Source organism: Alosa alosa, chromosome 1 (assembly GCF_017589495.1).
Source record: "Alosa alosa isolate M-15738 ecotype Scorff River chromosome 1, AALO_Geno_1.1, whole genome shotgun sequence".
In the NCBI taxonomy this organism is placed as follows: domain Eukaryota; kingdom Metazoa; phylum Chordata; class Actinopteri; order Clupeiformes; family Clupeidae; genus Alosa; species Alosa alosa.
In genome coordinates, this window is record NC_063189.1 from 13,250,084 (window position 1) to 13,301,822 (window position 51,739).

The window sequence follows — 51,739 nt, forward strand, 5'->3', positions numbered from 1 at the left end:
CTTAATATCTCTGATACTTTGTTTCATCTTCCCTTTGACATACACACATACAAACACAAAGATATCCACAAAAGCCATTTTGAAAATTTTGTTTCAAATCTCACATTTACACCAAAACGGTGCATCTCTGACACTTTGTGACCCCCTTTCTTACCACTTGTCCCAAGAGGGCTTACACCAAATGTCAAGTTGCTGTCTCTTATAGACCCTTTCAACAATAAAAACAAAAACAATGCTTGAACATTCTATTTGAGTGTGGAAAGGACTCCGAACCATCACTGGCTTTGAAAGAAAGTCCCCTCCTATGATGAATGTGAGTAAAGCCCTCCCTGATGAACTTAATGCTTTTTATGCTTGCTTTGACATGAAAAACACAGACTATCTTGCACTAGCTGCAGCATGTGAAGCAAATGAGGATGCACCTTTCTGTGTCTCTGAGGTCGATGTGAGCAATGCCTTTAGGAGGGTTAATTGTAGAAAAGTTGCTGGACCGATGGAATTTCTAACAGGGTTTTGAAATCCTCTGCTGTTCAGTTAGCTCCTGTGTTCACTTATATCTTTAACACATCATTGGCTCAAGAGACAGTTCCTACTTGCCTCAAGCAGTCTGTTATTGTTCCAGTACCGAAAAACAAAAATCCATCATGTCTGAATGACTACCGCCCAGTAGCCCTGACGCCTACAGTGATGAAGTGTTTTGAGAAGCTTGTGAAAAACATTATCTGCTCATCCCTCCCTGCCTCCTTGACCCCCTCCAATTTGCTTACAGAGCCAACAGGTCTACAGAGGATGCCATCTCAAACCTCATACCAAACCTTAACTCACCTGGAGGAGGGGAATGGGAATTATGTGGGATGCTGTTCATTGACTTTAGTTCAGCATTCAACACGATGCCTGGTCACAATCATTTGTATAGCACCTTTCATACACAGAATGCAGCTCAAAGTGCTTTATTTGAAGCAAACACAATAATAGTCAGTCAGTCATTATCAATCACTTTTTCTTTGTTGTTTATGATATACTCAGCAACATATCAAAATATAGAAAATGGCGATCATAAGACTGGCAGCCTTAACCTCTAACCCCCAAAGATGAAGGGCAAGGAAAAACTCCCATATTCCAGGAAGAAACCTTGAAGAACCTGACCCCATCTGCTGGTCACAAAGATGAAGGCCTTAGGACTGAACACCACCCTGTGTCACTGGATATTTGACTTCCTCACCAACCGTTCACAACAGTTCCCCATAAATGCACAATGCACAAATAGGCTGACACCAGACATAATTTCACTGCATTTCTTACTTCCAGTAACTATATGCATGTGACAGTAAACTTCCTTGTATCCTTGTATCCTATTTGGTTCCCATTCTACTTCCTCTGCATTAAGATAACATATGGAATGTTAAAACAGAAGCCTTGTGGGGCCAACTATGATGCTGATAATGGAACTCTCTTGACCCTTTCAAGAGAGTTCCACCCTCAGCTACATAACATCCTGGACACTGGACCCACAATGGCTGCCTGCACTACTCCACTTGCACACTTGCACACTTGTACACTTTACAACTTGTTGTTGTTGTCCTGAAAACGCAACACTTCTGCTGCTCTTACATAACTTGCACCACTATGCCACTTTCTTTCTTACTTAGGTCAAACAGAACTACCCAAGCCTTTTATTGGCCTGACTTTGCACTAGTATTTTATCGACTGTCTATGCACAATTTCAACCAAATTTTGCTGCTCTTATTTTTTTCATTATTATATGTGCCCTCTTATTTACTTATTTACTTACTTTTTTGTTTACTTGAATGTTATGTTTGTCTGTGGACTTAAATTGGTAAAATATGTCTTGTCTTCACCGTGGGATAGTGAGAAACGTAATTTCGATCTCTTTGTATGTCTGGAACATGTGAAGAAATTGACAATAAAGCTGACTTTGACTTTGACTTTGATTATCAGCATCATATCCGAACTCTGAACTCACACTATACTGACTTTGCACACATTCACTCCTCAGCACTCTCAAACATTTCCCAACTCTGAACTCACACTATACTGACTTTGCACTCATTCACCTCTCAGCACTCATGACCCCCACACACACACACACACCCACACACACCTACAAGACTTTTAGCACTTTTACATCCCTCTCCTATGCTACAGACCTTTTTATTTATTTTCTTATTTCATCACACGTCAAAACACACACACACACACACACACACACACATATCTGACTTTCTCCAACTTTTGCACACTTTTTATTTATTATTTTTGATTTCTCCTCCATCTACCCATGTCCTTGATTGCCTAGCCTTTCTGCCCCCCACCCCCACCCACCCCCATCCCCAACACACACACACATACATTACATCATCACTGTCATCACTTCACATACATACAGCACTCCCATCTACATGGCTTGCCCCCTGCACACTGCCCCCCCCCCACCCAATCCCAATCCTCCCCACCTTTTTATGCAGCCCTACTAACCCCTCTTCTACTGCACTTTTTACCCCCATTAATGCACAAATAGGCTGACACCAGACATAATTTCACTGCATTTCTTACTTCCAGTAACTATATGCATGTGACAATAAACTTCCTTGTATCCTTGTATCCTTGTAGTTGGCCAACTCTCTTGACCCTTTCAAGAGAGTTCCATTATCAGCATCATAGTTGGCCCCACAAGACTTCCTTTTTAACATTCCATATGTTATCTTAATGCAGAGGAAGTAGATTGGGGCCCAAATATAACATTCAAGCATTGTTTTTGTTTTCATTGTTGAAAGGGTCTATAGAACTTAATCTGTGTTAAGGCCCATTCACACCAAGAACGATAACGATAACTATAACTATAACCATAACGATAAAAGCGTTCACACTGAACAACGATAAACAAAGTCTCTCATTGTGTTAATAAATGTGAGGGCTAAAATTCGATGGGTTCTGATTGGCTATTAGCATTTTATCGTTGTGAAAATCGCTCTGAAAGTGATCCTCAACGATATCGTTCTTCATGTCGTTATCGTTATAGTTTATGTGTGAACGTCGTCATTCATATTAACGAGAACGATATTTATAGTTATCGTTATCGTTATCGTTTTTAGTGTGAATGGGCCTTTAGTCATTATTGGGTTAAGAATATAAATATATAACAAAGCTTTGTGATTTGAAGGACAGCAATAGCCTACATTATGGAGTTTGTGGTATGTCATATAACCAGTTCTACCTGTTAGAGCCTTAACATGTCTTCAAGACCCACTGATCATAAGCACAGAAAAGAAAAACCTGGTGCCCCAATCGCAACTCGAACCGTGAATATTAATTAAGACAAAATGATATCCGATCCGCTTATTTACAAAATGTGCGCTTTAGGTGAGGAATTGGATTATAATGCTGAATGAAGCACAACGCATGACATCCCTTATCAAATGCTCACGAACACTGGCTGGCTAAAAGTTTAACGTGGGCTAGCACATGACCAGGCTCGGCACCTGAGAGCAAAGGCTGGGGATGCCATCAGCTTTGACAGGGCGGGAAATACCTCACCTCACTTTTATCAGCCTAGTTATTTTACAAAATTGTCATATAGTAAAAAAAAAACATCCTTCAAACCTTTTAGTTAACTAAAACAATGATCATGGAAAAACATAGTGCAAGAACATAGCAACAAATATACACAGACACAAACACACACACAAGCTCACACACATAAACACAGTCACTCACTAATACCCACCATTGAATTCACATTAAATTGCATTATATCATGAAACCTGTACAAAAGGTGACTCAATTTCAACAAATCTGACTCTAACAACATTCTGTGTGTTTGTGTGTGAAAGGGAGGATGATACAAAGTTTCACAGATGTTCAACTGGGATGAAAACCCCATAAAACCCCCAAAAAGTAGAAAATACAAATGGGTTGTTGAAACTCATCAAATCTCATCAGCTCTCCCAAAACCAAGTTGGACAATCTTTTTTTAATCCCTTGATACTTACTGCATGTGTCATAGGTGCATTAAGTTTTTACCATGTGGTCAAAGGAACCTGCATTTCCACTTGTGTTTTTAGGAATAGTGAAAAATTAGTAACCACATGTGACTAACAGCTAAAAATAGTATGGTAACATAAATACTTAAATCTCAGAAACTACAAAGAGTTACATTAGTATGAATCTGATATCTATGATGTCAAATTATTGTTACTGTTATTATACTATTATACTACTATTATAAAAGAGTTTTGAGTTTTTTTTTCCAAAAACACAACTTTGACTTCCAATTATGGCATGATAAATATGTGCAACCATGTGTATGTGTGTGTGTGTTATTATGGGGGTTCGATTGTGAGTGTGTGTATGTGTGTGTGTGTGTGTGTGTGTGTGTGTGTGCCGCGCTTGCCTGCATGTGTGTGTGTTTTTGTGTATGCGTGTACACACACACATACACACACACACAGGGAGAGAAAGAGAGAGAGATAGAAGCACATACACAAAAGCAAACACACACATGCACACACTCATTTATATACACAAAAGTTGCAAGAGAAGGTGATGGAGACAAATTGACAAGCGTGATTTATTTTTGCGGAGAGAATATGCAGGATTGAGTGGCGGTCATATTTTGTACTTTTGAGGTACATTTAATTTTAAATTCTCACATCTCCAGCTTTCCTGTCTCCATCTTCATTCTTCTGTCACATAGTCTATGTGGCAAGTTCATACTACATCGATTAAAGGCTTTTAAATAGAGTTAAATATTGATGCTAACCTTCTTGTAATATTTTAAGTACTTTCTTTTAAAAAAAATGTGTTTACTTAACCTGATGAGGAGTACGGTCACAAATATGTGATTAGAATGTTCACAAACCAAGAGTTCCACACTATGATGCAACAATTACCCTCAGAGATTTTACCCAGAGCCAGAGTTGCGACAACGAGTACCTAATGTTCCATTTTTTTCAACAATGGCAGCTAATGGAAGCCTTCTGTGAACAGACCACCGTGGAGTCCATTATCCCGCTTATTCCACTGTTGCCACTTTTGCGTTGTGTTCATTTCCTGTTACAATTTAAACGTTTTAATCGCTAAAACTGTCTTGTTTGTAGAACTAATTTCTTCCGACACATATCAACTAATATCTCAACTTGCAGGACAAACTGCCGTTACTAGTTCTAAATGGATGGTTAGTTCTATCTCTCCCGTTGTCAAGCGGGCGTATCCCAAGATTCTGATGAACTTTAGCTTTGAAACATCGCTATTTTACTTAGCCTGCTGTCATCCATCTAAAAGCCACCTCCGTCATATGCTACAATGTTGCAATGTTCTGACCGTCTGCATTTTACAGCTCGGATGCAATGTGACAGTTCATTTAAACGAGTTCGGCGAATTAATATACAAGTGTGATACGGCCAAAAAAATGGATCTACTTCATAGGTGTGCAAATAACATACGGTTAATGGTCGTTCTAAATTACGTAGGACAATGGGAAATTCAACCAAGCAGTGGAATAACAATTAATAATAGCAGCAGTGCAGTTACAGCAGTATAGACTGTTTGTAGCCAACATTTCAGATTTACATTCCTTTGCCTCATCCGAATAATAATAATAATAATAACAGTAATAGAAGTAAAGTAATAGTAGGCTATCAATAACCTAATTATAATAATAAATGATTTATGTATCGACTATGACTTTTCTGCTGCTCAGTCTTTATCAGTTCCTCATCAAATAAATTAAAAGAGGCTAAAAGCCCAATAAATGTGCCACACGTAATAGCCGAATATAAGATAACCCTTGCCTATCCCATTTCAATTTGGCAGCACTACACCACCACGAACAAGCTGTCATTACGTTTTTGCGTTTAGTAGGCCTACAACTTTTATGACGTGACGATTCTTGGGCATTTAGCTTCACCATCACGTCAAGTTGTAACGTATGCGCAATGCTCATCTAGGCTATGGATTTAAGTGGCTTAAAGGCAGCAAAAGTGGGATTGGAATTGGGAAAAGCCTTTAAAAGTCCTGGTCCTTGGTATATCCAGTTTTATATATATTTTTTTCCGAAGTGTTTAAAATTTCATGTTAACTAATAATTGTTGCAAACTGGTACTACGAACAAAATATTAGTGCATTCCTGGATCTACATCCTTATGCATGCTTCCTGCCAGTGTAGCAGGGTTAATTATGCTTCCCTGAATTTCTCCATCGTTTCTACAAGTTCTATGGACATATTTTGTAGTTTCCCACGCCTCTGAGGTACAGTAGGTCGTAGGGGGGTGTGGCTTGGGTGTGGCAGGGGTTGGTTCCCGCGCTGAAGACCCCTTAAGTGTTCATGTAGCCCCCTCCTCTGCCTCTTTTGCTACTGTCCTGAGGCAGAGATATGTGGAGTCTTGCATACAATACATCATATCTTTTATATACTTGTATTGTGCATTTTTCACAAATAACTGTTTTCTGGTGTTGCACACCTTATATACGAGTTACGTTTGTTTAATCACTGTTTTTATGTTAGCTCGTTACACAATGCATATTACCTCAGTTTTACATGCTACAGTCTGCTAACGTGGCTGCAGGTGTAGCGGCGTTAACTAGCTAGCTTTCAGACCTTCATACTGGTGAATTGACTGAATGTATTTAAACGTGGGTTACCTGTTTGATTGGCAGGAGCTGTGACGCGACTGGCTCGCTCCCTGCCTGATTTGTGTTTGTTTTGTCATATATTCCAGGTATGCCATGTTTGTTTTATGTACTTTTGTTATTGTCTTTTCACATGTACTTTGAGGTCGACGTGAGCAATGCCTTTAGGAGGGTTAATTGTAGAAAAGTTGCTGGACCGGATGGAATTTCTAACAGGGTTTTGAAATCCTGCGCTGCTCAGTTAGCTCCTGTGTTCACTTATATCTTTAACACATCATTGGCTCAAGAAACAGTTCCTACTTGCCTCAAGCAGTCTGTTATTGTTCCAGTACCGAAAAACAAAAATCCATCATGTCTGAATGACTACCGCCCAGTAGCCCTGACGTCTACAGTGATGAAGTGTTTTGAGAAGCTTGTGAAAAACATTATCTGCTCATCCCTCCCTGCCTCCTTCGACCCCCTCCAATTTGCTTACAGAGCCAACAGGTCTACAGAGGATGCCATCTCAAACCTCATACCAAACCTTAACTCACCTGGAGGAGGGGAATGGGAATTATGTGAGGATGCTGTTCATTGACTTTAGTTCAGCATTCAACACGATAGTACCTCTCACCTTGGTCACAAAGATGAAGGCCTTAGGACTGAACACCACCCTGTGTCACTGGATATTTGACTTCCTCACCAACCGTTCACAACCGTTTCCCCATAAATGCACAATGCACAAATAGGCTGACACCAGACATAATTTCACTGCATTTCTTACTTCCAGTAACTATATGCATGTGACAATAAACTTCCTTGTATCCTTGTATCCTATTTGGTTCCCATTCTACTTCCTCTGCATTAAGATAACATATGGAATGTTAAAACGGAAGCCTTGTGGGGCCAACTATGATGCTGATAATGGAACTCTCTTGACCCTTTCAAGAGAGTTCCACCCTCAGCTACATAACATCCTGGACACTGGACCCACAATGGCCGCCTGCACTACTCCACTTGCACACTTGTACACTTTACAACTTGTTGTTGTTGTCCTGAAAATGCAACACTTCTGCTGCTCTTACATAACTTGCACCACTATGCCACTTTCTTTCTTACTTAGGTCAAACAGAACTACCCAAGCCTTTTATTGGCCTGACTTTGCACTAGTATTTTATCGACTGTCTATGCACAATTTCAACCAAATTTTGCTGCTCTTATTTTTTTCATTATTATATGTGCCCTCTTATTTACTTATTTACTTACTTTTTTGTTTACTTGAATGTTATGTTTGTCTGTGGACTTAAATTGGTAAAATATGTCTTGTCTTCACCGTGGGATAGTGAGAAACGTAATTTCGATATCTTTGTATGTCTGGAACATGTGAAGAAATTGACAATAACGCTGACTTTGACTTTGACTTTGATTATCAGCATCATATCCGAACTCTGAACTCACACTATACTGACTTTGCACACATTCACTCCTCAGCACTCTCAAACATTTCCCAACTCTGAACTCACACTATACTGACTTTGCACTCATTCACTCCTCAGCACTCATGACCCCCCCACACACACACACACCCACACACACCTACAAGACTTTTAGCACTTTTACATCCCTCTCCCTATGCTACAGACCTTTTATTTATTTTCTTATTTCATCACACGTCAAAACACACACACACACACACACACATATCTGACTTTCTCCAACTTTTGCACACTTTTTATTTATTATTTTTGATTTCTCCTCCATCTACCCATGTCCTTGATTGCCTAGCCTTTCTGCCCCCCACCCCATCCCCAACACACACACTTACATCATCACTGTCATCACTTCACATACATACAGCACTCCTCTACATACTTGCTGCACACTGCCCCCCCCACATACACAGCACATTGTCTTCAGGATCTTCTCCAACACACATCCTCTACATACTTACAGCACACTGCCCCCACCTACCCACACACACACACTACACACACACACACACACAGTCACTGCTCCACTCCTCCCACACACACATCTTCACTGTCATCACTCACATACATTACATACAGTACTCTGCTTGCAATAGTAAGTCCCTGCCCCCCCTACATACACAGCACATTATTTTATCAGGAAGCTTCTCCAACACACATCTCCAACATACTTACAGCACACTGCCCCCAATACACAGCACATTGTCTCATGAGGGAAGCTTCTCCAACACACATATTGCACACTGCCCTCTCCCCACATACACAGCACACTATCCCATCTCCTGTCATCCCCCAACACACACACACCAAGACCCTGGCAGTTGGGTTAGCCCCTTGAGCCGTGGATCTGCCCAAGGTTTCTTCCTTGGTAAGGGAGTTTTCCCTGCCCCTGTTGCTCTTGGGTGCTCCTTGTTGGTGCCCCCACCCAATCCCAATCCTCCCCCACCTTTTTATGCAGCCCTTGCCACTTAATCTACTAAACCCCTCTTCTACTGCACTTTTTACCCCCATTAATGCACAAATAGGCTGACACCAGACATAATTTCACTGCATTTCTTACTTCCAGTAACTATATGCATGTGACAATAAACTTCCTTGTATCCTTGTATCCTTGTAGTTGGCCAACTCTCTTGACCCTTTCAAGAGAGTTCCATTATCAGCATCATAGTTGGCCCCACAAGACTTCCTTTTTAACATTCCATATGTTATCTTAATGCAGAGGAAGTAGATTGGGGCCCAAATATAACGTTCAAGCATTGTTTTTGTTTTCATTGTTGAAAGGGTCTATAGAACTTAATCTGTGTTAAGGCCCATTCACACCAAGAACGATAACGATAACTATAACTATAACCATAACGATAAAAGCGTTCACACTGAACAACGATAAACAAAGTCTCTCATTGTGTTAATAAATGTGAGGGCTAAAATTGATGGGTTCTGATTGGCTATTAGCATTTTATCGCTGTGAAAAATCGCTCTGAAAGTGATCCTCAACGATATCGTTCTTCATGTCGTTATCGTTATAGTTTATGTGTGAACGTCGTCATTCATATTAACGAGAACGATATTTATAGTTATCGTTATCGTTATCGTTTTTAGTGTGAATGGGCCTTTAGTCATTATTGGGTTAAGAATATAAATATATAACAAAGCTTTGTGATTTGAAGGACAGCAATAGCCTACATTATGGAGTTTGTGGTATGTCATATAACCAGTTCTACCTGTTAGAGCCTTAACATGTCTTCAAGACCCACTGATCATAAGCACAGAAAAGAAAAACCTGGTGCCCCAATCGCAACTCGAACCGTGAATATTAATTAAGACAAAATGATATCCGATCCGCTTATTTACAAAATGTGCGCTTTAGGTGAGGAATTGGATTATAATGCTGAATGAAGCACAACGCATGACATCCCTTATCAAATGCTCACGAACACTGGCTGGCTAAAAGTTTAACGTGGGCTAGCACATGACCAGGCTCGGCACCTGAGAGCAAAGGCTGGGGATGCCATCAGCTTTGACAGGGCGGGAAATACCTCACCTCACTTTTATCAGCCTAGTTATTTTACAAAATTGTCATATAGTAAAAAAAAAAACATCCTTCAAACCTTTTAGTTAACTAAAACAATGATCATGGAAAAACATAGTGCAAGAACATAGCAACAAATATACACAGACACAAACACACACACAAGCTCACACACATAAACACAGTCACTCACTAATACCCACCATTGAATTCACATTAAATTGCATTATATCATGAAACCTGTACAAAAGGTGACTCAATTTCAACAAATCTGACTCTAACAACATTCTGTGTGTTTGTGTGTGAAAGGGAGGATGATACAAAGTTTCACAGATGTTCAACTGGGATGAAAACCCCATAAAACCCCCAAAAAAGTAGAAAATACAAATGGGTTGTTGAAACTCATCAAATCTCATCAGCTCTCCCCAAAACCAAGTTGGACAATCTTTTTTTAATCCCTTGATACTTACTGCATGTGTCATAGGTGCATTAAGTTTTTACCATGTGGTCAAAGGAACCTGCATTTCCACTTGTGTTTTTAGGAATAGTGAAAAATTAGTAACCACATGTGACTAACAGCTAAAAATAGTATGGTAACATAAATACTTAAATCTCAGAAACTACAAAGAGTTACATTAGTATGAATCTGATATCTATGATGTCAAATTATTGTTACTGTTATTATACTATTATACTACTATTATAAAAGAGTTTTGAGTTTTTTTTTCCAAAAACACAACTTTGACTTCCAATTATGGCATGATAAATATGTGCAACCATGTGTATGTGTGTGGGGGGTTCGCTTGTGAGTGTGTGTATGTGTGTGTGTGTGTGTGCCGCGCTTGCCTGCATGTGTGTGTGTTTTTGTGTATGCGTGTACACACACACATACACACACACACAGGGAGAGAAAGAGAGAGAGAGATAGAAGCACATACACAAAAGCAAACACACACATGCACACACTCATTTATATACACAAAAGTTGCAAGAGAAGGTGATGGAGACAAATTGACAAGCGTGATTTATTTTTGCGGAGAGAATATGCAGGATTGAGTGGCGGTCATATTTTGTACTTTGAGGTACATTTAATTTTAAATTCTCACATCTCCAGCTTTCCTGTCTCCATCTTCATTCTTCTGTCACATAGTCTATGTGGCAAGTTCATACTACATCGATTAAAGGCTTTTAAATAGAGTTAAATATTGATGCTAACCTTCTTGTAATATTTTAAGTACTTTCTTTTAAAAAAAATGTGTTTACTTAACCTGATGAGGAGTACGGTCACAAATATGTGATTAGAATGTTCACAAACCAAGAGTTCCACACTATGATGCAACAATTACCCTCAGAGATTTTACCCAGAGCCAGAGTTGCGACAACGAGTACCTAATGTTCCATTTTTTTCCAACAATGGCAGCTAATGGAAGCCTTCTGTGAACAGACCACCGTGGAGTCCATTATCCCGCTTATTCCACTGTTGCCACTTGCGTTGTGTTCATTTCCTGTTACAATTTAAACGTTTTAATCGCTAAAACTGTCTTGTTTGTAGAACTAATTTCTTCCGACACATATCAACTAATATCTCAACTTGCAGGACAAACTGCCGTTACTAGTTCTAAATGGATGGTTAGTTCTATCTCTCCCGTTGTCAAGCGGGCGTATCCCAAGATTCTGATGAACTTTAGCTTTGAAACATCGCTATTTTACTTAGCCTGCTGTCATCCATCTAAAAGCCACCTCCGTCATATGCTACAATGTTGCAATGTTCTGACCGTCTGCATTTTACAGCTCGGATGCAATGTGACAGTTCATTTAAACGAGTTCGGCGAATTAATATACAAGTGTGATACGGCCAAAAAAATGGATCTACTTCATAGGTGTGCAAATAACATACGGTTAATGGTCGTTCTAAATTACGTAGGACAATGGGAAATTCAACCAAGCAGTGGAATAACAATTAATAATAGCAGCAGTGCAGTTACAGCAGTATAGACTGTTTGTAGCCAACATTTCAGATTTACATTCCTTTGCCTCATCCGAATAATAATAATAATAATAACAGTAATAGAAGTAAAGTAATAGTAGGCTATCAATAACCTAATTATAATAATAAATGATTTATGTATCGACTATGACTTTTCTGCTGCTCAGTCTTTATCAGTTCCTCATCAAATAAATTAAAAGAGGCTAAAAGCCCAATAAATGTGCCACACGTAATAGCCGAATATAAGATAACCCTTGCCTATCCCATTTCAATTTGGCAGCACTACACCACCACGAACAAGCTGTCATTACGTTTTTTGCGTTTAGTAGGCCTACAACTTTTATGACGTGACGATTCTTGGGCATTTAGCTTCACCATCACGTCAAGTTGTAAACGTTATGCGCAATGCTCATCTAGGCTATGGATTTAAGTGGCTTAAAGGCAGCAAAAGTGGGATTGGAATTGGGAAAAGCCTTTAAAAGTCCTGGTCCTTGGTATATCCAGTTTTATATATATTTTTTTCCGAAGTGTTTAAAATTTCATGTTAACTAATAATTGTTGCAAACTGGTACTACGAACAAAATATTAGTGCATTCCTGGATCTACATCCTTATGCATGCTTCCTGCCAGTGTAGCAGGGTTAATTATGCTTCCCTGAATTTCTCCATCGTTTCTACAAGTTCTATGGACATATTTTGTAGTTTCCCACGCCTCTGAGGTACAGTAGGTCGTAGGGGGGTGTGGCTTGGGTGTGGCAGGGGTTGGTTCCCGCGCTGAAGACCCCTTAAGTGTTCATGTAGCCCCCTCCTCTGCCTCTTTTGCTACTGTCCTGAGGCAGAGATATGTGGAGTCTTGCATACAATACATCATATCTTTTATATACTTGTATTGTGCATTTTTTTCACAAATAACTGTTTTCTGGTGTTGCACACCTTATATATCTGAAGTTACGTTTGTTTAATCACTGTTTTTATGTTAGCTCGTTACACAATGCATATTACCTCAGTTTTACATGCTACAGTCTGCTAACGTGGCTGCAGGTGTAGCGGCGTTAACTAGCTAGCTTTCAGACCTTCATACTGGTGAATTGACTGAATGTATTTAAACGTGGGTTACCTGTTTGATTGGCAGGAGCTGTGACGCGACTGGCTCGCTCCCTGCCTGATTTGTGTTTGTTTTGTCATATATTCCAGGTATGCCATGTTTGTTTTATGTACTTTTGTTATTGTCTTTTCACATGTACTTTTATGGCGATTCACGCAACTGCGTGTCTCGTGGTTTTGCCGCTCTCTTTTGCTACTGTCCTGAGGCAGAGGAGCTGTGACGCGACTGGCTCGCTCCCTGCCTGATTTGTGTTTGTTTTGTCATATATTCCAGAGAGCAATAAATATTAAAGCAAAGGTCGGTTGTGGCGTCCATCACTATTCCACTACAACACAACGCAGAGTGATCGAGGGAGGGGAGAGACGACCTCTGTTACACCAGGACTTTTACGGGCTTTTCCCAAATCACGGAAGTAACGTTGACGCAGCGGTATAGTAGCAGATATTAGCATCCATCAGGCAAGTGTTATTTAAATACACTCCTGGTGTACTTACAAACTTTTCAATGCCTCGTTTTATGAGTAAAGAACATACTGTAGATGTTTCGTACCATTCAGGGCATTATTAGTGGGGTAATTTACGAGATAAAAGTTGGTTCCATTACGCCTGCAGAAACTAGTTTCTGACAGGGCTACTCGAGCAGGGTTCGACCAGGGGAAAACAGGTTCGGGGAGGGTGTTTGGCTCGGGGTCATGGTGCAAAGGACCCTAGGGTGAAATTACTCCGAACCATCGCTTTAAGAACCAAACCAGATTTTGTTCAAATCTACACATCTATGGCTACTGAAAAATGTAAGGGTCATTTAGTAAATGTTATTTTGAAGTGTTAAAAAACATCATTGTTTTAGAATTTCTGAACAAAAGTGGTGATAATTGGGGGTGTTACGATACTGTAGCTGTCCAAAATACTAAAACTTTCAGGCCACATGTGAAACCACAGCCAACCTTTTGAGATTTGGTGGGGCCAACCAAAATTTTGCTGCGGAAATTTTTGTTTGGCTCGTTCAGCATTATACCGTACAGTAAAAAAAAAGTACATTGGTTCTCAGGTGTAGGGACCAGGGTCCCAGAGTTAAATTAACATTGGTATCAAAGGGATCTAGCCTAATGCTACACTGTAAAAAAAAACTCTCTGCGTTTACTTAAAAAAACAAGTCAACACATTTCACTAGCTTTTTTGAGTAATTTCAACTTGACAGTGAAGAACTCAAATAATCAAGTTAAATCAACAAATGCTCCCAACTTGAAATATCTAGTAATGCAAACTTAGTATTCTGAGTAAGGTGGACTTACAGTAGGTTAGCAACTCAAAAAGTCAAGTTGAATCAAGTGCTTTTAACTTGAAATATCTAGTAATGCCAATTTAGTATTGTAAGTAAGGTGGACTTACAATAGGTTGGCAACTCAAAAATTCAAGTTGAATCAAAAGTTCTTCCAACTTAAAAAAACAAGTCAACACATTTCACTAGCTTTTTTGAGTAAGTTTTACTTGACAGTAAATAACTTAGATAATCAAGTTGAATCAACAAATGCTCCCAACTTGAAAATATATATCAATTCCAACTAATACATTGACTCTAACAAGAAAAAACAAGTCTAAATAACAACTCAAAAATCCAAATAGATCAAACAATGTTTTTATTTTTAGCCAGTTTGAACACCCCTGACCTACAGTACCCTCCAGAATTACTGGCACCTCTGCTAACGCTGACTAAAAAGAGGAATATTAAATCATCTTTTAGAAATTGATCTTAATGCCTTAAGTTAAAAAATGAGGGAATATCCAACATTTAAGGACACCAATTTTCTTTGTGAATGAATAATGTATCATAAATAAATAAATGTTCTTCCTTAAAATACAGGGGTCATAAGTATTGGCACCCCATGTCGTGCAGGAGTCCGCATAGGTAGGCCAGTGCAGATGGAAGATCCTTGATGTCCTGTAGAACAACAGTCTCTTCCAGGACGATGGCGATATTGGTAACAGTGTCTGGTGCTTTCATGGCGAGGTCGTCTTCAATGACGGTCAAGATTCCAATTTTCATGCCTCTAGTCCTCCTCAGCATCTGCATCCTTGGTGGAAAAGCACAGAACTACATCACTAAATTTGCAAAAAAATAAATTAAAAGGCAATGGTTCTCCGCAATGGTGCAGCTCAGATGTCTTCTTAATTCTTTTTTTTTACTAAGGCGAAAACTAGTGAATAGGGTAACATTTTTAACTAGCAGATATCACTATGAAACTTTCCCAGTAGTTTACTTCCATTAATATGAGAAAATAATGTATTACAAGTTTTCTGTAATTTAGTCTTTACATATGCAAATTAGGCAGTATCTAATAAAATATGCGATAATTTGCATACATTTTAAAACACGTTGAGTTCATTATTAACTGGTGCACCTACTGCATTTTTGAGTTCCCTAAATGTGAAGTGTTTGTGCTTCCTACTTTTGTGTGTCGCAAAGTTTTGTACATTGCCAATGCGCAGCCTACAAATGGACAAGTTATAGCTTCACCACGACGTAAATGTCCTCCAAGATGTTTAAAAAAGTCCACTGCACTACAATCACATTGGAATGTACACGATTGACAACTGAATGTAGTTTCGACCTGAGGTGATTTGTCTTTTGCATGGTACCGTGCCAAATTAAATTTTAATGTAAGCTTACCTGAAGTCTTAAAGATGCACATGCACTTGGGGTGGAGGCAGAGCCAGCTTTTTCCCTGGTGACCGTTATGAAGCCTGTAATGGGTCAGGAGGGTCTCTACATCCGGGTGAGAAAATGGACACTCCTGCAACAACAAACAAGAGTAGAAAATTATTATTTTTTATATAGGTTTGTAGTGCAGTGGACTTTTTTTAAACATCTTGGAGGACATTTACGTACTGATGAAGCTATAACTTGTCCATTTGTTGGCTCTGATCAAGCATTTTTTAAGGGAGCGCGATCGGCGAATGTGGGGTTGCCATTGTTTTATGTGCCTGCATTCTATTGACATATGTTGCATTAAAAATTACATTTCCATTTAATTTTTTTCAACCTATATGCAGCGCCTCTGCAGATCGAGTAGCAGCAGCAAAAAGTACATTGGTTCTCAGGTGTAGGGACCAGGGTCCCAGAGTTAAATTAACATTGGTATCAAAGGGATCTAGCCTAATGCTAGGACCATGGGCGATGGAGGCATTCTGAAAGTGGGTGGGACATTTCAGTGGGGGGTATGGGGGTCCTCCCCCAGAATTTTTTTTTTGGATTAGATGCAATTTCCTGAATTCTGGTACATTTTACCAGGTTATTTAGATACTTCTATATAACAAAATAAAGCTAGCCTACGAAATTAATAAAAAGTAAATCATGCATAATTTAAAAATAACTCAATATATAGGCTACTTAGCTACGCAATAAGGTTTCCATTACAGCACTGCGGACGTTCAATGAACGCATGAAAGCGGATAAAGTAAATTAAATATCAAACTAAAGCGAAAATGTCATGCTTTTGAAGGCCTACCATTGTGCAGTCTAGCTGTGGTTAGTGACGTGATGCTGTTAATGGGGAGTTTTACATAAACCTATAGGTTATTATTTATTTGGCGCATAAACAGCACTGGTATTTCGTCACGGCAATAGTGGGGGGGTCCAAACTAACAATTTTAAAAAGTGGGTGGGTGTTTTGTAAGAATTTAAGAAATGTTTGTATATTTTAACTTTTAAATGCATCAATCTGTTGCACTTTTAAAAATAAATTCAGAGGTCAGACTTGCTTATTTTTATGGAAATATTTGTGCTGTAGCCTAAGCTATTTTGCACTTCAGAATTATACGTAACCATGCATACACAGGTGGAATAGTTATGGTGATATTGCAATAAGTTCACAACCACAAAAACATATGGTCCATTTCCCAGTTCAGAAATGTTCAGCACTCCATGAAATTATGCAGAAGTGGTCACCTGTGTTTTTCAGCTAGTTCATTTAAGATAATATATTGGTCATTGTAATGGCCATAGCCTACAGGCTATTCCTTTTTCAGGATGTACCCATATCTGCATGATGTGAATGTTTGCATATGGCTTATGTCAGGCTTTATATCAATATTTGTGTCTCCTTATTTGATTTTCTTTATATTTTTGCATTAATGTCACTAGAAAGCATGGCAATATAAATATATTTATTTATCTGTGTAAGTGGGATTGGCTGGAACCTGACAATATAAGAACCATGATAGTGGGATAATCTACTGAGCAATTTACAAAAATGTATGTAGGCCTACTGACAAATAGTTTACATTAGAATACATTATAATTTCGCCCCAATGAGGCTATGTAGAAATGTGTTGCAATTTCAAAAACAGAGGCATGCTTTATATCCTCGTATTCGGTACAGTTTGCTGTTTATTGTGATATTAGGTTTGCCACATGTTGTGTGAAGGGTTAGTGAGATATTACAACCGAGAGTAATGGGTGTGCACTGTGTGCAAAATGCAAATATGATTAGCCTAAATTGCACGTCGGTTCAATGATAATTTTCTCGCGAACCATTTATCACAGCAACTTGGCGCTAATATCATTGGAAAGCTTAGATTCCGCTCGTTCACATGATGTGTGATATCATGTATAGGTTTAGTTTAGTTGAATCTCATCTGCCAGGTATTTGACCTACCACGTTGACACTTCAGCGTGAAAAATACTCAAAGCATAGGCCTACCTGAAGCCGGGGGAATACGCCTGGGATGGCTTTTGAAGTAGCATCGCAAATGAGAAAAATTTAGAAAATTTCACAGACAGGGGGTGCTCTTGAACCCTCTCACCGTCTCTGAAAGCATAACCGTGGCTCAACAGGTAGATCTATAGGCTAAACTCATTTTTCAGGCATCTGACCGACCGGGTTGACACTTCAGCGTGAGAAATCGTGGGTGTGGCGTGTGAGTGTGTGAAACTAATCAAATGCCTGTGTCTCACGGCCAATGCGTGAGAGTTGGCAGTTATGCTTTTGTGACAAACCTATCATAATTGTAGGCTACTTGTTGCACTCAGTAGCTCATTAGTCAGCCTGTGGCACCGTTCAAAACATTCTTGAGAGGACAAAACCATCGCTTTGAGGTAGATGGAGCCTTTGGCTATGAATGTGGCTTTGCAGGTGACCCATTTTTTGACATTTCTTTGGAAACAGGGTTGTACTACATATTTTTACTAAAGAATACAAAGCACAATAATTGTCGCTAAAACCATAAGACTAGGGCCGATTGTAATGTGGTAGCCTATGCGCTAGTTGTAATTCTAATGTTACAAGATAGATAGATACTTTATTGATCCCCAAGGGGAAATGAACAAAACAATGAACATTCTATGCCGTTAATGGTTCTAATTGAAAGGACAACACAAAATAATATAGTGTCCCTGTTCTTTTGACCTTTCTCATTGTTGCAGTTGTCTGTCATGCTGTGGCCCCAAGGCTTTGTCCCTGGGGTGAACCTGGTGTCACTACTGGGCTGGAGGGGAAGGATCGGCCTCATTGCGATGTGTCAGAGAGGGACTGGCATGTCTATTTAAGAAGAGGAGCCTTGCAGTAAGTGCTCAGGAGGCTTCGGCTCATTCAGCTGCCTTTGTGAACGCCATCGCTGTGTACAAGTGAGTTAATCTACCTGTCTGTCTCTTTGTCTGTCTGTCTATCTATCTACAGTGTTTACTGTCAAGGGTGAAATTGGCCTTAACTATAAATGTACATAGCACACCTTCTTACATGAATCTCTGTAAGTTATTAATGCTTTGGTTGTGTAGAAGATGACACTTTCTATTTCACTTTAATTGAACCCTTTGAGACTGACAGCCATTTTCTTTTCAACCCTTTTCAAATCATTTCTAAATTACATTCGTTTCGCTAACGCCTTTGTCCAAAGTGACTTACAGACATCCATTATTATGGAGTGTCCCCAGACCAACTGTTATTACATGTTTATCAACCTTCTGTTATGTTTTATGTTATTTTCACTCTAGGAAGGCACATAAAGAAACGGTAGACTGAATGCATGAACAAATTAATTTATTATAGGCCTTTTATTTTGCTATTTGTTCTTCTCTTGAAGCATTCCTGGAACATTCAAGAAAGTTTAGGATTAAGCATCCAGCATCCAGCGTATTGCGTGTAGTCCACTTCAAATTCATCAGTAGGTTTTCCAAAATAACTCAATGATTTTTTTCATTGGACACATTTTGATAATTTTCAAATGAATGTACATTACTTAAGGCATGGATAATGAATGAGAAAAAGTGCATCGGAAACTATTAATATGGAAACAATTGTACATCATTTTACTGTTTTACCAGACTTAACTAATTCACATTGCTGTGAGGGCTCAGTATGTTGTCAGTAATGATAAATATGGTATAAACCATTTTAGCCACCCTAATCAGCTTCACTCAGAATTGGTAATATGTTGTTTTTTTTTAAAAAAATATTTAAATCTTCCTTTAAATTCCTCTGTTTTACTTTAGTGCATCCTGCTTCAAATTTAACAGGTATGAGTTGAACATCTGTTCTCTCTTGCAACATCTTATAGATGTGCCACCATTTGTGGTTTTTCTGATATACAATCATTATATTTATGATAACATATCCTTTTTATATTCTAACACATCAATATCAATGTTTTTCTCAGCATTTTTTATTTTAAGTATTTTTCTGCTTGCTGGTAAGTGATTTTGAGACACATTGTCCATTGTCCAAGGAAATCAATTATGAATGTTTCTATGCCATAGAATTAGTTGTTGGGGGAGATTGCCATATCACATTAACTTGCTGAAACTTCCAATGAAGCATTTTGCCTTTTGCCCAGCATTATTAATACCCTTAGATCTTTTTGCACAATGATGCAATCAACAAAAATCAATCCTTCACTTTCCTTTTAACAAAAATCAATATTTGCTTAGTAGTTAGCCATGTTGTAGTTGACTCAGACAATGGTCAGATAAGCTTAACACCTTTTTCTCTCCCTTTAGGCATGATAGAAACAACAGCAGGTGAGAGCTTTTCAGTGTTATTATTAATCAGTTTTATAATTAAATTGATTTTGGGTAAATGGTGTATAAGCACATAATAATGCAGAATATTTCTCCTAATAGGTCAGACAAGTTACACCCAAGAAGGTAATTTTCCTGCAGTATCGCATTGTATCGCAGAGTGATTTATTATTAGCTGTGCAAAGTCTGAGTTGAAATGTCCAGGGATATCAGACAATCAGAAACAAATAAATAGTTCCATAGAACCCAATTGTTGTATAATGCAGAATATTTCTCCTAATAAGTCGGACAAATTACACCCAACAAGGTAGTTATGCTGATGGTTTAACACCTAGTGTGACCAGAATACCAGGAAACACAATGATTTCCCATAATTGTATTTGTGATCACTGATACAGTAAGTAGGCACCAAACTGTCCACTGCAGGGTTAATAAAAAAAGCTTTAAAGCCCTACCAATGTATTTTATCGGTAGTGCTCCAGAAAATAGGTTAACATGTCTGTTAATCTCTTACAGATATGGATTTAATCTGCATGGAAACCACTATGCACATTGTGCTGAAACAATCTGTGCTGAAAGCACATCAGCTGAGGATTGGCAATTCCAACTGTACCCTGTTCTCAAACGGGACTCACCTGTTAGCCAACATTTCCCTCGATGGCTGCGGCACTGAAATGGCGGTGAGACTTCACACCCTTAAGCCATATTAGAGGTCAGCTCAGATTGTTAGAATTCTAAGACGCAGCTTAAATGCAAATGAGCACACCATATAATCAAGAAAGAATTAAACATAGTATAGGTTTAAGTTAGATATTTAGTTCAGGTTCAGATCCTGTTATTTTAAATAACTTTCAATAATGCTTATATCCAACTAAAAGTTATTTGTCATTCCTCAGTCTCTGATTCTTCACTTTGCTGACATGTAGCATGTTGTTGGTGGTCAATGTAGGTGATTTTGCTGACATGTAGCATGTTGTTGGTGGTCAATGTAGGTGATTTTGCCAGGAAATATTTGGGAATGACTATGAACATGAAAAATTAAAGTGTATGGACCCTTTCAAGAGAGTTCCATTATCAGCATCATAGTTGGCCCCACAAGACTTCCGTTTTAACATTCCATATGTTATCTTAATGCAGAGGAACTAGATTGGGGCCCAAATAGAACGTTCAAGCATTGTTTTTGTTTACCTTGTTGAAAGGGTCAATACAGTGACTCATGTGATGTCATATCCCACTCTTGGAACAGAAAATCAGTAATATGCCTTAAAATCTTATTTCTCTGCTGATATCAGCCATTCAGTCATGAATTTGAACACATTCTATCCAAAAAAAAGTAGTGCACACAAAGAACCGAAGAACGTCTACCAAATATAGTTATCATGTCAATGGATGATAAGGATTTGGATTGGATAAACAATTTCTTTGTCAGCTTGACTAACTTTCTGTATTGCATTGATGTTGATTACATATTTAAATATTGCACATAGGTAGACTGAGGAGACTAAAATACATGTCCAGTAAGCATTTTTCAGGGAAATGATAGTGGTAAATGTACTAAAAGAAGGCCTTCAGTGTTGTATAGTACATAGTTGAACAATAGTCACTACATTACCGTAGTGAAACAACACTGCATCACTGGAGCCATAAGCTCGTAACTCATTTTGTGGCTCCATAAAATGCAATTGCATTAAAATGCAATTGTGCTTACCATCTGTGGCCCAGTTTACATTCTGACCTACAATTCTAGAGACTGTAATTCTGGTTATCTACTAGGGTGATATGCTGAGTAATATCATTCAGCAAAACACGAGAGCCTGAAGTTTAACGGGGTAGACAAGGGAAACGTCGGGTGGATCGTAATGCCAATTATGCTGATTGAACAGAAAAGTTGCTGAGAAAGGTGTCTTTATGATTAAGTTCAGTTTCACTTGCGCAGACGCATAGACATTGAATGAGCGCTCACGTTACTACCCCCCAATTGTAGGCTATGCATCTTTATTTAATCACACACAATTAAGGAATATTTCCTATTCTGGAAAATGTTACGTTTTTTCCGGCCACCGGTTCATTAATAGTCTACCATTCATTTGTGCCGCAAATGATCAGACGTGTGACAGAAGCATGGGCATAGCCTGTAACTTCGCTGATCCGCGGATACACTCAAAAAAATGAAATCTCACTATTGTTCATCTTAATAAATCCTCTTTCGTAGGATTTACAAAACAAAATTAGGTTTCTAAGGTGAAATTGAGTTGGTTGTGTTATTTAAAATCAATAATGCGTTTTTGCTGATTAACTTAACATGTTTGCATTGGATCTACACAACTTTCTTGAACAAAACACATTAGATTAGGAAATTTGTCCCTCTATGGTTGCCGTAGCATTATTTCACAACTTATGAGGACCATGGTGAGGACTCCGCCAGAGACGGTTGAGAAAGTGAAGGCCATGCATTTTTTTCCTCACTTGCTCCGCGGAACATTTTTGGATCCTGTAATTGCAAGGTATGTATTTGTTGCTGTTCATAGTGTTTTGTTTTGAGTTTAGCGAGTTTGTCGTAACAACAACTTGAATAATCATTTTAGTAGATCTTATGTGTAAGTGTAAATGTGTTACTAAACTCGAGCAGCTAATGTTAGCTACTAAATCTGTCATGGTGGCTGGCGAGCTAACGTTAAGTCATCTCAGGCTAGAATTCTATCATGTTTCCCGGGTTAGTTTTGCTCCCTACTGAAGATAGACAGGGGTGGTGCCTTGATGGGGTTATTTCATATAAATCACAATTGAATGTTCATAGAAGTGCCAAGGTCAGGATGACTTCATGTATTTAACTGCTAAGATAAGCTAGCAGCTAACGTTAGCCCCATACAAACCCTGCCTGGGTTTATGTGAATACTAATAGTTGGATCAGTATCTGAAAATTTTAATGTTTAAACGTAGGTGCATCCCACTCTGTTTGACCAAATTATCCTTCTGTGTCATGAACAATTAACTAGGGTTGATGCAGACTCTAAAGTCCGTCAAGAAACATTTGAATCATTTTAATGTTTGTGTAGCAAACTCTGCCATCTTGCCTAGTCTCTCTGTAACATTAGCCAGGTGTAGCTGCAATCTTTGAAGGACAGCAGTTGCAGGAACATCAGACTTGTCATTATTTTTGTATTGCTATCATAGGCTACTTGGCTCTCATCCGGCTTATATATCAGTTAAAAGAGCAAAGCAAATGGCAGTTTCTTGCATGGAAACTTGCCCATTTTAAGCACACACATTTGTTGTCAACCACTATATTCAGGAGGTAAATAATTTTAAATTTTACATGCTACATGCTAAATTTTACAGGCTGCCTACTCTTCAATGTTTGAATGATTTGTTAATCACAAACAAGTAATTAATTAAATCACAAACAAGCCAATCTAATTAAAGGTTTTCTTCCTCGTTCAATTCTATTACAATTCTGAATTGATTCTGTGATCCAATATTATTATAGTTTTACACATTTTAGTGTAAATTTGTTGAGTTTTATATACTTTCTCATCTCCCCACAGGCCTTTATGTGGCAGTGCAAATGTGGAGCGCAAGACCGGAGTGTCATCAAGGTCTCATTTATTGAAGTATTACAGGTTAGCTCATGGTTACTTTGGTCGCAGACACCCATACCATATGCTAATTGTAATTCTTTCTGTATTTCCAAATGCTGGGTTGTATTGTTAGTTGTTCTTTCTATCTCCTCTCCCCTCATAACGTTGTCAGAATGTCAGAACTCGACATCATCTGCACAATAGCTGTTTGCTGTGTGTGCGTAGGAAGGGAGGAGATCATGGCTGCCATTGACCAGGTTAGTGAGAAGTTGTTTTGTGCCTCCCACTTTGAAAACCTGGGATCCAATATTAGGCCATGAGCTAACGGACCTTGCCATGCACCTGCTAACTTTTTTTGAAAGGTCTTACCTTGCTGACATGACATGAATTTGAAAGTTAACATTGACATATTTGGGGTGCACTGCCTGTTTCAACCCCATGAATAGATTTACATTGAAGATCAGTGCGTTCTAACAATCTCTTTTAACATTTAACAAAGGGGGTTGCATGGTAAGGCATGGTAAATGTTAAGATGCTTAATTTCTAAATGTAAGTAAAGTAGTGTTCATTTCCCTATTTTGCAGAATTATACCATTGGCTTGTTGAGAGCTTGCAACCTGAAAGCACTTGTGTACTTAAATGAAGGCTCTGAGAAACTCATAAAGGAATACCTGGTAAGTGTAAATGAATATCAAAAAAACAGTAATGCATTACAGCAGTGAGAGTAGCAGTGGGACGTCTAGTGGAAAATGGGTATGAATGAATATGGCTTCTTATATTATTTTAGTACCCATGGACATTTCCTTGTTCATGTTTCGGTGCTTGTAATGTTTTGTTAAGGCTGTCTATATGCATGTTAAAGCAGAACAAGTCACCATCGGTCTGTTTGACCACGCATAAACCCTTTACAGACAAAGCTTCCTAGTCTGTGTTGGTAAAATGTCACCCAAAGTTTTAATCTTTGGTTAACTAGCTTTTTAGTTAAAAGAAATCATAGACGTTAGAGGGATTTTGGAGAGCAGAGAGTCTAAAGCAATGGTTCGGAGTGAATTTCACCAGAAGTGTATCTCGTAAATTACCCCACTAATAATGTCCGGAATATTACCAAACTTCTACAGTATAAAAAGGGTCTGTACTCATAAACAACACCTACTGCAACGCTACGTTGACGTCACTTCGTGATTTGGTAAAAGCCCGTAAAAGTCCTGGCAGAAAGCGATGCATAAGTTTTATAAATGCTTGTATTTTCAGGTCAACACTTATTGACCTGAAAATACAATTTAAAATATCATCCAGTTATCAATATATGACTATGGATGTTGAATTCACTAGCTTTTCTCTTACACTTGTGAGTTTTGCAAAGGACTTTTACGAGCTTTTCACAAATCACGGAAGTGATGTCGACGTAGCGGTAGCAGCAGAGTAGAAGAAGAAGAAGAAGTGTTATTTAAATAAGCTCCTGGTGTAGGCTACTTACAAACTTTCCAATGCCTCGTTTAATGAGTACAGACTCTTTTTTGTACTACTGTAGAAGTTTAGTGATATTCCGGACATTAATAGTGGGGTATTTTACGAGATACACTTTTGGTTTTGGCAAGCCATTGGGCTGAGACATAGACTGACAGTGCAAACTCGACCAGGAAAAACTCGACCAAAGGAAAAAACCTACTTGGGGGGTTTGGATCTCGCGATGATCATGCAATGACCCAAGGTGAAATTCACTCAGAACCATTGCTTTAATTTAAAGGAGATGGGAGATGCGAGGTTAATCCACTGAATTCAAACATATCTAAAAACATATACTTTTGTTTGAAATTAAATGTATTTTTTTTTGGTCTGTGGTAAAGGACGCGGACTGATGCCCAGAGCCAGATGGAGAAAACCACCATCGGGATCTTTCTAATCAAACATGAGGGTGCCAATGCCTCCACTAGAAGATGTAGACATTATAGTTGAATCACTAACAATGTAACAAAACTAAACATGCTGTGTTTAGCAGAGATATTTTTCTGTTCATTGCATTTCTATTTTACTAAAAAATGTCCCTGATGGATTGATGAGAATGGAGACAAAGGTTGCTGCTAAATAAATGCAGATTTGTTTTGAAGACTGTGTGTCTGTTTGCTATTTCAACACATTTGTTCAATTTTAGACATTTTATTTTATTTAGAAATGTTATCCAGACCCATGGCTACACTGTACATGCAACTGTGTGCTGTGCCTTTCTCTGTCTGTTATCTGCAGCGTTAGGGCCTCCTCTCCGATGAGATTGCTACACTCAAAAAAATATCTTGTTGGATTTAATTAAAAATGTTTTGTCAAGTGGTTCCACGAAACTGTATTAAATAACTCTAAAGATACTATATTCTTTACAATTGACTGAAATAAATAACATTAACTGAACAAGAGTGAATAAAGTAGATGGTAAGTAATTGAATTATTTTATTTTTATTTAGTATTCTTACATTGAACCAACTTAATATGGCTGTGTTCAACTAACTTAATGCTGTTATGTTCAATTAATTCAGCATTCTTACATTGACTCAACTTAATACTCTCCTGTTCAATCAAAGTCACATTGTTATGTTCAATTAATTTAAGTTAAAAAGATATCTAGCACACATCCACATTAAGTTACGTTTAAGTGATACAGTTACGTGGAACCACACTTGACAAAACTTTGTTAAGTAAACTCATCCTAAACACAAAGTTCTTAAGTAAATCCAAAGTAAACAAGTTGAATTTGTTCTGGTGAATATAGCCTACCGAATGCAGATGGCTACAAGCTCACGCCTGGTATAGACTAGAAGCTTATGTTTCTAAGGATGCCCGTAGCGCTCCAGAATCTTTGGTAGCAACCCCCCGGTAAAACAAACGTGTTTGTCAGAGAGAGACTCCTTGTTTTGGAGTCTCAAAATAGGTGACAAATTTTTACTTGTCCTTGTTTGCAGGTGTTTACTTGTCCTTGTTTGCAGGTGTTTAGGAATTGATAGACAGAACCAGATTCAAAATGTTTCAAATATTTCTGGTTTTTTTTATAAAAAATAAAAAAAATTGGTCGAGTTCTGCTAATCTGCCCCGGTTTTATTGACCTGCTACTGTCAAATCGTTGCCTCTAATATTTTGCTCCCCATATCTGTTTTTAAGGATGATGGACAATATCTCATCTTTTCCAATGATGTTGTGTCCTATAATGATACCAGTGCTGTCGTAGTCAGGGATCCTTTGGTGGATATTGGATTTTCTTGCAAGTATCCCAAACGGAGTAACGTGACTATTGAATTCAATGGTCACAGGCCACCAGGCAATTTCACGCAGAGAGGCTTTGGTAAGTTCACATTGCAGTTTGAATTCTTCAAGTCAGAGGCATACAGTCAAGCAGAGGACCCAAACTCCTACCCTCTGGAGTTCGACCTGGGAGAGATGATGTACATGCAGATCGAGGCCATCTCTTCTATTCCCAACACCCATTTGCGGGCACTCGATTGCACCGCTGCTCCTACTGATGTCCCTACCGATCAACGCAAATATCAGATTCTTCAAAACGGGTAAGACTAGTTGTGATCTGAATGTTTATGAAGCATCATGCAGGTGCAAGATAGATCATCTACTAAGAGTTAACAAGGTCTATCTGACATCCACAAATTAGATTTATGAAGTATTATGAAAATGACTTTCATTAATATTGAAAAAAGTGATTATCTGTTGATGATATATTAAATGCCCATATATAGAGAAAATGTGTGAAGAAAATTACTTTGCTTGGAATTTAACTCAAATGTTTAAGTAATAACCCCTTATAATAGCCATGTTTCACCAAACCACATTTAAACAGGGTCTGGGCCCTTTCCATTGCAGACTGTTTTCAGTTGTTGCATGCTAATGGGTGTGTTGGTTCATTCCAAAACCATTGGTGTCCAAACTATATTCTCTGATCTGAACTGAAAGCAACAGCTGGCTAGTGGCTACCATTATGCTGCTATTTTACAGATGTGAAGTGGATGAGACTGTGGAGATCTATACCAATGGCGATGACTCAAAGGTCCAGTTTGCAATGAAGGCTTTCAAGTTCATTGGCCTCCAAGACCAGGTAATGATCATAGCTTATTGTGCTTACAGTCTACTGTTCATGCAATGTACATGTAAGGTCAGTTTATTGTCCTCTGTTGGTTCTTGTGATTAAGCCATGTCTTCTGTGTGCAGGTGTTCATCACCTGCTCCACCATCCTCTGTAAGGCTGGCATAGTGGGCAGCACCTGTTCTCAGGAATGTTCATCACGTCTCAAGAGGGAAGCTCCCAGCCTGACTGATGATGATTTTCTCCCCACTGAGGAGCATGAGAGCGAGCATTCTCTCCTGCCTGTTGGCCAGGTTACCCACTTCACTGAGCTCGAAAGGAGCAAGAGGGACTCCCCCCTCGAGACCTCACGTCACTTCATCTCCCAGGGTCCCGTGCGTATTAGGCCCCAGCGAAGTGTGCCCGATCAAGGTAACGCAGCCAAAGACCACTTGACCAGTGATACGAAGCGTAGCAATCAGTTAATTAGAAATCCTTACCTGGATAATAACCTCTGGTCACGTAAAACAAAACCTCAGTACCAAAGTACAGTATGAAATGAGTCGAGGCTGGCAAAGGATGCGCTCACAGCTGTGATTCAACCTGAGAGGCATAATGCCAAAGACAGAGTGCAGCAGTTACAGTACAAGTGATTAATCAGAAATCAATCAATTGTTCTACTGGAACTAACTGTTAACTATCATGGCTACATTTGCCATTTCAGAGAAGTGGTGCACCCTGTGGAGGTTGTCATTTTATGATTGACAGTTATTAGCAGCTCAGTGCGGCTTTGTTTGTTTACATCAAATTTCACTGAGATTTCAGTTCTGTTGTTACATTCTTGTTGTTAAGTTTGAGTCCTGACTGTCTCTGAAAACTTTCCCCTTTCTGTTGCACAGAGGCCCAAAACTTGAAGCCAAACCTAGAGATGGTCATTGGAGCTTTCCTGGTAGCTGTTGCCATGGTTTGTGGAGTGGTGATCTACAGAACCAGGATGTCAAAGGCTACATATCAAAGGATGGTTTAAAAAGGTTGAATTATGTTTTTGTTTATAAATTGCTACCATAAATGGGAGAAACAAAACAGTTGTTACATGGGACTTTTAACTGGTTGATTTGCAAGGTATGCAAGTTTAAGTCATGACTAAGGTGCCCTCTAATTCTCAGTGGCTTTGCTTTAACCCTCTGTTGTTTGTGTTATCTGAACTGTAAGTCTCTCTGTCTCTCTGTAAATCTGTCTTACAAATAGAAGAATGTATTTATCTGCCAAAATTAGCCTCAATATTATGGCCTTAATGTTAAATGAATGATTCTTAATTGAGTTGGATTTTTAACAAACATAGCATTATGTTAACACTAGTCAAGGTGTTGGATATTTATCATTATATATCAGGTCATCTATTATTTTTATTATTATTAGGGCCCGAGCACCGACGGTGCGTGAGGCCGGGATGGCCTTGTGCACCGAGAGGTGCGAAGCCCTATTGTTTTTGGTGGGATTATTATTATTATTATTATTATTATTTGTTCACCTTTTTGCTATTTTTGTGGTGGTTACCATGGTTGAAAAGTCTTGGAATTTGGCACACACATCTGGTATGACAATGGCTACACAGGCATGAAGGCTTGGCCCCGGCCGTGGCCCAGGCACTCAGTAGCGCCCCCTTAGGTGATTGATCCAGTGGTTGGCACATACTTTCAGCTAGACACACCAAATTTGGTAGGTGTGTGTATATCCCCAAGATGAACAACTTTCGTATGTACAATGCATTAGCCACGCCCAACAGGAAATGTGGCACACACATCAAGCGGTACCATGAATACAGAGGGGAAAAGCCTTGGCACTGGGCGTGGCCCAGGAACTTCATAGCGCCCCCTTATGTCACTGTAACTTGTGGTTGGCTTAACGTGTTAGATACACACACCAAATTTCATCCCAAAAACAATCAACTTTTGTATTAACATGCCATTAGCCACGCCCACAGGAAGTGAGGTAATTGAGATTTTGTGTGTTGTGGACATGATCAATTTTAACATACTCCTCCTAGACGGTTGCTCCGATTCATGTGAAAGTTGGTATACATGATGCCAATATGCTTCTGATTCTAAATGGTGAAGCTTTTTTTGTAATTGATATGTGGCGAAACTATGAATTTTAATACCCTTCCACAAAAACAATAAATGTGTCTTAATTCACCATGCATGGCTTGCAATGTTTTAAATTTCACAGGTTATTGAATACCATGGTAATGACAATATTCACAAGCCCATAATCCATATTTGTCATAGTGCCACCCACTGGCAACAGAAACAATGACAAGAACACTGATGTCACGTGATAAATTTGAACATACTCCTCCTAGACGGTTTGTCAGATTCATGTGAAATTTGGCAAATATGATGGCACGATGACGCTGATGTTAAATCGCGAAGGGATTTTTGATATGTTGTAATATGTTATGATTTTAATATCTTACACATAAACAGGAAATTAGTCAAAGTGCATTGAATGAACAGTCTGAAACTTCTCACGTTAATAGATATTATGATTAAGAGAATATCCAGAAACCCTATTGGCCTGCCTGGCATAGCGCCACCACCTGGCCAAACAGGAAATGTGTCAGAAATGGGCAATGCCTTAACTGATATATTTGAATCTTGGTAGGTATAAAATATTGTAAATCATTATTGTGATGATATTCACATGTGTAATTCAGATACCTAGCATAGCGCCACCATCTGGCTAAGCATGAAATGTGCCAGAAATGTTCTATGCTTTGAATAAATGGTCTGAAACTTAACAGGTTAATCGATATTATGATTATGATGATATCTAGACACCCAATGGGCCTGCCTGGCATAGTGCCACCACCTGACCAAGCAGGAAATGTGCCAGAAATGGACAATGGACAATTTCTTGCCCTTTTCAAAATGTTTTCCACAAATGATACAAAGCTTTGGATCCAATGATTCAAGAGACTAGTGAAAAGGAAAAATGATATACATTTTAGATATTTCATTGAAAATGCAAATCAAGTTGAATTACACATGCAACATTAGTCAGAGGGATAAGTACTTTCTTAGCTAGGGAAAGTAGTTTCTACAACTAACTGTTTAGCTACTTAGGGGTGAAGTAAGCAGTGTAGGCTCTACTGTCCACTGCTGGTCTGGACAGACAAAAGCTAACAACATTATTTTCCATTATTCAGTAATGATATGACCAAAACAAAATTCAAGTGAATGTAAATATTTTAATAAAGGTGTTCCATTCCAATGTTAACCTGATTCAATTGGATCTGTGTTTCATATGAAATGTATCATTATTAAATGTAGATATAGATCAGCACTTACCTTGCAGTAACAATTAATTTGTCAACATTCTTCTCACCACTGATAATGTGATTTGGACTTGAGACTGTATTTTGCCAGTGTTCTGTTTTCTTTCATTTTGGACACCTCATACATTGAGTGACAGAACATAATGTGTCATACTATATTTACATATTTGGTATTGTTGGATTCAGTACAACCCCACCTTTCCAACAAGCCATCATATGTGTTTCTATGATAATCCCTGGCAAAGCAGCCACAAAGTAAATGAAAACATTCTGCATAGATATTATTTTTTTGCATGTCCGCTTATTTTAGGTGTATGTTTACATGTCTCTATTCATTCCATACATCAAGATATTCACATCCAGTCTTTTCTAGTAGGTAAAGCAACGTCCTGACTGTAAACATGCCAAGTATCAAAGCTCTCAGAGCTTGTGTGATTGATCTGCACTAATTTATATGTCTTAACTCCAATACGGACAGGCTATATTTTAGTCCTTTTTTGGTTTTGGGGTGTATAACAATATCTGTTAATTTAACAATCTTAGCAGTAAAATAGTTTTAGCCAAGAATCCATTTCATATATGGGAGACCTTAGAGATGAGGAAAAACATTGTTGGGTTTAAAAAATTTTGGGTTGGGTTGTTGGGTATCTAAAAAATGTGGGGCCATTGTCACTAGCCTAAAGTAACCGTACTCTTTGGACTCTTCCTGCACTCACATTCTGAATACAAGATAGATAGATAGATAGATAGATAAAAAAACTTTATTGTCCACTGAATGTACATACACTGGAAATTTATCTTTGGCACTCTGGCGACATAAAAACACACAGCAACAGACAATATAAGTTAAATTGTAGTTACATAAATAGTTAAAAAATATAAATGAATAAATACTAGTGCAGTTCTCGTTACTGATCCTTCTCATCATCACCCTGACTGGGTGGTGCATGAGTAAGTGTGTGGGGAGTTATTTTAGTATGCCTTGGTTCAGGATAGACACAGCAGAAGGAACAAATGACTTTTTGTACCCATTTCTCCTGGCCATTGGGACCATCAGTCTTCTGCCAGATGGCAGTAGCTGAAAGGATGGATGAAGGGGATGGGTGGGGTCATTGAAGACCTGGATGGCCTTTTGTGTTATGGAACGGCTGTATAGAGTGTGGAGTTGTAACTGCTTTTCTCCTGTAATTTTGCTGGCTTGGTTTACCACCTGAGCCAGCTTGTTCCTATGTTTCACTGAGAGGTTCCCATACCAGGAGGTGATGTTGAACGTGAGAACACTCTCAGTGAGTGATCTGTACACCATGGTCAGAGTGTGCTTGCTGGTGTTGAAGCTTCGCAGCATGTCTGGTCTCACAGCAGTCACAGCAATACATTGTAGAACTTGCAGTTAGGCCTACCTTCCGACATCCACCTGGAGTTTGCAAATTAACAGCATACAACTACAGATGGGTGAACAGTTGTAAACAATTGGTCTAAGTGCTATTTTCCTATGATGACCAGATTGGAGTTTGTGAAAAAGGAAAAAGGACTATTTTAACCAGAATCAGAATCAGCTTTTATGGCCAAGTTTCCGTAAAACAAACAAGGAATTTGACTCTGGTTAATCTTTGCTCTCAAAGTAGCCTACAACACTCACTTAACATAAAGAATAAAAACAGAGCAGTAAGAATAGTATGAAGAGCAGTAGAATATAGATATGTATACGTATAATTACAGTACATTTTAAATAAATAAATAGAACACTATGGGTGGGATAGAGTAGTGCAAATGTCCGTTGGGCGGCACTGTTGTTGTCCCTGTCAAGGTTGCCATGGTCATGGACACCTCAACAAGCGCAGGCGAGGCACAATATACAATGAAGAGAGGGAAGGAATAGTGCAATATCAGTATAGTCTGAGGTTAGAGATTTAAGTATAAATATAAATATAGTGCAAGGCGGTTCAGTGCAATGATGTCTTAATAACAATATTGTAGTTGTAAGATTGGAGTATTATACAGTACATGAGGTATGAGCAGAACAGTGTTGACTGACTGACTGACTGTTCAGTGTACGGGTGGGAGCTATTTCTGAGCGTTCAACAGAGTGACTGCTTGGGGGAAGAAGCTGTCTATGTATCGCCTGGTTTTGGCAAACAGTGCTCTGTATCGTCTACCAGAGGGAAGGAGGTTGAACAGTTTGTGAACAGGATGTGAGGGGTCTGTTTCCTGACCCTGTACTGGTACAGGTCCTGGATGGAGGGAAAGTCAGCTCCAATGATCCTCTCTGCAGCCCTAATTGTCTGTTGCAGTCTGGCCCTGTCTCGTTTGGTAGTTGACCCAAACCGTGATGGAGGTGCAGATGACAGACTGAATGATGGCTGAGTAGAAAGTGATCAGCAGCTCCTTAGGCAGGTTAGACTTTCTTAGCTGTCTCAGGAAGTATAACCTTTGCTGGGCCTTCTTCTGGATACAGTCAATGTTGGGAGACCATTTTAGGTCCTGTGAAATGGTTGATCCCAGCTGTTGACTCGCTCACAGTCCTTGGTGGCCCTTGGCAAAATGTTGCATTAAGACCACAAAAAGTCTACACAAAATAAATGTGAGCATCTGAGCTAACGTTCATTCCCAAACACCCACTACTACACCCTATAGTTTCAGTCTTCAATTTCTTGTATTTCAACAAAGGTGTTTCAAGTAAGGAAGAGCATGATATAGGTTTCAAAGGCTTAAAGTAAAGTAACTTTGGGTGGGCAGCTGTGGCCTACTGGTGGGCAGCCGTGGCCTACTGGTTGGTGCTTCGGACTTGTAACCGCAGGGTTGCCGGTTCAAACCCCGAACCAGTAGGAATGGCTGAAGTGCCCTTGAGCAAGGCACCTAACCCCTCATTGCTCCCCAAGTGCCACTGTTGTAGCTTCACCTCACTGTTGTGTTCACTATGTGCTGAGTGTGTTTCACTAATTCACGGATTGGGATAAATGCAGAGACCAAATTTCCCTCACAGGATCAAAAGAGTATATATACTTGTACTTAACTCGTACTGTATTTGTAAAATGTTTTGCTTGCATTCATTAGGATTAACTGCTCACAATATAGTTTGTGGCAATGTACAGAACAAATACCTCTTTCTATTCTATACAACAAAACTAATTACTGATGAAGAACCTTTCATTAGGAAACTCGATAGTTAGGCCTATTCAAATACATAATGCCCCATCTTGATTAGAACCTTGTTATGGGAGAACATTTTTACATTGTGTTTGTTAAAAATGACTATCGGCCGATCGGATGTTTTTGAAAAACTCAAACGTCGAACATACAAGTTCATCATGTCTAAAATAATACATTTCTGCATATGAACGACAATGAATTCAACCATCATAGCTACTTTGACACTTAAAAAACAGCAGTTTTGACATTTGAAAAACACTTACTAAAACTCTATTATTTTAGTAAGGAATGTCTAAACACTTAAGCAGATTGCTAGACAAACATTTTCACAAGCTATTTTCCAATGTATTTAGGGTACTATTTACATAAAAAGTTTAAAAGTTCAATTATTTAACAGAATTAAAGACACAATTTGCAACATCAAAGGCACAATTCAATGTTTCTTATGAAATCTTGGACATAATCAGGGAGTAAAGTGTGTTGACAGTAACAGCTACAGATTATTAGGATTTTATTAGGTAATTTGCACCAACAATATGAGAAGAGATGTTTGCACATGATTGTCTGTTCAGTTCTCCTAACAAATCCATCACGTGGTGTCATCACTTTTTTCTATTCTGGTCGAAGTCATTCAAATGTATACTTGAGAGAAAATATAGCTTCAGACTTAACATAATATTTACTCAGTATTAAATATATATTTTTTTTTAAGGCCAGCGCTAACTTCTCCCCCATAATCGAGTAAACTTTGAAAACAGAGAATTTAACCATGGTGATAATATTATGCATCATCAGGCTTAATGCTTTGACATGCCTCCACTCCCTGGTGTCTAATTGTTCTTTAAGGATTGATGACGATTACAAGGAAGTTAAAAGTTAAACATAGTTTTGGTCAGGGAGAGTGTAGGCAGTTCTATGTTGGTCTAATGCAATAAGCCTATAAGTAGTCTACTGATGATTTTTTTTGCCTTTGATAGGCCTATCATTATAGCCTATTGTTTTGCTAATGTATTCCTTTAAGTGAGTTTTTAATAAAAAAAAACATCTCATCAAATGTTACTTTAGTTTCACAGTAGCTGTGCAAATAAGCTATGTTTCACAGTAGGCATACACATTTTAAAAATGCAGATAACAATTAGCCTATATAGACTACAGCTCATTGATATGGACAAATCAAAATTATTATCGATCTGCCTTTGACAGGCTAGGCTACTGGCCTTCACAATGAAAAAAACATACGCTATTCTATATTTGCTTTGATATTTGCTAACGGTCATGTTCAGGCAGTTCTCCGGTCATGTACATACATAGACTGAGGTCATGTACGGGCATGTATGCAAGACTAGGTGATGACGCATTCAGCAACTAGGCCTAGGCGATCTCATGAATTGTCCCAGAAAATTGACCACAAGAGGGAGTTTTTGAGCTACTGATAGGAAGTCCATGGTGACGAAATCTTAATACTACAAGCATATATAATGAAGAATAAATGCATTATAATGTCACTAAAACAACACAACCGTAGTTGATTATGTTTATTTTATTGATTAAATTCTATTTAAATGTAGGCTGCATCCCCTTATTGGTAATACACCGTGCAGCGCATCTAGGTTTATGTAGAATAACCCACTAGATGGCGATAAAGATTTGTTGCGAACTACAAAACATTATGTTCTGAAAACGTGACGCATGCAACCTGTGTCTCCAGCTTACAAGTAGAGTTCGTTTAATTTAAAAATAGTACACTTTCTCGTAATGATATCTTAAAGGCCAACGATTTATTTCCATTAAATGTCAGGCAAAAATCTCAGTGAAACTTGCAGGGCGAACAATCAAGAAAGAACAAAGACTAACAATCTGCATTTAAGATTTAATTTAGTAAAGGTTTTGTTCTTAATCCTGCAAGAGGGAAAGGTAGCATAATAATGCAGGTCGTTATGCACTTCAAAGCGCGCATTCCGTGAACAAGATCAATGGCAATCAACGCTGAATCGCAGTAGTCTCGTTTGAAAGCTCTCGACCAATTAGAGGTTTCGACTGTAGTTTCATCCACGCCCACATGGAGAACTATAAGAACTTGCAGTGTTGACTCAGCCGTCAGACAAGCCCTGGATGCACTGCCTTGATATTGAGCGAAACTGTTTCGCGAGGATTTTAACGGATTACCCAGCTGTCTGTTCTGTGCAGTACGCCTATTGGATTTACTTGGGGACATTCTGCTTTTGGAATTTAGAAATCAAATCACTATGACTTTCGAAGAGGTGTCTGGATGCAACACTACTGACAGAAAGTAAGTAGCATGCATCGCTTTAGTTTTTAGTTTCTGGTTATGGTCAGTCATAGGCTATCTGTAATTTATGTTACCTACATACTCTAACTTGGAATCGTTTTGTTGAAGGATGGACACTGTAAGTCAAGCGCTGGAGGAACTGCTGGTGGCAGCTCAACGTCAAAACTGTCTTACAGTTGGTGTCTACGAATCTGCAAAGTTAATGAATGTGTAAGTATATTATACATCGCCTATTTGAGCGCAGTCTACTGTGACTCACACCATCTTATTCATTACTGATGGAGATGTGTGGACTAATTATGTTTGACATTTTGCAGGGATCCGGACAATGTGGTGTTGTGCATACTTGCCACAGACGAGGAAGACGAAAATGATGTTGCACTGCAGATCCACTTTACGCTCATCCAAGCCTTCTGTTGCGACTTCGACATTAACATCCTGCGCGTCTCTGGCATGAAGCGTCTTGCGCAAATCTTGGGAGAAACCCTCACAGACAGCAACGCCAATGAATCAAAGGACCTTCACTGTATACTTGTCACTGTGAGTATCGAAACCTCCTTCTCTCGGTTCTCTTTTGATCATAAGTTGTAGGCTATAGCCTGTCTGCAGCATTCAAGTAGTCCACGACACGACGATAACTGAATAACTGTTTATGCTCTTTCAGAATCCCCATGCTGACCACCTGAAACTCAACGAAGTGGGGCGCTACTGTAAGGAAAGCCGCTGCAACAACCAGTGGGTGCCCTCCCTGGCCCTGCGAGAGCGCTGAAAGACAGACTTTGCTCAAGAAGTTGTCAAGTTTCAGAATGATGTTGTCATTCACTGAATATGAGGACAGTCACCAGTAACAGGATTATTCTCGATCCTATTGGAAGCCTCTCCGGACGCGGGTGGTCCGGTACTCCGAGGGCGCACGGCTGATCAGCGATGATGGGACATTTGCGTTCCTAGAAGTGCTGAGGGACTATTCGCGTAACGCTATGGAACTAGCATCCGTGATGCACCCAGAAGCAGGTGAAGGTCAATGCTTCCTGGAGTATACATGACAGGACAGTTGGAATAACGGGAATGACCTAATTGTGCAGCTATGCACTTTACTCAATGTGAGGAGTAGAAAAGTTATGGCTGGAAATGTAACTTTTTCAGTCAAAGGTCAAAATGGAGGGGGGTATGGTATTTAAAAAAAAAACCCATAGAAACTTTACTGTGCTGTTGAGTCAGCACTAGCATATTTAATTGCAATAATGTGTGGTTTGTAACATGAAATTATTTATGCATTTCCATAAGTTGTTCTGCAAGAAAATACTAATATATTTGGTTATTTATTATCTGATGTCAAGTTTATCTGAAAATAAACCCTGTAAAAGAAACTACTGCTTGTTGTTCAATGTATGTGTGTGAGAGCAAAAGTTGGTGTGCATGCATCAATGGGTGTGCTCCAAGGGTGTTGGAGGTGGTTCTACAAAGCAGGATTTAGATTGGGACACAACAACATACTATCCTTATCATCCATGTATGTTATTCACTGTACCGTCCTGAGTACCTATATACTCATATCCCCTGGGTACCTGGACTTTACAGAAGAGGGTATCCAACTTGTTAAAAAAGGGACCTATTCCTACCCAAATCAACAATGTAAATAGTGCAATACCATATCTTGCGGGGGCACGTTGGCAATGTCAGATAACCCATTCTCTGTATTGTAAGTAAGTGTAGCGTCAAAAAGCCATTTTAAGCCATTATTGTAAGGTAGAAGAACTACATTGTGTTGCTTTAAGTGGTTAGCGTGGTTAACACCGACAAGCAAGTTCACTCTGAAACAACTTAGGACTTAGAACCTAGCTCTCATTTGTATGAGAGACTTTCTTCTGAACCTCAAGATGAATTATTCTATACAAACATATTGAGGGCTTTTCAACAGCTTAAAGTAATCAGTAGTATTTTCAAAGTTTAAGACATTTCACTAGGGACCCTGCAATGGGCCTTTTGTCTGCGGCAATCTGGGCTCCCTGGACAACACACCATGACAGAAATAGTCATCAAGGGTCTATTTTTGGAATCTAACATTCTAACATAGACAAAGACCTCCTGACTATTGTTCATGTGATCTGTGATGTTGCTGTTTGGGGAATTTCCCAGGTCCAATAAAACAGCAAGAAAGCACCTCATGTGAGTCCCAACAAAAGGCTAGGGACAGTAATACCATTAAGAATAGTTTGGCTCTGGTCTGGGCATAACACATGGTACAACAATGAACTCATTACCATGCAACTTTGTCATGCTTGTCTTACATAATGTTAATATGACAGTATTAGACACAGTATTACCCGTGTAGCACTACAAGACATTGTTTTCTTTTGGTGTGCATTCAGACTGCCTGGCCATCCGTTTGAAAAGTGTGTGTTGACATCGTCTGCATGGGTTTGTTTACTTGCTCCCACTTGCGCATGCGGTATTGTTTTGTTCATCATCAGCTGTAGCAGCAGCACATGGATTTGGTACAAAATAGCTCAGAAGAGCTCTGGCTAACCACAGGCAGACAGAGAGGCATTCATCTGTAAGTCACCACCCATTACTCAACCAACACAGAGTAGCCCACTGGACAAGCTGCTCACAGTTCTTACAATGTCCTCTATCCATTTCTGTTGTTTCTTTGTGATCTTTTTTATCCATTCATTTTTTTACACAAGAATGCAGCATACCTTCCAGCACAGTCAAGCACAGGAATATAACCGAGAATAATGTTGCAAAAAACACAACTGATTATACACTCAAGGCTCTTCAAGGAGATTGTTTTGCTGTGATAATTGAATTTTCAGGCAGCAAGAACAGTTACCAAACTCCATTAATTTCTCCCTGCAGCCATCGCTCTGTTTTTGGTCTGCTTGTGATCCCTGCTTGCTAAGACAGACACACCAGGAGGGGTCACCTGGTTTGACCCTGTGACCGCACCAGTGAGGCTCAGGGCCGCACTGGAGTGAGAGATGTGCAAAGGAGGGGAACCCGGAGCCTGCGGTCTTCAGGGGTGAAGGGGGGCCCGCCGCAGCTTTGTTCCTGTGACTGGCGCCACGAGTTACAAACCACGACCTTAATGTGAGCCGCTCACACATGTGACCTGCAAAATGTGCCCCTTGTAGATCTTTTACAATTGTCTTCATAAATCTAGCAACAACAGCTATTGATAGCAGCTCTTGGCAAGTTTCATGTAGATTGTTGATTGCATGCTTGTACTACTAAGGAGAGACATCAAATTCAGCAATTCATGCCATTTTGGCACATTGTGTCTGTTTCAGACATTAATATTTGTTCATGAGCATTTGGCATGTCATCTTTCTAACATTTTCCTTCGTTCAATTGATGATTTCAAGACCAGTGCAAAGACTTACATTCTATCAAACTATGAGGTAGAAAGTGGAAGAACATGCGTTGACGCGTTGGAGGTGCCTTTCCAGATGTCAGGTAACTATCTATAGGAAATATTGTGCAATCGTCACACCACTTGCAAAAGAAGAACAAGACAAAAAAAAAAAACTTCTAACATTGTTTAAAGTCAAAGAAACAAAAGGACAAAGGCAGCGCTTCACAGGTGCCCAGGCCTAACAGGAGAGATGCAATCTGCCCTGAGGTCTCTCTGTTAAGCACAATCTGCGTGTTCAGCCAGGAGCCTCTGCAGGCAGACATTACTTAAGTCTGGTGCGTATCCATGGGCGGCAGCAGAGAGGAGCTGCGTGCTTTGGGAGCGGGCTGACGTCAAAGCACAGGGAAAAAATAGAAGAAAAACAGGAACAGAAGGCTTTTATTTCCATGGCAGCGGCGGCTCAACCCTTTGCAACGATGAAGCCTCAATTGAGGTAACTGCCACTGCTACTATGAATAGTCTGAATGGATGCCTATTTTTAGGTACTGTGGGGTTATATTTGTAACAGTGCTTTTTGTGTTTGCAGTTTCATGTAGTATTTTAGCAGGACTAAAAAAGGGACCGGAGATTTTTGTGTGGGAAGGGCATTTTATTTTTGACTTTTGGTCTACACATGATATTTTTTGTGGTGCAAAAGGGCCTTGGTATATCCCTTTATAACTGAGCGCAACTCTCAGCCTTCCTGAAACTCCCTGGGTTTTCCTGGTTATTCCCTGCTTTCCAGACATCCCTAACTCTGCATGCATCACACTGTCTCTGACTATATTCAGACAGAGACACAGACAGACTGAAAGACAGGCAGACAAATGGAGTGGGCCAAGACAAATCAGCACACAGATCCACCTTCTCCAACCTCTCCCTTCTTCACATTTTGGACACCTCACCGTATACATCATCCAGATGTTCAGAGGGCAAAAGTTGTTTGTGTCCTCAGGACTATCTGCTCTGAAGGGAGACAAGTGAACTAATCTTAGATCTTAGATGGGGCCATTGAAGTTCTGCTAGCCTTCTGATACACATGTCTTGTCTGAGTTTGTGGATGTAATTATGGGAGTCTTGTGTGGCTTCCTGCTTGACCTGCGACCTTGTAACTTGTCAGAATTCTAAAGGCTTTGTGCTGATGTGAGATACAGGACACAGGAAACCAGGCTTTATGGCCACACATTACTTATTATAGCCAGATGAATGGTGGTGATTTCAATGCCTGAGGAATGTGCAAAGAGGCTTCCCCATCATATGACCTATGTGAACACAAAGGTGAGATGAGTTGATCAAGGGTATTCATAAGCAAAATCATTTTTTCCACAACACACCACATCTACTATAACATAAATAGCTGTAGAGCTGTTGGGTTTGTGACGTCCTAGAGTCTAGTCATCATCCGTCATGACTCGAGCTGAGTTACAGGGAGTTCCCTGAGTTTTCCACATAAGTGAGTTAAAAAATAGAGTCAGGTGTCAGGTTATTGGTTTAATCTGCCAGAAGATCACAGCATAATGCATCTTGCTGTCAAACACTGTTTTGGAGCATGGCCCACACCTTCAGTCCTTAACGAGTTGGATGATTTCCCTGTGCGTCCTTTGAACTACTCCCACGTGTGTAAAAGGGTGTGGAGACATTCATGTCGCACTCTAGGCAAACACGGAATTTCACCGTCACCTCTCTACCTGTTTCTCCTCTACAGTATCTGTCGCTCTTGACGTAACAGGACTCCATGTTGAAGCAGGTGTTTAGAGGAAAGAAGGCCGAAGCATGTCATCTTTTCTGCCCACGTTTCCTGTTGCCTCAACAGAAGGCTTCCTGTTATGACGGCAGATTTATGATAGACCAATAAATTCAGAGGTTTCAAAACAGTCAGGGGACATGGAAAGAGAAGACGAGACCTCCTTGTCTGATAAGTAATGTCACACAAATGACCATCATTTACTTCATCTGAGCATAGGCCATGACACTATATAAAATTACTTCCAGAACATCACACTAAAATGCAATAAAATGTGTGTGCAACTATTCTTTGAGAATTAGGTGTGCATTTGCACTGTACCTATGACACCATGTTCAAGAGTAATTACTGGCCAAATCCAAGCTTATTACACGTGACATTTAAACACATTACATTCATTCTTACATTCAAACCAAATAAGCATGGTTTATTGTTGAGCCCTATTGGTGCCGTTTATGACTTCTTTCTTTTAAATGGCCTGTTGATTTGTGAGGGCTGTGTTGTGTATACACCATCCTGTGTGCTTGTTCCTGAGAGGGGTATCTGATTAGCCTCTCCTGAGCATACAGTCCGTTATGACCATATTGTTGCCCAGAGCAGGAAGCACAGCTATGTCCACAGCAATCACTCTTAATTTCACATGCAGTGCATTTCTATGAGATTTTTGCACATAGTAAGATCAAATGAGGCAATTTCAGGAAGCCTGTCACAGAAGATATTGTGGGGTGTTAGAAGATATGGGTATCTTTCTGAAGAAGAAAAAGAAGAAGAAAAGAAGAGCCATTCCTGGAAGGTGTCGTCGGTGTGTGTAATGGAGAAGGTAAGAGTTAGTGAGAAGAAGAAAGAGGGAGGGAGGAGAAGAGGAGAAGAGAAGGGAGAGGTTAATGGTGAGCAAAGGTGACGAGAAAAAGCTCACACACACCCTCCCCACCGTATCGGATTGTTTAGCCATGGCCCGGCACACGACAGGACTCCACTCAGTCAGGCATGTGTTCATCACGGCCAAAGCCTTAATCTGGCAGGGAGGCCCACAGAAACTAAACTGCCTCACAGTAGCCCTGCAGCAATGAATCAGGAGACAGGGAGGGGGAGGGATTTGGGCACATGCATTGTTTCAGTGGCGCATGTCTGCTTTTGCATTCCTTCTCTTTCTGTTTCTCAATTCACTGTCATTAGTATGTGTACAACAGTGCTGTCCAGTTGAAGTTTTAGAACGGGTCAAAAGATGATCCATGTTGTGACCTTTTGACGTGAGTGAAAAGACATGAGTGAAATAGCAACTGATATGGCAAAAGTCATAAATATCATGGAGACGCAGAGGATACATTTCAAACCACTAAAGCATGGGAGGTCTGCCTTGTGTTTCCTCCAAAATCAATCAGTCTAAAACAAAATTAAATTTGAGACAACTAAGGAACAGCTTTAATAAATGTACCATAATAAATCATACATGTGTATTTCAACATACTGTGAAGCATTTTTGCAAGAACATTGAATTCATCTGATGCATTTATTTACATGTTCTTATGCAAAACAGACATGTCTTTGTGCAAAGCACATTTCAAAAAAAACCCTTAGAATGTGTGACTGTCTTATAACTGTGTATGTATTGTGCACAATTTTATTATTTTAGGGAAGGGCCATTGAACACATTCCTACTAAGGCTGATAAGCATTATGTTCAAGGCCATGTTATCAGTTTGTGCAGTGAGGTCAGCTGAATTAGATCTTGCAAGGACAACTGATGTGTTCTTCTTTCGTTTACTAGCAGGACTTAGCAGTGAAACCTATTCTGAGCCCTCAGTCAGGTCACTGCACAGATTTGAAACATGTGGGCAGTGTTGTTAGTAGAAATGCAGGCTGTCTGAAAAAGGAAGAACGAAAGAGACAGAGAGAGAGAGAGAGAGAGAGAGACAGGCAGCAGGAATGTCCACATGACTCCATAAACAAGGGGAAGTGACAGCCCGGTTGTCCAAACTGCTGAAGATAAACTCTGCTCGGCTCATCCACTGCTGCAGGGGCAGGTCCGCCCCGGTGCTCAATCCCCAGATTACCAGGCCGGGCTGTGCACTTCCTCTGCCTTTGTGTGGCCACGGCCCCGGGGGTCAAGGGTCACTTGCAGCCTTGTTCACCGGCACACTCCAAATGTCCGACTTTGCAAGTCCTTTGGCTGGTGCAGGGTCAGGTCAGATCAGACAAGATGCCAAGAAAACGATTCTCTTCCTGCAGCTTATGCTTTCCAGCTATCACGTTAAACAAAGTAGTTTAACACAGGGCTCAAGGGTCAGTACACTGAACATACGCAGGCATGTACACACTAGCATATCATTCAGAGTTGTAGAGACAGATGAGATCACATAGATAACCATTATGTATGTCCAATTTAGTTAGTATACATCTCACCTGGCCATGCCATATGCATTCAGTTACCTCTAGACGTGGCGTGCCTTTCCTGTAAGTTGTTTACTATCAAAGGGTCCGCTAAACAAGTAATACAAATGTAACAAAATAAAATAACGTGGGTGTCTAGTGTGGATATGTAGAATGTAGTCTGGATATATGACTCACTGTGAGATGGGGAGTGCTTAAGAACAACAGTAAATGCACTGCAGTCCCAGCAGCAATATGCACTCCACACAGCTGAGCAGTGTTTCAAACACAATGTGCATACCACATGAGAACAGCCAGGGCATTTTGTTCTAGGACAGGAGCACACTTCCTGCCCAATATGGTCTCCTAATCATGATTAAGGTGTGTGATAACTTATTTTCTGTGTGTCATCTTTCATGGGAGGACTTATTTGCTCTCGGAGCATTTCCGAAAACAGCAGTTAGACGGAGTAGAAAGGTAATGTTTACCCCAGTGTCTGATTGACTGGGGGGCCGTGAGTGTGACTCAAGGGCGTAGGTTTGGTCTCAGCTTTGGTAGGGACACATCTACAACTCCTGTTGTCACGATACCAACATTATTGTTTCAATACCAATAGCAAGTGAAGAATCTCGATTTCGATACTATTGCGATTTTTTAAAATTTGATTTGGTTAGTGTGATTTGTGAGATCATTCACATCAGTGGCAATCATAGAATTTGATTGACCCTCCACACACACACACACACACACACACATAGAAAGTGATGGTTGTCATAGGTTTCTTTTTCATATTTTGTAATTCATATAAACTATACATTTATATTGATAATTATTTATAGTGTTTTATGATCTACATGATTACTAATAGCTAAACATATTTAGTAATTTGATTACATCATATTGATATTTAAATTATTAGGCTACACTTGTCTATATCATCACATTTGGTGTGTAAATCTAATTGAGTGCCTGTCAACGTGAACGTGAATGCTGAAAAATAGTTTCGCAAGTGCAAGGATATGTGGATTCAATTCAGCATGTCATTAGATAAAATAAATGTTAAAAAAAACTAACAAGTCAAAGAAAATCTTTCTGGGATGAGATCATAGAACAGATAAGTGTCTCGCAATGTTCATTTCTATGGAGTATGGAAATGCACCAGTATTTCTTTGCATTGTGCAGGCTATATTCACAAATACATTAGCCATAAACAGAATATAACAGAATATAGAAACAGGAAAATGTCTCGGATCCATTGTTTATTGCGACTGCAAGATTGGTAGCCCAATTAGCCTAACAGTCAGTGATGGTGACTTATAGCCTATGTGACTATCCGTGCGACACACCCTTATTCAACATGACTCCTAATTTTGGTTGAAAGATTACAGAAGCTAGCTTAGCTGTGACAATATCCTGGGTAATATCCTAACAGCTAATGCTATTTTACACAATAAAATAAGAAAGCCTAAGCCTGGTCACCAGTTGCCAGTTTGTAGGCTATGGCTAATTATTTTGCCTAGACTGCAATGAAAAAGCTTTGTATTTTGGGGTGGCAAAGCTGATCTACAAACCACAAAAAGAGGCAAACATGTACATGCTGAAGGGCAAAGGGAATATCACAATGTTTTACTCTGGCCTTTTTTGGGATAAGCTATGTATTGGCAGACAGCCCTAACTTACCGTTGTCGTTGACACACCCGCTCGCTTGACTGCCAGTGCAAACAAGTACAGTAGCCTTTGACACTCTCAATGCGTGTAGGCCTACTGTAGCGTGCATGTCAGATAACCCTTCCCCCTCTGTTTTTCAGCAAATCATATGACAACGTTTCTTGTAGCCTACTGTTATGCTGGCTGTCGGAATGATCAGCAGCACAAATAAGTTCGCTAAAATATTGGTGGGGACAATTTTGTCATCTTTAAATATTGATTAGGACTAGTCCTTAGCGTCCCACCCTAAATCTACGCCCATGCTGTGACTTTACTCACCGAATCCCTGGTGCTGAAATGAACATTTATGGTGTCTGGGGCTGACTGACTCACCCCGTCGAGAGCTCTAAATGTGACTGTCTGCAAACGCTCCCCGTGGTTCTTGCCCAGCCCATGCAGATCACAGGAGCTTAGCAAACCCCCAGACAAGAGACACCCGCAGCCAGCCCACCGTCTGGGGCAGAGCAGCTGCACTTCAACACCCAACCTGGAAATCCACTGCCCTTCCCAAAAACTGTCTGCTAAGAATGAGTTATGTGAATGTGTCTGTGTTTGTGTTTCTCTATTTCACTTTGTCTTAAGCCTATTTCAAACCCAAAGCAGACATCCATATTATCGTGAAGCCTATAAGAAAACATTAAGGTTATACAACTCCAAAAAAAGCTACTCCAAGGTCTGAGTGACTGCCTGCTGGTATTTGTCCAGCTGCTAATCTGCCAACGCAAAGCATCTCAGGGTTTTATTAGCTACTACACCATTAATGATGCTGTCCCAAGGCATGTAAGGCAAAACACAAAACAGGATCTGATCTAGGAAAGTGGAGAAAGCTGTTTTCTTTTTTTGTTTCTTTGTGCTTACCCACTGAGGAATTTAGATGTCCTAAAATTATAAATTACAATGAAGGTCTGTTTTGCTTCAGCATTTAATGAATCAAAGGAGCATTTCAAAGTACACAGATAACCTCTTTGCTTATAGATTGTATGGTTGCATTGTGCAGGTACGGTTATATATGGTACTGAATTGTATGTTTCTGTTGGAAGTGAGGCCTGATAGGATGATGAGTCAGAACCATGAGCTATTTACATAACAAGGTGTTTGCTCAGGATCCTCTCCTGCTACTGTATCTCCTTAAACATGCAGTGTGGCCAGCAAATACAATGTGAAAGCACAGGCATATCCACCCTTTTGACAGAGTATTGTAAACACTGGGATTGCCTGTCCTCCTGCTAATTGTGTGTGTCCTGGACTAAGCTCCATTGCGTCACTTGAGTGGCCTTGGTCAGTAAAGGAGGGGCACTTTGCATTCAGCCTTCGGGGTGCTTATAGCATCGAAAGAATTAACACGAGACTTTCAGAGGTGTCTCCCAATTTTGGTCAAATTGAAATGCCTGCCAGGTGAATTCAGACCTGATGAGTGTACGTGAGTTGTACAGCATTCACCCACAGAGCTGTCTATTTCCAGAGAACTTCCATGTGGAAAGGGTTTTTACAAGAATGGTTACAGCAGGTACTCATGCTCAACTCTAGGAGCCGTGTGATATACCTGAGGTCAGAATTCCAAACCACGCTGGCAGAGTGAGGCGGGTTGCTGACATTCCACGCATTCCCTCCTCCAAAGGGAGGCGTCCAGGTTGCACCTATTAATGAATTCATGCCGGCCCAAAGAAAAAGAAAACAACATGTGTCTTGTTTTTAAACAGAGGACAGAGACAATGCATGTCAGATCTGAGCTGGTTCAAACTGGCAATTGTGAGTATTACTGAAGAGACATGTGAGCAGTGAGTAAACAGGACCCTGGCTTTAGCATGCTGGCTGACCTGTGTTCTTGCAACAGGGCGCAGTTCATAGCGCTCAACCACATAATGCAACCTCAGATCCGACAGGTTGCCAAGTCATCAGCTGACATTTAACACGGTTTATCTGACATGTCTAAACATTTTTTTTGCACCAAATAATATGAAATAAAATGATTTGGTGCAAAATAATACACAAAGAAAATAATGAAATAATCTATTTTACAGAATCAAATGTGCATGTTGACCTTGTGAATGCTCAGCTGACGGCTGAAGTGTCTCCCCACACCTGAAACTCTAACTCTGGGTTTTGGATGGTGCTGGTGGTAGTGATGGCAGGGGTGGTGGCGGGGTCAGGGAACAGAGAGAGCCTCTCTGCTTGATTTATCCCCCAGGCCAGTTTCAACCTGCGTGCAGCGACTCTGCGCGGATCAGACACCTATCATTACAAGATCAACGCGTGCAAGCAGGTGCCAGGGCTGAATCAGCAGTGGCCACTGACTCACTGCACTGTACCACAACCTGGGCACATGTTGCACACACGCAATAACACATGCACACACTGACAGACTGGTGAGCGAGACGAGGGGGTGAGAGAGACAAACAAAGAAAAGGTGAAAGAGAGAGAAGGAGAGAGAGAGAGCGCTGCAGAGGGAGAGAGAAGGAGAGCAGTAGAGAGAGAGAGAGAGAGAGAGAGAGAGAGAGCAGAGGGCGGAGAAGAAAAAGGCAGATAGAAGAAAGATGGGGGAGGGGGAGGGCAAAAGAGGCACTTTCAGCAGGAGGGTGGGTGGAGGTGGGGGGTGCAGGGTACTGACTAATTTTCCTTTAATAGAATTAGGCCTTCCTGATGGGAACAGCTGGAGGTGGCACTTTGTGTCTTCAGCGTCTCAGCTGCAGGGGGTCTGTTTCTCATCTCCAACAGGCCCTGTGGCATACCAGTCAAAACAGCTAAATGCCGTGTGATTAGATTAGCTCCAACCCTATCAGTCACAATTGTTGCAAAACAGGCAATGTGAGAAGAAAGGACACAAAAAAAGCAGTGTCCTCATGTCATTTGACTCCACTGAAGACTGGATGTAAATGAACCGAAGAAGAAACCTTCTGCAATGATCCCAATCACTTCTTGAGCACCAGTACGGCACCATAATCACAATCTCTGGGACACCACCACAGACTGAGAAGAAATGCAAGTTGATTCAAATGTCTGTTCAGTGTGGCAGACAGGGAAGCAGAAATGCTGCATGAAAGAGTAGTGATCCTGACATGACGACTAGCCCCTTTGTGCTGGTGGGGTGGTTCTCCATCTGCATGCTTGTGTCCATTGTATGCTTGTGAACACCATTGTTGCGTGGGTGATGAGAGCTGTAGTTTCATCTTGTGTTGTAGACAAACAAAAGTTTCATCTCCTGTTATCATGGAACGGGGAGAAATGCGGGGAGAAATGTCAAGAATTTGTGCTGATCTTTATCTCCTTGGCAACAAGATCAAAGTGTGTAGGGCTACTGCGCAGAGCAGAAATGAAAACAACAAGTTTATGTTATCCGTTTTTATTGAACCTTTATGTAACCAGGCAAGTCATTAGAGTCAAGCCATTGGCAAAAGGCCAAATGGGTTCAAAATAATATCTTCATGGAAGGGACAGGTAATCCTATTTCTGGAGAGCACTGTAAGGACAAACATGAACTGATTCTGATGCACAGGTATGCAGCCCAGATTTACCACAACAGGTGCACAGAGAGGGGTGCAGAGGGGAGAGCAGAGTACAGTGTGCATAAGTGAGTGTACAGTATGCATGTAAGAGCAGGGGAGAGTTCAGAGGGAGAAACTCTTATGTGAGAGTGTTTGGGGAGGGCGGGTATTGGTGGTGTTCCTGGTGGTTGAGGGACAGTTGCGAGGTGTGTGTGTGTGTGGGGGGTCACATGGTCGTCTCAAACATGTGCTCTCAGGGCAGGGACCTGCTGTAAATGTGGCCATGGGTGCCATAATCATAGAATGTCCTGCAATTCCCCTGCAGATTAAAAGGTGCAGAATTGACACAAATGATCAGGCTCCAGGATTACCAACAATATGAAGTTAGAGTGTAATTCAGTGCTCTGTCTGTGGTGCTTTGCAGGTCCACCTAATTGGCTTTTTAATGACTGTACAGTACTATAAATAAGTTACCCTTATGAATCAGTGTTATACACGCAAAGTCTGTTTACAAGCATGCATACGTTTATGTAGGCATGCTTTGTTTGTAGAGAACAACAGAAACTACATATGCACTGTGAAGGTTAAGTGTACAGAGGTTAGCACACGTTTTAAACTATTGTGTTGACAAAAAAGGACTTGTTGCTCAACTTCGTGCTCGACCACACTACACATGTTCTGCACACTGCTGGAATGTGCAAAACAATCCAGAGCTCTCACTGGTGGACCAGTCTCAGGCTGCATGTGCTGTGAAAACACTCCACTCCCCTGACCCACCCCTGCTGTCCCCACTCTCCCCCTTCCCACCCTCCCCTCTTCTCTCTCTCTTTCCTAACCCACCCTCTCTCTTTCTCTCTCTGCACCACCCTGCAATCCAGTCCTCCCCACCCTATCCTCCCCCCCTCTGCAGGCTTGTAAATAAAGTCTGAGCTGGAACACTGTGTGTTGTCTGTGTTGTGTTCCAGGCATAGGCATTGGGTTACCCTCAGCTGATCCGAGGGGCAGGTACATGCCATAACAACACAGGGAGAGGGAGCGGAGCGGAGCAGAGTAGAAGGGGGCCACTTCCCTGGGCACCTCCTCCCAGATGGATGGGCTTCTTATGTAACGTCTTCTGTATCGTGTGCTGTGTCGGGCTCCTTACCCACTTAAAAGGAGAGGCTTTAGTGCTTTGGTATGGTGCCCTGCCCAGTAACCAGTCACAAACCTGGGTGTGCAGCCATGCATGTGTATGTGCATGTGTGTATGTGTGTGCATGTGCGTGTGAATGTGTGTGTGTGCATCCAGATGTTACAGTGCTTGTGTGTGAGTGTATGTTTGTCATTGTATATGTGTGTGTGTGCATAGTTGTACTGTGTGTATGTTGGGTGGGGTAGGATCAATATGTTGCATGCATATGTGTGTGTGGGTAGATGATGTGGCTATGTGTCTTTGAGAGAGAAAGGGAGAGAGAGAATTGCTTCTGCATGTTTGTGTGTGTGTGTGTGTGTGTGTGTGTGTGTGTGTGTGTGTGTGTGTGTGTGTGTGTGTGTATGTGTGTGTGTAGTGCTTTTCAAATCCTTCCACCCCTCCCTGTGCACTCACATGTCTGAGCAGAATACTAGGAGGGAAAGGCAGTACATGCTCACATGGGGAGCAGGACTGTTTACCATCTGCCGGTGAAAAGGTTGTCTGGCTTGTATTATCACTCCAGTCCAGACAGAGAACTCAGAGAGACAGTAGAATAGACCTGCCCTGGGGGCACTCACTTTTGTGCAAAATGTAAAAAAAATTACACACTATGTTGCAGTTATTATGTTAGTGGGAACAGGATTTACAAGCAGGATTTACAATACGACTTCAAGTATCTGATAACTGCAGGTTCAATACAAGTGCATAGTCTGAATATTCCAATGTTGTATGCAAAACATTTTGACGTTCTTTGACACGTTGAAAATTCTATTTTTATTTAGATTGCAGAGACACGATAAAAGTATCTTCAATGAATGCATGCTTACAAAATGCTGAGTTACCATAAAAGCAGGAATCAGAACGTTGACAGAACATTTTTAACTTGTATGTGCAATTTGGCTTGGACCTAATACTGAGCATGTGATTTCTAAAAGGGTTGCCAATCTTCACGAGCATCTGTAAACATCTTCAAGCGAAACACCTTTGGAGACCGATACCATGGCTGAGTTCTTGCCTTTCTGAGTCCTGCTTTAGGGGGGTGGGTTGGGCACGGACTTTTGTTCCAGATAAGCAAAAACACTAAATTTGTCTTTCCCATGCAAAACACAGAGACCCAGGGGCAAGAGTAGTGGATATCAAGTGACCCTCAGCACATGTGACTGCAGTAGTTTTCCTAACTCATGGTAGTGGAACCTGTAGTAGATGCTGG

The 51,739-nt window shown here is 40.2% G+C and overlaps 2 protein-coding genes and 1 long non-coding RNA gene across 5 annotated transcripts; all 3 read left to right on the forward strand.

The window, feature by feature from the left end:
* Window positions 1–18,675: 18,675 nt before the first annotated feature.
* On the forward strand, window positions 18,676–30,015 carry LOC125306371 (ZP domain-containing protein-like). The gene is made up of 11 exons (XM_048261698.1): window positions 18,676–18,859; window positions 19,315–19,395; window positions 19,724–19,747; window positions 19,888–19,920; window positions 20,228–20,248; window positions 20,351–20,374; window positions 20,765–20,928; window positions 26,974–27,374; window positions 27,817–27,916; window positions 28,030–28,315; window positions 28,783–30,015. Coding segments are annotated over exons 2-11 (1,182 nt in total). The 5' UTR covers window positions 18,676–18,859; window positions 19,315–19,394; the 3' UTR covers window positions 28,911–30,015.
* LOC125306377 lies at window positions 22,723–25,933 on the forward strand. Of its 3 annotated transcripts, none has more exons than XR_007195552.1 (5): window positions 22,723–22,752; window positions 23,794–23,868; window positions 23,999–24,083; window positions 24,411–24,500; window positions 25,674–25,933. It is a non-coding gene; the product is annotated as an uncharacterized LOC125306377 (long non-coding RNA). The 3 variants fall into 3 exon arrangements; XR_007195553.1 differs by lacking the exon at window positions 22,723–22,752 and adding an exon at window positions 22,786–23,543; XR_007195551.1 differs by lacking the exon at window positions 22,723–22,752 and having other exon boundaries at window positions 23,573–23,868.
* A 6,468-nt stretch (window positions 30,016–36,483) lies between the features above and the next one.
* gadd45bb (growth arrest and DNA-damage-inducible, beta b) lies at window positions 36,484–38,024 on the forward strand. The gene is made up of 4 exons (XM_048250310.1): window positions 36,484–36,660; window positions 36,769–36,870; window positions 36,978–37,200; window positions 37,325–38,024. Exons 1-4 carry the CDS (start codon window positions 36,617–36,619, stop codon window positions 37,427–37,429), a joined length of 474 nt encoding a protein of 157 aa, XP_048106267.1. The 5' UTR covers window positions 36,484–36,616; the 3' UTR covers window positions 37,430–38,024.
* Window positions 38,025–51,739: the final 13,715 nt, after the last annotated feature.

Coding starts and splice junctions, on each gene's coding strand:
- LOC125306371 (XM_048261698.1), top strand. Junction 27,375..27,816: donor TATCAGATTCTTCAAAACGG/GTAAGACTAGTT, acceptor GCTATTTTACAG/ATGTGAAGTGGATGAGACTG. Junction 27,917..28,029: donor TCATTGGCCTCCAAGACCAG/GTAATGATCATA, acceptor TTCTGTGTGCAG/GTGTTCATCACCTGCTCCAC.
- gadd45bb (XM_048250310.1), top strand. CDS start 36,617: ATGACTTTCGAAGAGGTGTCTGGATGCAACACTACTGACAGAAA. Junction 36,871..36,977: donor TCTGCAAAGTTAATGAATGT/GTAAGTATATTA, acceptor GACATTTTGCAG/GGATCCGGACAATGTGGTGT. Junction 37,201..37,324: donor TTCACTGTATACTTGTCACT/GTGAGTATCGAA, acceptor ATGCTCTTTCAG/AATCCCCATGCTGACCACCT.